This window comes from Silene latifolia, chromosome 7 (assembly GCF_048544455.1).
Source record: "Silene latifolia isolate original U9 population chromosome 7, ASM4854445v1, whole genome shotgun sequence".
In the NCBI taxonomy this organism is placed as follows: Eukaryota; Viridiplantae; Streptophyta; class Magnoliopsida; order Caryophyllales; family Caryophyllaceae; genus Silene; species Silene latifolia.
The window spans coordinates 125,126,107-125,196,987 of record NC_133532.1 but is presented as its reverse complement, the minus strand read 5'-3'; the positions used below and the strand labels follow the sequence as shown (position 1 = coordinate 125,196,987).

Below are 70,881 nucleotides of genomic sequence, written 5' to 3'. Positions count from 1 at the left end.
CGCTTTTTTTTTTTTTTTTTTTTGCGAAAAGCGGCATTTTGGGTGTTCTGTTGACGCTATCGACGAGCTTTACGATGGTTTTTTCATTGTAAAGGTGATTGAGATTTGCAGTTGAGAATGCACGGCGTAGAAGATGACAGAATGGCGACATTTTTGAAATGGCGGGAAAAACTGTTGGAAAAACTTCCACTTAAATACGTGTGTAATATTATACGGCCTTACAAATGACAATTGGTCTCTGTGACGGGTTACCATTTGTGGCGTATATTTTGTGAGTTAAAATGGTAATAAAATGGGTTAGTGGAGAAAGGGGACCACATGAATAGTGTTGCAGAGAGAGAAAAAGTGGATACTTTGTGAGATAAAATGGTATCCGTCACTCAAGAGTGACGAATATGTGCCGTCACAAACAAGAATTTGTGTACAAATGAACCTTTTTTTTTTAACCATTTGGTGTGGTGATTGTTCACCAATAGGGATGTCAGCGGGGCGGGTATAAGTGGGTACCGCCCCAGTTGGGGCGGGGATGGGCATAGTTTTGGCGGGTGGTGGGGCGGGTGTGGGTACGAAAATTGTACCCGCCATGGGTAATGGGGCGGGGATGGATTTTGCATCTTACCCGCCTCATACCCGCCAATCATTAAAAAACTTAATATGATTATGACAATTTTTTAAATCTTATTTAGTTATAATTAAGATATAATGTTAATCATAGCTATTTTATAAAGTTTTTTACTAACTTCTTTGGTGAAAAACTAAAATTATAAAGATAATTTCAAAAAAAAAAATGGAAATTAATAGTGATTAAATTAACTTTTGCAAAAAAAAAATTATCGAATAAAATCATGGTGTAGCGGGTTAATGGATAAGCGGGGCGGGTACGGTTTTATATTTCGACCCGTTGGGGCGGGGATGGTTTTGGAAACTTGTATCCGCCACGGGTGGTGGGGCGGATGGGTACGAGTTTTTTTTTTGGTGGGTACAGGTACGGGGGAGTCTATATCCACCACTGCCCCGCTCCAATGACATCCCTATTCACAATGAGTAGATTATACAACTTGTTGTATGCAGTTGTATGATGTAGAATCTGAGCTGTATACTAAAGTTTTCGAGTTTTGTTTAAAATAATCTGAGTTATGATGTAAAGTTTTTGAACTCACACACTTAAACATAAAAAAAATAAAATCTTACAAAACTCGGAAAAATTACAGAAAAGCTCGGATTAATGTATAGGGTTGTACAATGCTCATTATACAACTGGTTGTATAGTAGTATTTGTGATTGTTCACCTCATCCCTTAATCATGAGGTCAGGGTTTGATCCCTGCTTTTGGGAATGGAGCGCAAACTCTATGGCCAGCCGTTTATCTCTTCATGAGAGCACCCGCGACGAGGAGATTATACACTGTTGTCGACGGTGGACAAATTAAAGACCCCCAAACCCTCATGATTAATTGGTTGGATACCACTTAAACTAACTTTTATTCTTATAAACCTTTTTTTGTCGGAGTTACTTTTTCACATACGAACTTTACTTTTTAATATACATTTTTTTTCATTATCTTTCCATCTACTACCTTTCTTACCTAAAACATAAGTAAATCTTATCTTTATAAATACTAAAACATTTAACTCATGCTCATTAAGCCACCTCATCACATACAACCTTTTTTTTAAAAAAAAAAAAAACTGAAAATGTAGGACCCGCAACAATAGTTATGAATTTAATTTTGGTAGAACATGTGTTTTATACACATTTTGTATGTAAATAGAAGTAAACAATTTTACACCAAAATAATTTAGTCCAAAGTTAAACTACAATAAATTACAACTGAAAAAAAAATCAATAACATTACAACAAATTACAGAAATTAGGTAAAAAACTTTAGAACAATTAATAAAAATCCCATTGTCTAATGAACATTATAAAAAAAAATTAACTAATTGTATACAAATCGCAGTGCCTTACTATAATTATAAAATAATATACTATTAATTTACTAAGAAATTGAAATACTAACTATCAATTAACTAATACGGAGTATATTAAAGTATACAAGATGAAAAAATTCAGTTTAATTACAAGAAATATATTCTAGAAAACCTTGAAATATTTTATAATAACAAATATTTTTTTGTATAAAATATTTTGAACCTTTAATTTTTGAATTTAAAATATAATAATTGTAAAATCATTAGAGTACATGATTTTTTGCTTCGTTTGAGTCGAAGTCCAGTTTTAGAGAGTAAGGTAGCGAATGAAATAATATTACTGGTAGAATGAAATCCAGGAAATGGTAGGGGTATGGAGGCGGCATTGTAGTGGAGGGAGAACGGATGTAAACGGAATGAGATATAGGAGGGGACTAGCCGAGTGATGGAGAAAGGATGCGAAGGGAATAAGATCGAAGCAGCATAAATTGGATTTGAAAGGAGCAACAGAAATTGGAGGAAATGAATATGGGTGATGAAAAATTTATTAGGGTGTCCAAATGGGTAAGTGTGTGTCTGCCCGGCTTTTAAAAGTGTTTTTGGAGTTAAAAACACTTTTTGGCTTAACACATCATTATCTAAAAAGGTAAACAAAATTTCTTAAATGCCAAAAAACCATCTTTTTGTCCATAGAAATAGAAGCAGCAATTTGTTGCTTCTGCTTTTGAAAAACACTTTTTGAAAATTAAGCTTGAAAAACAAAACTCATTTTCAATAAGTTAGGCCAAACATGCTCTAAATAAGGTAACGAGATATAGATGAGCGTGGATTTATACAGCAAGTGGAAATGGATGCAATTAATATGCAACGGGTTGTGTTAGTTTTGGGTTAAGAAGTTCCATTGCCTTTACTTATCTCAGTTGGTTATACGGAGTAACTTAATGGGCTGTGTTACTTATTATACATGCACTATTATGAAAATTAATATTCAAACTATAATACTCCATTCGTCTCAACTAATGTTTTACAATTTATTTATATACGATTATTAATTATTTTACAATTATTAAAAAAATCAAAAACAACTTGAAATGAGGAAAAAATGTAATGGTCCCACCCACTTGGGTTGGTTAATTTGTTAACAAGTGAGAGTTTAAAATATTGACTGATATGATATGTATATATTTTAAAAAGAAAAGGTGTAAACTATTAATCGAGATTGAGGGAATAACATGTAACTAAATATACTAATTATAGTAGTTATTGTTAGTAATATATACGGAGTAAGTAATAGGCTAATAGCCAAAACATTGAGTTGTAAAGCGTGTATCATTTTAGGTTTTGAAGACATTCACTTTTCTTTATGATTACACATGATAAATGGGACAATCATGTTGAGTTTGGGTTGGATTATTTCGAGTTTTCAGAAATACGGGTCAGATCCTTTCAGGCATAATGATCTTAGGTCGTTTATTATGAAGTTATTTGGAGATAATAATTAGTTTTTAATAATAAACATTTCAGCAGGTCAAATTAAATCGGGTGAATTCAAATTACTGGTCAAGTTAGAGTCCCCTGTTCAAATGTTGGATCGGGTTATCTTATTCTAAAATATCTCATATGAAGGCTCTTTCCGTAATGAAAATATATTTTACAATATTTAATCTAAAATTTTTAATGAAAATTAATGCTAACAAGCTCATGAGATAATCGTAAAGAAAAAAAAAGGGACTATATTATAATCATTAGGTTCTATTTGAATACATTGTTATCATGTTGTGTTAACCAAACAAGTTATGTATTTAGGCAATATAAACAATGCCAACTTATGATTTTTTTTAAAAGATATCGTAAAATTTGAATTATTATCGTTAATATATTCAATGTAATCAATATATTATTTGAACTTAAAATCTATAACGTGTGGCCGATGGACCCGTTAAGACATTGCGATCAATTAGTTTTTATTCACACGATAAAGTTACATTTTTGTTAATCTTCACCAAAATATTTTAATTTCATTTAACGTGAAACAATTTCTTTCAAATGCATGATTTACCGGGTCAAAATATCAATTTAGAGACTTTAGACTTATCTAACAAGAGGAAGGGCCATATTTCAACAAACGCTCGAGCAATGAACCGTAATGCATTCTATATGAGTATATGCTACTCCCGGCCTCCGATCCAGACCAAAAGTAACATAGGCAAAAATGAAATACTTAAGAAAAAGTACAAAAAATAAGAGTAAAGAGGGAAAAAATAGGTGGGGTATGTAATTGTGAGTTTAATTGTGGGTTAATAAGTAGGGTATGTAATGACATTTGTGTAAATATCAAATGGATATAAGCGCAATTTGGTCATGTTGTGGGCTAAATAAGGAATGTTACCTTTGATTTGGATCGTCCGTCTATAGTAAGTATTTACTTTGGTTTGGATCGTCCGTCTATAGTAAGTATTATTGCATTTTTTTATTTGTTTTATCGCTAAGTTACTTTTGTTGGATACTTTAGAGCAACTCCAATGGATATCTACAATCTCTTGTAGCTTGGATTTCCGTCTCATCATTTCAAGCAACCCTGTTTTCCGGCTACAAAGTCGTTTAGTGGTAAACTACAATACCATGTAGCTTGTATGAGTCACACAAGTTAAATTACTATTTTAACTTTAATTTTATTCAATTTTTACACTATTATTCAAAGCATTCAATTTCAAGCATGTAACTTGTGCAAGCTACATTAGCTTTCAAGCATATATTACTTTTTCTTCCCCAATGGTAATGTTGTAGCTAGGTAATTTATGTAAATTGCAAGCAGGTCCAAAAATTGTACCATTGGAGTTGCGAAGTGAATTTTATTGTTACGTACAATGTCCTTATTAGGTTCGACATCTACATTCTCTTCCTTGCAAACATTTGAATTTCATACCATAAATATAATTTGACACAAGACTTGACATATTTTTGATAAAAACAATCTTTAAATCATCATGCCCGTGCAATTTGCACGGGTTTAAAACTAGTTTTTATTAAACCAAAAACATTTAAAGCAATTTTCTTCACCCCGACATTATATACAACTTTTTTTTTTACTAAAAATTTAACAAATGTGGGACCCGCATTATTTGCATGACCCTAGAAACTTCCCACTACCATTTTTATTTCTCATTTTCCCAATTTTCCAAACTCATCAAAATTAATTTGGCTAGAATTTAATTTCAATGGATAACAACACATATAAATGGTATCCATTTCCAATAGAAATTGGTTCTTACCAACCAAAGAATTACGAAGTATGATCAAAGTAATGGGAAATTGCAATATCCCATTACTTTTACTTCTCTTTATTTACAAAAAACATATTTAATTCTTTCCTATTTTGGTTTCTTATTCTATGCCTAGTGGGCATAAGTTATAAAAACCTTAATGTTTTTTTTCATGTTTTGTGGATGTTTTTGTTCGATTTAAGGATTTTTTTTAAAGGATTTTAGTGAATTACTTATTTAGTATTCCAATTGTATAAAAAGCAAACACTAATGTTGTTTATAATGATTTTGAAATGGGATAATAAAGATTCCCCAATATTTGTACTCTCCTTAAATTATGTGTAAACTCTATTACTTTTCATTCACGTATGATATTGATTAGTGCTTTAAAATTTGATTTTGTGGAATTTTGATTTCAATATTTTGTAACCTAGTGACGGGCTGAAAGTCGTATGCCTATCAAATGTAAATTTATAATCACTTATTTACTAAACTACTAAAACAGTAATATAGCGAAAGTAAGGGTCGAACCCACAAGGAAGGACTAAGTTAATTAACGTGTATAAGAGTAGAGAGTAAAGTAACCAGTTTAAGGGGGGATTTGATTTGTTTGATTTATTAAACAACTAAGACTAAGCAAATAATGAAATAGATGAACTCAGATAATTTAAAAAGATCTTGGGTCGAGCACAAATCCGCAACTTAATACCAATTGATCATTGTAAGATGGTTCTAATTAATTATCTTGACTACCTTATCGTGAATTATGAAATTTCAATTCTCCGTAAGATTAGCTAATTAAAACGTATCCCGTCTTAACTAGCCCTAACTATTAAACAACCTCAACAATCCAGTTCAAGGTTTAATCTAACAGCAGCAATAATGAATAGAGAATTCGACAAGGGATAAATAAGCACATACAATCCAGTTGTACTTTAGATATATGTTAATTGCTCCTAAATACTAATATCAACGAATCCCGTTCAATATTAATACCTAGTTGTTACAAGTATAGAGTAATCAATAAATCCTATTCAATTAACTCTAATAACAATAGAATGATGAATTAGATAAACTAGTTGCGCATCTAGCAATCACAAAACAACATTCATAGATTAAGAAAAACACAATTAACAGTAGTCAAGAATAACGATTAGAGCTTTCAAACTCACAACCGAATAATAAGTGCTTCAATGTCTTGAACCAAGAAGGGAGGAATTAGTTCCTCATAGTAGATCTAGAATAATTAGGGTTCTTGATAATAGTCTCCGATACAAAGCTTGAATGAATAAGAATAATGATAATGATCGATAAAAACTCCGTACTTAACCTAATCTTATCTTATCTATATTAATACAAAAGACAATACCCAATCCTCAGCGTGCCACGTCATTAATGCAGTTTTTTTTTTTTTTTTTTTTTTTTTTTTTTTTTTTTGGAAATTCATGTTATGGTGGGATCCGTGAGTGTGCAATGCATTTATTTCTTCAGATTTCCGTCTTTTCAAACATGCGATAAATTCCGTCTTACAACAAATTCTATGAAATAATATTATGAAAAAATTCTATGAATTAATATTATGAAATAATTTTATACATTCCGTGTAAATAAAATTAATAACATATACGCAGAATGAATTACAAATGCGAGTAAATGAAATTGAATTACATAATTTTTAAAACAAAATTACATAATAATAAAATTACATAATTTCAAGAAGGAATAACATTTATATACGGGATCGAACATAAAACGCAAATGAATTACATACATACTAGTATAGATCCCGCGCAAATGCGCGATTTTTTAGATAAGAATATTAGAGAATTTAATAATTATACTATTGATATTAACTCCATTTGAAATTTAATTATAAAATTTACTATTAGTAATTTTGTATTAAGAGCTAGAAAAAATATTCTTCGACACTTTTTACTCCGTATAAGATTGTCGGTTTTACTAAAATTATTTTATTAACTTTGTTTTAATAAAACGTTGTTTTTAATTATATCACTATATCCACTGAAGGCGTTATATAAACAATTTAAAAAAAATAATGAAAATTTAAGTTTTCATATAGTATGGAGCAAAGATAGATATTGAGTTAACATGTAAAAAAAAATATCATAAGTTTTTCTTTTTAGAAGATAACAATTAATGAATACTCTCAATTCGTAGTACGTTAATTAGAAAATGTTTCCTAAAAAAAATGTTCTTGGTCATAATGTTTAGTTTTAAAAATAATAATAGTAAAATATTTATATCACATTGTACATATAATTAGTTCAATTCCATGTATGTAACAAAATAAGAATATCCGTTAATATGTCTATGCAAGTTAAAAGAATATTATCCCTTTTTTAAATGGAATATAGAATTATTTATTGTGTGAAATTAATCAGTATGGTCCAGTTGTACATATGAAATTATGAAGCCTATTTATAACTTAAGTCAAAATTAATCAAGATGGCCCAGTTGTAGATGTGATGTTATGAAGCCCATTTATAGCCTAGAGCTGATCAAATGGCCCAGGCCCGATAGCCCGACCCGGCCCAACCCGCTTTTTTGCTGGGCTTGAGCTTGACCTCAGGCCCAAAAAAGCCCATGGCCCGGTCCAAAGAAAGCCCGATGTAAATATAGGGCCGGGTTTGGGCCATGCCCAATGCCCAAATTTTAGCCCGGCCCGACCCGAAGCTTACATAAAATAAGAAATTTTTGAGCTAACAATTACTTTATATATCTCACTACTGCATTCCTTATTCCAATGTAACATGCATATCTAAATTTCTCTTAATGTACTAAAGATTAACTCCTAGTGGCCACTTTAGATAATTATGGCTTTGAGAATTGTGAATTCAAACATGTCCTCCTGTGTTAATTCATACATAGTCCCTTACTCCCTACAATTTTTTTGTTTCATCTTCCTCACTGTCCAAAGTATACAGTAGTAGTGTTATTAAATACTACTACACACTACTATCAGTTTGTCAAAGGCACAAAGCTGTGCTCTCTAGATTTAATTTTAACGTGAGCTGCTCACTGGTACAATAAAACTGGGTATAATTATTAATTTAAGTGCAATTGTGTTTGAAACTTTTGGAAATTATCGTAATCGAGTTCATGCACAATTTCACTTACCTTTCTCTATAGTTGTTAAATTCATATGGGATAAAAAAAAGCCCGCTTTAGCCCGAAAGCCCATTTGAGCCCGAAAGGGCCGGGTTTGGGCTCACCAAACTGGCCCATAATTTTGGCCCGGTCCAGCCCGACCCGCCATCAGGGCCACAATTTCAAGCACGTGCCCGGCCCAAACCCGGCCCGGCCCGGCCCATGATCAGCTCTATTATAGCCTAATTCATTTAGGCGGGAAAATTTTAGAGATTTCTTATTCTTTTAGTTTAAGGGGGATGTTAAAGTTGATTATATTAGATTATATTTCTTTTATCCGGATGTAAAGTTTTGTATGTATATGCAATTTTTATTTACAAGGGTAGATTACGTTATTTCCTTATAAACCAATGTAGGTGAATACGTGTTTGTAACAAATCTAAACATAAATTATGTAGATCGTAGATTTAGACCAACTAGATAAGTACAATAGAAATGCAAAAACAAATATACATCCAAAAACATTAATACTGGCCCAAATATATACCCGTGCAATTTTGCACTGGTTTAAAACTAGTAATAATTGATAATAATACTTATCGCTGAAATTAGGAAAGCTAACATAATACTTCCTCCCATCCAATCCAAAGGTAACATGGACCCACTTTTTGTGAGGAGAAAAGTGAGTCCATGTTACCTTTGGAGTAGATGGGACTTGGGAGGGAGTAATTAATAACCCGCTGGAACTGATATCAATCGAACTGATCCAAGCGCGGGTCGCATAACACACTGGCTCTAATGCTGCGTTTTTCTTCTAATGCAAATTCCACATTTTTTTGAATGTTGGCAAACATGGAGACAAAGGCCTTGTTTATTTCATTAGCCCATTTTCCCATCTTCATTCACAACCGACTTCCCATTTGGGCTTTAATCGTATATCAGACGTATTGTTTTGTCTATTGCATGAACCAAAGATACTCACTCCTTCAAACCCATTTCTCCATATTTCCACCAAATTACTCTCAATTCTCAAATATAACAAATAAATATCATAAAAGTAGAGTTTATGTAATTATTACTACTCTAAACGTCCACTTTTACGACCAATTGTCACATAAATCGTCACTCGTATATTGTACTAAATCCGTCTTATCAACTAGTTAAACTTTTGTAATAACAAGTTTAATAACCAAAACCAGTAATAAAAAAAAAGCCAGCCCGGTGCACGATGGTGTCCCCGCTAGGCGAGGATCCGGGGAAGGGTCCCACCACAAGGGTGTAATTGGAGCAAGCCTTCCCTTGCCATATTGACAAGAGACCGCTCCAAGAACTTGAACGCGTGACCTTACGGTCACAAAACACCTTAACCAAAACCAGTAATAATTTCTAAAAAAATGTTGAGAAAAAATTCACTTAAACTATCAATAGGTCTAGGGTATTTATTTTTGAATATGTGTGCGATAGCCTATCAATAGGTCTAGTTGGATACCACTTAAACTAACTTTTATTCTTATAAAACTTTTTTATCGGAATTACTTTTTCCGAACTTTACCTTTTCACATACATTTTTTTCATTATCTTTCCATCTACTACCTTTCTTACCTAAAACATAAGCAAATCTTATCTTTATTAAACCAAGAACATTTAAAGCAATTTCCTTCACTCACGTCATCATATACAACTTTTTTTTTCCCAAAAATTTAACAAATGTGCGACCCGCATTGTTTGCATGACCATAGAAACTTCTCACTATCATCTTTATTTCTCATTTTCCCAATTTTCCAAACTCATCAAAATTAATTTGGCAAAAACTTAATTTCAATGGATAATATCACATATAATTGGTGTCCAATTCCAATAGAAATTGTTTCTTACCAACCAAAGAATTATGATCAAATTAATGTTTTTTCATGTTTTGTGGATGTTTTTGTTCGGTTTAAGGATTTTGGTGAATTACTTATTTAATATTCCAATTGTATTAAAAGCAAACATTAATGTTGTTTATAATGATTTTGAAATGGGATAATAAAGATTTCCCAATATTTATACTGTCGTTAAATTATGTGTAAACTCTATCACTTTTCATTCATGTATGATATTGATTAGTGCTTTAAAATTTGATTTTGTGGAATTTCGATTTCAATAATTTGTAACTTAGTTAAGCTTTTGTAATAACAAGTTTAATAACCAAAACCAGTAATAAAAAAAGGCAGCCCGGTGCACGATGGCGTCCCGCTAGGCGAGGGTTCGGGGAAGGGTCCCACCACAAGGGTGTAATTGGGGCAAGCCTTCCCTTGCCATATTAGCAAGAGACCGCTCCAAGGACTTGAACCCGTGACCTCAGGGTCACAAAGCAACACCTTAACCAAAACCAGTAATAATTTCTAAAAAAATTGTTGAGGGGATTTACCCGTGTGTAGTGAGTAAATGATTGCCCTTGTGACATTGTTGTGAGTTTGATACATTTGATGTTAAGTTTTCCGCTTCTCTTGACCAAAAAAAAAGGATATTTTATGGTGTACCCTTGAGTTTTTTGGGTTTCTATGTTGTACCCTTCCTTTTTTTATCTTCTACATTATACCCCTAACTTCTTACTTATTTCTCCATTATGACCTGCTTAACTCTCCATTAACTTTATCACTATCAAACAACTGCACTTTGACCCTTTGTTCTGACTTATTAATGTTGTATCACCATCCTATATGAGAAACATTACAAATCACTTTTAATAAGCACAAACTACTATTAAAAACATCTGTTATGATTCATGACATGATAATGGAAATTTGATGAACTTTTTAGTTAGATTCATATACTATTTGGTGGGTTAATGGGTAATTCGGCGAACTAATAAGTAAATGAGTAAGTTATCGACTAATTGAAATGGTAAATAGAATATTTAATCAATTAAGAAACTAAGTTAGCAAAGACAATAAAGAAGGTCATGGTATAGACTAATGTATAGAATTTAGGGGTAATCCATAGAATTTAAAAAATGTAGGGATACAACATAGAAAACCGAAAAACTCGAGAGTACACCGTAAAATATCCAAAAAAAAAATAAACACTTAAGGTTGAGTTCTTTCTGATTGCTATGTCGGCAAATTTTCCTCAATTAAGGCCTTAAGGGTAAGGTGGTGCTTCACTAAATCAACGCTGCCTCACCATCTCAGTTCTCACCATCAAGCAATCAATTAACAACGTGGTTATTTTGGGACTAGACAAAACTGAAGGTAGTACGCTTGGTGACCCTAGCAACATGTGGTTATTTCGGGACTAGACAAAACCGAAGGTTCGGCTGCTGAGTATTTTTGGACGTCCGTCCAAGAGAGTAGTGATAAGCTAGGTTGCACCAAAACGGACACGGACAAGGACACGGACACGACACGGACACGTGACACGTGACACGGCATCCCATGAAATTTAGGACACGGGACACGACATTTAAATTTAATAAAATATACTGTATATTCTATAGTTATATATGTGTGATTTTATTTTTGAAAAAGTATTTAATATTAAATTTAAATAAGTGAAAGTAAAACTTACGTTAATTATAACTCATTCTCATTTCCAAAACCAAAACCAACTTATAATCAATCTATTTCGACATCTCATTACTAGTCTAAATAACATCATTTGTCTCCAATTCAACTTATTTCCTCACCAAATTTAATCATATAACAATTCTCGCCATTTAACTTAAATTCAACTTGATTCCGTTTGGAGGCCAGGTGTGTCCAAATACCAAGGACACGGCTCAAAATACCATGGACACGTGTCGGACACGTGCCGAAATAAAAGATGAAAGTTAGACACGGCTTTACAAGTGTCCGACACGTTTTGACGTGTGTCCGACGAGTGTCGTGTCCGACACGGGAACGCCGATTAGGAGGAGTGTCCGTGCAACCTAGGTGATAAGAGTGTCGCAGTGATGAATTGTTTTATGGGGCCGAAAATTGATTGTCCAAGAGAACATTTTTTTTTTTGGTTTAAACTGGGGTGTCCACCGTCAACAACAGTGTATAATTTCCTCGTTGCGTGTGCTCTCACGAAGAGGTAAACGGCTGGCCAAAGAGCTTGCTCCATTCCCATAGGCAAGGATCGAACCCTGACCTCATGGTTAAGGGATGAGGTGAGCAACCACCACACCAAACTCATTTGGTTTCCAAGAGAACATTTTTGAGATGTCCAAGAAGGTATTTTCTATCGTCTTTGGAATGATTTAGGGAGTTCTAAGGTGCGTTTCCTAGCCACTTGTTTAGGGTGTCTTCTCACTATCATCTTTATTTCTCATTTTCCCAAGTTTTCAAACTCATCAAAATTAATTTAGCAAAAACTTAATTTCAATGGATAATATCACATATAATTGGTGTCCAATTCCAATAGAAATTGTTTCTTACCAACCAAAGAATTATGATCAAATTAATGTTTTTTTCATGTTTTGTGGATGTTTTTGTCCGGTTTAAGGATTTTGGTGAATTACTTATTTAATATTCCAATTGTATAAAAAGCAAACATTAATGTTGTTTATAATGATTTTGAAATGGGATAATAAAGATTTCCCAAGATTTATACTGTCGTTAAATTATGTGTAAACTCTATTACTTTTCATTCATGTATGATATTGATTAGTGCTTTAAAATTTGAAGGAAAGGATTAATTCATTAATAAAACAGCATTTACAAAAGATAGGCATAATCGAAAACAATTCTAATATAAACCAAAGGACAAATTTCTCCTGTAAAACTACGGATCTCAAAACATGATATGACAATTCGGCTCGTCGTTGTATCGCTCTCTTCATGTAGCCTTTAAGTGGATCCTTCGTTTGATTCATTAATGAAGAAAATTTACCTTCTACTGGCACCATAGATCGCTGACGAATAACGCAATCAATTGTAGAGTCGAATGATGAATCATCAACAAACCGATCTTATCTATAATTCCAATAATAATATCAAACCCTAGAAAGACAAGGACTGAAAAAACTCCGAAAATAGAGACGGATAAACGGATCTCACCAAAAGGGAGACTTTTATTAATATTTCATACTAGTAGTTGATAAATGAAACTATTTGAGTGGGCTTACCATCGATCAATGGTCGATGGAAGCCCCAGATTTGATTGATGGAGGCTAGAGTTTTTTAGAGAGGAGGGAGGAGGAGGGGAGAGTTTTTTTTTTTCACGGTAATTGTATGAGAAATTTGTCCTTTGGTTTCTATTAGAATTGTTTTCGATTATACCTATCTTTTGTAAGTACCGTTTGGTGTTTTATTAATGAATTGATCTTTTCCTTAAAAAAAAAAGAGTATATTTTTGAGATGTCCAAGGAGGTATTTTCTATCGTCTTTGGAATTATCTAGGGAGTTCTAAGGTGCGCTTCCTTGCCACTTGTTTAAGAGACGAGCGCTCTTACCACTCACACCAATCAACTTTGGTTTAAATTTTAAAGTACTCGTAATGTACTAACGAAGGTTAAGATATTCACCTGTTGATGAAGTTCATTGTTGAACAGGATGCGAACCAGAATGGATACCACGGGTCATACGTAGCTTGCTATGTGAACGAACACAAAGGTAGCTCGACCTCTATTAACGCCACTTTTACCTTTTACCTAATCACCTCATTCCTTAATCGATCTTTCCTTGTATGGCCGGACATCCACCTCAATATACGCATCTCCGCCACACTCATCTTTTGAATGTGACAATGTTTCACGGCCCAACACTCGGAACCGTAAAGTAAGGCAGGTCTAATTGTCGTACGATAAAATTTTTCCTTTAATCTTTGGGGCATATCTTTATCGCATAAAAACCCTGAAGCACTCTTTCATTTCAACCATCCCGCTTTAATTCTATGAGCCACATCTCCGTCTAACTCCCCATCTTTTTGCTAATAGATCCTAGATATCTGAAGAAATCTGACCCCTCAACAATATTCCCATCGAAAATAATACTCCCCACCTCTGTCGATCTCGACCCCGCCACGTTAGTGAACTGACACCTCAAATACTCGGTCTTACTCCTGCTCAGCCTAAACCCACGAGTCTCTAAAGTATGCCTCCACAATTCCAACTTTCTCTCCACATCCTCTTTCATATGGTTTGTATTGACTTGGAAAAGGCATATACTTACCATTATATATAACGTGGTACTCGGCCTTGTATATTCAACAAAATAACAAAGGGTTAATCTCTCAGAACTTGATTTATTCACTAAGGTCAGAAACCAAAACATGGCAATAATCTCTTCCTTCAAATCTATGATCTATCCTATGGAAACAAAGATTTTTAGGATGACCATGACGAGAGAATCTAGATCTACGACGCGAAATACTGTAACTAACTGTGCAAATAATAACCAGAACATTAGTAATAAGAAGGGTGAAAACAAAAATATTCTGCCTAAACTGCAACAGAGTTCTGTCAATGATGAAGCCCTCATCACAGTTCAGGTATGTATACTCTTCTAGTCTTCTACTTCTGTGATATTATGGATGCTTAAAACACTGTACTCCCTTGTCGTAATCAATAATTTATATGAGAGTAGGCTATGAAATCCCATACTCATTCTCACAACAACTATTGTATCTAAGAAGAAGACGTCGACTGTTGGTGGTGACATACCAAAATGGAATACGTAAATTATTGGTTAAGACAAAGGGAGTATCTATTATTCTAATTGCAGTTTGCAGTTCTTTATTTCAGCTAAATCATCAGCTTCAGCAGAGGGTTCAGAGGATAAGGGAAATGATAGGACAGAAAGCAATAAAATGTTACCATATAGAAGATTTGGTCATGATCGATGCCATCCAACGGTTAGGTCTTCAATACTATTTTCAGAACGAGATCAGTGATGCATTAAGAAGGCATTATGAAATATGTCGTTCAGGTGAAGGAGACTACAATCTTCATGATACCGCCCTTCGCTTTCGGCTCTTGAGACAACATGGATACAATGTCTCTGCAGGTAATTTACCTAATGCTATACACAATCAGTAGTTGCATTTCTGAAGACTAACTACATATTTTAATATTTATACTCAACCTGTTTGCTTGAACAGACTGCTTTAGCAAATTCAAAGACGAGGATGGGAACTTCAAGCAGGAACTGAGAAAAGACAGTAAAGGACTAATGAGTTTATATGAAGCGTATCAGTTCCGTGTTCCAGGGGACGATACACTAGATGATATTGGTGAGTTCAGTGCGCATCTCCTACGAAAAATGGTGAATAATGAACCATCTGATGGCTCTATTATTGAAAACACACTTAGCAATCCATTTCATAAAATCATACCAAGATTTATGGCCGTGGACTTCCTTCAGAATTTCCAGAGCTCGATAAAGTCTCTTCATAACTTAAGTGATGAAAGCAATTGGATAAGCGAGATGCAAGTTCTGGCTGCAATTGACATTAACATGGGTCAGATCAACCACAAGAGAGAAATAACTCAAGTTTCAAGGTAAGTCATTAGAAGGCAAACTCTTTGAATAGGCCTAAAACAATTATGAAATCTGCACTCCATGTCGACAAATATTTATGCAAGGAGATTGCACAAAGACAACAACAATAACAACATTACCGTAGTGCCTTAAGGGCTCCGGCAACTTGCAGGCACGCTGTTCCAGAATGAAAATAGCATTGAGAACTGCATCGAATTACTACCATTTCACGATAAGCATAATCAGTTTAGTGAGTCATTGTGCTGACAAAAAATTTGCAAGGGTATTTGGATGTATAAAACCTGAGTTTTATATTCCTCCCCCAATCATTTGTTTACCTTTTATATTCTCTGTGAGGAGAATTTTAATCAAGGTAAACAGATGACTGGGACGGAGGGAGTAAAATCTTTGTGTAAAAGGTTTTATATATAAGAGACATTTGGCATACAGAGTAGCTTATGTTATTGCCAATGCTAATTAGATGGTGGAACGGACTTCGACTGACCGAGGAATTGAAGCTTGCGAGAAACAAACCAGCGAAATGGCATATGTGGTCCTTGGCTTGTCTTCCATATCCAGATATGACAGAGCAGAGGATAGAGCTCACAAAAGCAATATTATTTGTTTACATCATCGACGACATTTTCGATGTGTATGGAACACTTGACGAGCTCATTCTCTTCACTGAAGCCGTTAATAGATGGGAATCTGATAGTGTCACGGGATTGCCTAACTACATGAGACTCTGCCTCCAAAACTTATATGAGCAAATCAATGAGATCAGCAACAAAACCTATAAAAAGCATGGATGGAATCCTAAAGAGTTTCTACAGCAAGTGGTATGTTGATGAAATCTTTCACTTTTTCGGCATAAATACTACTTAAGGGACAATGATAGGACGTCACTAGGTAGTATTGAAATTCTAACCACCCTAGTTAAAAATAAAAGAAAATGCCATAAGTTGTACTCAAACTCCATAACACCAGGTGGTAATCCGTATTTGATTCTTGTATAACTTCATACAGTGGAAAGATTTATTCAATGCATTCCTAGTGGAAGCAAAGTGGGTTGCCTCCGGACACAGGCCTTCGACTGATGAGTATCTGAAGAATGGAACAGTTACTATTGGAGCTGGTATTGTATATGCATATATCTTTTTGCTCTTGGGTGAAGGAGGAAACAAGGAAAGCAAAGGTCTACTGAACAGCCATAAAGATATCGTATCTTTAACAGCTACTATCTTTCGTCTTTGGAATGATCTAGGGACTGGTAAGGTGTGTTTATTTCACTTTGATTTCCTACACCTTCATCTTGAAATTTGGTAAATATGATTCTCTATGTTATTTTGTAGTATATCAGTTGTAATTACCCTACCAAATTCTAAAGATGATATTAATTTAGCAAGGATGGTCCCGGTGATTAAGGGTTAAGAAAACAGTCTGCTAACGTATTTATAACGTAAACAAGGCTAAGATATTCACCTGTTAATGGAGTTCATTATTGTACAGGATGAGAACCCGAATGGACGTGATGGGTCTTATGTAGCTTACTACATGAACGAACACAAAGGTAGCTCGATTGAGAGTGCACGTGAACATGTTCATACAATGATCTCAGACGCGTGGAAATGTCTCAACGAGACATGCCAGTCAACCTCTCAACTTTCGGCATACTTTATAGAGGCCGCCCTCAATTCAGCGAGGCTGGTACCAGTGATGTATAACTACGACAAAAGCCACCAGCTTCCAAGCCTAGAGAAACACATGAAATCATTGCTAATTAGTGAGCAAACAGACATTAGCTAAAAGTACAGCTCTGAGTCTCTATCATTAGCCAAGCCAAACGTCTAAATAATATCGATCATCCTGCTAAAATGTATTATTGAGTAATAATGATAATAATATCGATTATCCTGCTAAATGTCTTAATCATTTTTCAAGGTTTAAAAGTTATTCATAACTCATCAAAATAAATGTGTATATTGGGCTCGTTAAAGCACTTTTAAATTACTAGATCAAATATTAAACCTTGCAATTATATTCTTAAATCACAATTCACAATAAGCATCCGCAGAATTTTCCCGCGGTGAACATATTGTCTTAAGAACCAAAATACCAACAATTTCAAAAAGGTAGCATACTCTACTCTCTCAGGCTTAATTGGATTTGTGTTATTTATTGGCGAACATTTGATTCATAATTCAAGTATGACGGTACCGAACCCAGTATCACCGGGTAGCGATATCTCATTTGTAAGATTCTCTTTTCCCTGTATATAATGATAAGTACAAAGTATTGGATAGGGATTGAGTAGAACATCCATCCTTAGTCCACCCCCACATTTAATTATCAGCTTCAACCATGGAAATTGAAATGGAAACAATATCCAAAGGAAATGGTTAAACCATCAAAACCAACACCCCCACATCTCAATCCCAAGCTTCTCCGGAAATTCAAGGAAAAAACCATGAACCTTGTCAATTCCTTACAACTAATACACGCCCCCAAAAGGGCATTATACGATTTCACACTTCACACATTTTAGTTCGGGCATTTCATCGAACAGTTGCTGTGCATAATTAAACAAGCCAGACTTCCCATACAATGAACTTAATCGAACAGTGAAACCTTCGTTAGTGATCTCCACAAACTTCTTTTGATCAAGGATTTCTTTGACCAATTCGAAGGCTTTAGCTTGGGTTAATTGATGAATCATGAACTCATAACAGGACGCTTTTCGCCGAAAAACAACGTTTTGGGGGGTGTCCTATGGGGTTGTGGTAAACGCTAGTGGTAAGAATCAGATCTAAACAAAAAAAAGGGAAAGAAGCAAAAGTCTCGAGTATAATTTCCTTTGAACGTAATCGTGGAGAAAATATTATCGCCCTTATAGTCCTACCCGGCTGAAGCAAAAAAAAAAAAAAAAAAGTCAAAATATCTTAACCATAAAAATCAGTTCTAATAGTTGAGACATATGAAAAGCTGGCAGAAATCAGCTGTCATATGAAAAGTTAGGCATGATGGATGATTGAACCAAACCGAAATAAATTGATTCGATAGATTAACCAGCTTCTGGCACAATTCAGCAAAATATCATAGTTCTTAAAATATCTATCAATATTCCGATCTGTAACAACAATGGCTGTGAACGGCAACTGAAACCGATAGGAAGATTGACATGAAACTGAACAAGAATTGCCAAACTTACCTTAAGCTGCAAGTAATTGTGTCAATATTCCCATCTGTCGGTTTAGCGTCTTGAAAATAAAACTGAACAAGATATTTCCAAGAATATTTGTAAACATTCCCATCTGTGAATCCAGTGTCTTGCTGTGGAATCGACTCTGTAAATCACATTATAAATAGCAACAGTACTCAGCCTTGGATAATCAATAAGAAAACGAACATTTATCTCTTAAGAACTTGTTGTCAGAAAGTACAACATGGCAATAATCTCTTCCTTAAAACTTCCTATCTTTCCTAAGAAAACAGATTTTTGTAGGATGACCCTTGCGAGAGAACCGGGATTTATTACGCGAAATACTGCAATAACTATCTACCCTAGTAAGAAAAAGAACATTATTTTAAAGAAGAGTACAAGAATAAATATTATGTCTACAGTGCAGCAGAGTTCTGTCATGGACAAAACCCTCGTCACAGTTGAGGTATATTTATCAACTATTCTACTTCTATCAAACTTCCTCTACTCCATTGAATCGTACACATTATTTTTCATTTCAGCAAAATCATCAGCTTCAGGAGAGGGTTCAGAGAATCAAGGAAATGATACTAAGCAAATCATTAAAATCTTACCATGTACAAGATTTAATCATGATTGATGCCATCCAACGGTTAGGTCTTCAATACTACTTCCAGAATGATATCGATAGTGCACTAAGAAGGCATCATAAAAGATGTTGCGGTGATGAAGAAGACCGTGATCTTCGTGCACTAAGAAGGCATCATAAAACAACAAATATTCTGTCTAGAGTGAAGCAGATTTTTGTCAATGATGAAACCCTCGTCGCAGTTGAGGTATATTCATCTACTATTCTACTTCTATCACGCTTACTCTATTCCATTGAATCGTATACATTTTTTATATTTCAGCAAACTCATCAGCTTCAGAAGAGGGTTCAGAGAATCAAGGAAATGATACTAACCAAATCATTAAAATCTTACCATGTAGAGTCTTCAATACTACTTTCAGAATGAGATCGGTGGTTCACTAAGAAGGCATTATCCCTGCCAAGCCGTAGTAATAACTCAGCTTTATTCAGGTTAATCTTACCAAATTCCTTAAAACTAACACACGTCCCCTAAAGGGCATCAAACCATTTCACAGTTCTCCCAGATTTTAGTTCAGGCATTTCATCGAATAGTTGGTGTGCATGACTAAACAACCCAGATTTCCCATACAATGAAATTAATCGAATAGCGAAACCATAGTTACTGGTCTCCACATACTTCTTTGACCACTGAGGACCTCTTGGAACAATCCGCGGCTTTAGCCCGGGTTAATTGCTGAACTATGAACACATAATAGGACTTTTTTGCGAAAATCGAGAATTTGGGTGTTCTATTTGAAGCTGTCGACGAGCTTTACGATGTTTTTTTCTTTGTAAAGATGATTGAGATTTACAGTTGAGAATGCGCGGCGTAGAAGATGAAAGAATGCTGACATTTTTGGAATTGGCGGGAAAAACTGTTTGAAAGGATGCATTAGACAACGGGTATTTTATTTGATCCGGTCCACATTCCACTTATTTACTCCGCTTTGGTTTTCGGTCTTGTCCTGAATCGAATGGACCATGGACCTAGAGTAGGCAATGCCGCAATGGGCCGTGCTAAGCCGGCCAATCATGTCGGTCTGTCATAACTTCCCCTAAAATTGGCCCGGCCCAGACACGGATATTAGGCTCCTCGGGTCGTGCCGTGCCAGGTCCACTTATTCAAACCTACGCCGCGGCCCACTCAAGGCACGACCATTTTCGTGCTCGGGCCGTGCTTGGCTCATGGGCTTTTCGTGCCTTGTCCGTGTGCTGACCCATGTGCTTTAATATTTTTTTATTTAAAAAAGAACGTTATATATTTTTAGTACTTTTTGTTTAATAAATGATGATTAATGGTTTAAATATATATTTTATTAAATATTATTGTACTTTTTGTTTAATAAATGATGATTAATGGGTTAAATATATATTTTATTAAATATTAATGTACTTTTTATTTAATAAATAATGATCAACGGGTCATTCTTCGTGTTGGGCCGTGCCTGGTGTGTGACGGGCTCCACCGTGCCTAGGCACGGATTTCTGAAGAAAATCACGTCAGAGCCATCTCAAGCCCAATCATGCAGTGCCCGTGCTTCCTCAATTTTCTCGTCGGGTCGTGCCGTTCCGCTCACCGGCCCACGGCTTTTTATGCCAACTCTACATGGATCGAACTACACTATCTAAAAATTACCAAGCAACAAAACTACACTACATTTCAAAACACACAAACTTGTATAGCTCCTTAAAATCACCAAATAAGGTAAACAGGTTAATTTCGACAGTCCAATAAAACGTCGAATCATGTTACCCAGCATCAGCTCATTCTACTACTGTATCAGGCAATCTACATTGTTTATTACTCTCTCCGTCTCATTCATTTGTTTACCTTTTTTATTCTTTGCAAGTGGTATTTAATCAAAGGTGAACAAATGAGTAAGACGGAAGTCAGAACACAAATAATAAGACAATATTAGTGAATAATTGAACATACATGAACATCATCATTAGAGCGAGGCAGGAAGACAGGACAAGCAGTTTGAAAAACTCCATCAACACCATTAATGGCAGCATCAAAACCTGCTTCCACCATTAAATCAGCTTTACAAAGCTTCAATCATGGAAATTGATATAGAAACAATATCAAAGGAAATGGTATTTTTTTTTTTTTTTTTTTTTGGCAGCTGTAAAGAAAGGTTTTCATACCTGTGGCATTTGACTCATTTGGTCAAATGCACTTAAAACATTAAAACTGTAAACTAAGATAACAAAGTAACTACATCGGGTTATAGAAGTGTGTTGCTGGCGTACGGATGTCTGGACTCGAAAAACAATTTTATCATTCACAATAATCTTGAATGGGCGAGCAGCGCTGATCAAAGGATAGCACTCATCTTTCCTTGTCTTAATTGATGAAGCTTCAGAGAAATACCTCCAACAAGACCCAAAAAAGTGTCTCGGAGATTCATCTCCTTGGCTGTGATACCCATCCTCAGAAAACAACCGAGCCCCCGAATACACATCAGTACTCGTCTTGATCGATAAAGCTTCGGAGAAAAACCTACGACAAGACCCAAAAGCGTGTCTTGGAGATTCATCTCCTTGGCTGTGGTAAACATCTGGAACCCTACAATAAAAGGAAACGGTCGCATATAAGTTTTTGTACTGCTTGAATTTTAAGTGATTGATACAATAAAAGGAAACAAACCTAATTGATTGAATGGTGATTGCAATCCTGAGTATGAACAGAATAATTATGGTGGAAGATTAGGAGTAGAATCAGGAGGATTATGATTCTTATCAGATTTAGTGTCTCGAAAATGAAACTGAACAAAAGATATTTCTGAGAAAATCACATTATAAATAGCAACAGTACTTAACCTTGTATAATAAATCAGTAAGAAAACAAACATTAATCTCGACAAACTTGTTGTCAGAAAGTACAACATGACAATAATCTCTTCCTTAAAACTTCCTATCTTTCCCAAGGAAACAAAAATTTACAGGATGAGCCTTACGAGAGAATCTGGATTTAAGACGCGACATACTGCAGAAACTATCTACCCTAGTAAGAACAAGAACATTATTTTGAAGAAGGGTACAAGAATAAATATTATGTCTACAGTGCAGCAGAGTTCAGTCGAGGACGAAACCCTCGTCACAGTTGAGCCTGTTGAGGTATATTCATCTACTATTCTACTTCTATCATGCTTCCTCTATTTCATTGAATCGTATTCATTTTTTATATTTCAGCAAAATCATCAGCTTCAGAAGAAGGTTCAGAGAATCAAGGAAATGATACTGAGCAAAACATTAAAATCTTACCATGTAGAAGATTTAGTCATGATCGATGCCATCCAACGGTTAGGTCTTCAATACTACTTTCAGAATGAGATCGGTCGTGCATTAAGAAGGCAGTATGAAAGATGGTGCACAGAGGAAGGAAACCGTGATCTTCATGATACTGCCCTCGCCTTTCACCTCTTGAGACAACATGGATACAATGTTTCTGCAGGTTATTTACCTTAGGCTACAGTACACACAATTAGTAGTTGCATTTCTAAACACTAAAGACATAATTCGCACGATTGCCATGATTTTAAACCTATTTGCTGTAACAGACTGCTTCAGCAAATTCAAGGACAATGATGGCAACTTCAAGCAAGAATTGGAAATGGACAGTAAGGGACTAATGAGTTTATATGAAGCATTTCAAATGCGTGTTCCAGGGGATCATACACTTGATAACACTGGTGAATTTAGTGCACAACTCCTACGGAAAATAAAGAATACTGAACCATCTAAGAGCTTCATTATCGAAAACACACTTACCAATCCATACCACAAAACCTTGCCAAGATTTACGGCCATGGACTTCCTTCAGAATTTCCAGAGCTCGATAAAGTCGCTTCATAACTTTAAGTGATGAAAGAAATTAGATAAACGAGATGCAGGTTCTGGCTGCAATTGACATTAACATGGGTAAGATCAACCACAAGAGAGAAATAACTCAAGTTTCAAGGTAAGTCATTAGAAGGCAAACTCTTTGAATTGGGGTACGCTGTTCCAGCAACAACAATAAAAACATTACCATAGTGCCTTAAGGGCTCCCACAAATTGGAGGTACGCTGTTACAGAATAAAAATAGGGTCGTGAACTGCATCGAATGACTACCACTTCACGATAAGCATAATCAGTTTAGTGAGTCATTGTGCTGACAAAAAAATTGTAAGGGTATTTGGATGTATAAAACCTGAAAGTTTTATATTCCTCTCCCAATCATTTGTTTACCTTTTTCATTCTCTGTGAGGAGTATTTTAATCAAGGTAAACAAATGACTGGGACGGAGGGAGTAATATATTAATGTAAAAGGTCTTATATATAAGAGATATTTGGCATACAGAGTAGCTTATGTTATTGCCAATGCTAATTAGATGGTGGAAAGGACTTCGACTGACCGAGGAATTGAAGCTTGCGAGAAACAAACCAGCGAAATGGCATATGTGGTCCTTGGCTTGTCTGCCAGATCCAGATATGGCAGAGCAGAGGATAGAACTCACAAAAGCAATATCATTTGTTTACATCATCGACGACATTTTCGATGTGTATGGAACACTTGATGAGCTTATTCTCTTCACTGAAGCCATTAATAGATGGGAATCTGATAGTGTCACGGGATTGCCTAACTACATGAGAGCCTGCCTCAAAAACCTCTATAAGCTAATCGACGAGATTAGCGACAAAACCCATTATAAGCATGGATGGAGTCCTAAGGAGCTTCTACAGAAAGTGGTACGTACGTCGATGAAATCTTACATTTTGGTACATCTATGATAAGCCTGAACACTAATCTGATTAAGTCTCTTGTATAACTTCATGCAGTGGAAAGATTTATTCAATGCATACCTAGTGGAAGCAAAGTGGTTTGCCTCCGAACACAGGCCTTCAACTGGTGAGTATCTGAAGAATGGAACAGTTAGTATTGGAGCTGGTATTGTATGTGCTTACCTCTTTTTGCTCTTGAATGAAAGAGGAAACAAGGGAGGCAAAGGTCTTCTGAACAGCCATACAGAAATCATATCTTTAGCTACTTTCTATCGTCTTTGGAATGATCTAGGGAGTTGTAAGGTGTGTCTCCTGGCCACTTGTTTAAGAAATGAGAGCTCGTACCACCTGCACCAATTAACTTTGGCTTAAAGCACACGTAATGTACTAACGAAGGCTAATATATACAGTTGTTGATGAAGTTCATTGTTGTACAGGATGACAACCAGAATGGATATCACGGGTCATACGTAGCTTGTTACCTGAATGAACACAAAGGTAGCTCGACTGAGAGTGCACGAGAAAATGTTCATACAATGATCTCAGACGCATGGAAGTGTCTCAACAATACTTTCCTGTCATCTTCTCTATTTTCGGCATATTTTAAAGAGGCCATCCTCAATTCAGCGAGGATGGTACCGGTGATGTATAACTACGACGAAAACCGTCAGGCTTCCAAACCTAGAGAAACACATGAACTAATTTCTAATTAGTGAGCAAACAGGTGTAATATATTCACTTGTAAAGTTACCAACCATATTTGCTTGTTTTCTCTTCTTGTCGAGATTGTAACTATACTCTCTGTGTGTCTGCCACTAATCTGGTTCCAAGCATACTTCCATTTACAGTTCCTCGTCCTGCAAGATAGACTAGATAGATGATCTGACTTAAACCCGACACAAATTTTATTATTTTCCAGGATTCCGATCTTTGTAATAACGACTGTGGACACAACTGAAACCGACAAGAGACTTGACATGAAAATGGACACGAACTGCCAAACTTACGTTAAGCTGCTGCAAGTAGTTGACGATTTAGCGTCTTGGTGTGGAATCACCTCCGTAAATCACATTATAAATAGCAGCAGTATTCAGCCTTGTATATTCAATACGAAAACAAACGTTAAACTTTTAAGAACTTGATTATATACCATGATCAGAAAGTAAAACATGGAAATAGTCTCTTGCCTCTAACTTAAAATCTTTCCTAAGGAAATAGAAATTTGTAGGATGATCCATATGAAAATGGAAAATGCGTGCATGAAAGAACAATAGCCAAACAAAAAATCCTCGAGTTCAATTTCCTTGGACCACAACCATATCTAAACTCGCGATGGAGAGTTTTAATTTGCCGCCCTTGAAGTTCTACCACGAAAACAAAATTTAAACTATATTTTAATTTGTTTTTTGGTCTAACGAAGCGCGCACTTAGTCGCATTACAATAGAGGGGAGGGGATTCGAACGTCGGACCTATTGCCTTAATACCTCCGTCTTAACCACAAGACTCAGACATCTTCAGTACTATATTTTAATTACAACAACCAGGTATCCTAGCAACGGTACGAAAAAATTACCAAAATTAATCCACTAGTTGAAAGAATGCTACAACTATGAAAATTTTTGTGCAAGTCTACATGAGGTTGATCGATAACAATAGTTTTAAAGTATTAACAACCACATTAGTTCTTTTTCTTCTTCCCATAAATGGAAAGGTACTCTTTGGAACTGACAGGAGACTTGACCTGAAAAATTTTGAACTTTTTTCAACACACACTAAGTTCAAATTATAGCTCCGCCAGTGATATACTCGCCATTATATATAAAGTGGTACTCGGCCTAGTATTCAACAAAATAACAAAGGGTTAATCTCTCAGAACTTGATTATTCACTAAGGTCAGAAAGCAAAACATGGCAATAATCTCTTCCTTCAAATCTATTATCTATCCTATGGAAACCAAGAATTTTAGGACGACCATGACGAGAGAATCTAGATTTTCTACGCGAAATACTGTAACTAACTGTGCAAGTAATAACCAGAACATTAGTAATAAGAAGGGTGAAAACAAAAATATTCTGCCTAAACTGCAGCAGAGTTCTGCCAATGATGAAACCCTCATCACAGTTCAGGTATGTATACTCTTCTACTTTTGTGATATTATGTCGCAATCAATAATTTATATTCGAGTAGGCTATGAAATCTCATACACATTCTCACAACAACTAACGTATCTGAGAAGAAGACGTCGACTGTTGGTGGTGAAATACCAAAATGGAATACGTAAATTATTGGTTAAGACAAAGGGAGTATCTATTATTGTAATTGCAGTTTCCAGTTCTTTATTATTTCAGCTAAATCATCAGCTTCAGAAGAGGGTTCAGAGGATAAGGGAAGAAATGATAGCACATACAAACATAAAATGTTACCATGTAGAAGATTTGGTCATGATTGATGCCATCCAACGGTTAAGTCTTCAATACTACTTTCAGGATGAGATCAGTGGTGCACTAAGAAGGCATTATGAACGATGTGGCTCAGAGCAAGGAGACAATGATCTTCATGATACCGCCCTTCGCTTTCGCCTCTTGAGACAACATGGATACAGTGTCTCTGCAGGTAATTTACCAGATGCTATACACAATCAGTAGTTGCATTTCTGAAGACTAACTACATAATTTAATATTTATACTACCTGTTTGCTTGAACAGACTGCTTTAGCAAATTCAAAGACAAGGACGGGAACTTCAAGCAAGAACTAAGAAAAGACAGTAAAGGACTAATGAGTTTATATGAAGCGTATCACTTTCGTGTTCCAGGGGACAATATACTAGATGATATTGGTGAGTTAAGTGGGCATCTCCTACGGAAAATGGGCAATGATGAACCATCTGAGGGCTCTGTTATTGAAAAGACACTTAAGAATCCATATCATACAAGCTTACCAAGATTTATGGCCTTGGACTTCCTTCAGAATGTCGAGATCACAATGAACTCACTTCATAACTTAAGTGATGAAAGCAGTTGGTTGAAAGAGATTCAATATCTGGCTGCAATTGACATCAACATGGCTCAGATCAACTACCAGAGAGAAACAACTCAAGTTTCAACGTAAGTTTTTCGAAGGCAAACCCTTTTACTAGTTTATAGCAATTAACACATTTGCATAATTTAAAATATGTTTTTTACTCAAATAATCCTACGAAAGTAGGTACTGAAAATTCTTCAGTAAGAGTTATCTGATATAGTATATCTTAGTGTAAAAGTCCTTACAAAAAACTATTAAGCATACAGAGTAGCTGATGTATGTTATTGTCGATGATTATTAGATGGTGGAAAGGACTTCGACTGACCGAGGAATTGAAGCGCGCGAGAAACCAACCAGCAAAATGGCATATGTGGTCCTTGACCTGTCTGCCAAGTCCAGATATGGCAGAGCAGAGAGTAGAGCTAACAAAAGCCATAGCATTTGTTTATATCATCGACGACATTTTTGATATGTATGGAACACTTGATGAGCTCATTCTCTTCACTGAAGCTGTTAATAAATGGGAATATGATAATATCACAGGATTGCCTAACTACATGAGAGTCTGCCTCAAAAACCTCGATGAGCTAATAAACGAGATTAGCGAAAAAGCCTATGATATTCATGGATGGAATCCTAAAGAGTTTCTTCATAAAGTGGTAAGTCGATGAAAACTTACATTTTCGTACAACGTCTATGATAAGCGTGAACACTAGCCTGTAGTTGAGTCTTGTATAACTTCATGCAGTGGAAAGATTTGTTCAATGCATTTCTTGTTGAAGCGAAGTGGTTCGCCTCCGGACACACGCCTTCAACTGACGAGTACCTGAAGAATGGAAAAGTTAGTACTGGAGTTGGTATTGTATGTGCATACCTCTTTTTGCTGTTGGGTGAAGGAGGAAACAAAAAAGGCCAAGGTCTCCTGAACAGCCATATAGAAATTGCATCTTTAGTGGCTACTATTGTACGACTTTGGGATGATCTAGGGAGTGCTAAGGTACGTCTCCTGACCACTTTTTTAAGAGATGAGAGCGTTTACCATTCGCACCAATTAACTTCGGTTTAAACTTTAAAGTATCTGTAATGTACTAATAAAGGCTAAGATATTCACCTGTTAATGAAGTTCATTGTTGTACAGGATGAGAACCAGGATGGACACGACGGGTCATACATAGCTTGCTATGTGAACGAACACAAAGGTAGCTCCATTGAGAGTGCACGAGAACATGTTCATACAATGATCTCAGACGCATGGAAGTGCCTCAACGAGATGTGCCAGTCATCTTCTCCATTCTCGGCATACTTTAAAGAGGCCGTCCTCAATTCAGTGAGGATGATACCGGTGATGTATAGCTACGACGAAAGCCATCGGCTTCCAAGCCTAGAGAAATACATGAAGTCATTGCTAATTAGTGAGCAAACAACAGTCAGCTAAAATCAATAATCACTCATTAAACCATCAATACAAGTTCTATCGATCATCTTGCTAAATGTATAAATATCATTGAAAGGCACAAAAGGGTCTATCATAGTATAAAACTATAAATACGACAAGAATAATCTGTTGAAGAAGTCATTAAGACATTGTTTATTATTATTGAGTAAGTAATGTTTAATTAAGTGATTAGGGGAGGAGTCAAGGACTCAAGGAGCAGTTCAGATGACATTCCAACTCAAGCTTAACCAGTAAACAAGGATCCATATTACTAAATTCAGTTTGTAATGGACATAATTATATGAATCGGATAAGTAGCTATAATAATATAAGAACAAATTAGGCTCCGTAAATAGTAAACTCGAAACCTGATGAAGAATTCGACTCTAACAGGATTATTAGCCAACAGTTACACAAATTCTTGTTTTAGACTTTTACGCTTAAGATGGGTATTCTCAAATACACAAATTCTCATTTGTGACGGACAAAATCCGTCACTTTGAAGAGACGTGAGACAAAAGGGCAAGTGGAATGGCAAGTGGGGAGGAGCTATGAGACGTCTCTTTAAAGATACCGTCACAAGCAAGACTCTTTGTCTCAAATATACTAATGTAAGATGAATAGGACAAAAGCAAAATGCATTTCTGAAGACTAACTACATAATTTAATATTTATACTACCTGTTTGCTTGAACAGACTGCTTTAGCAAATTCAAAGACAAGGACGGGAACTTCAAGCAAGAACTAAGAAAAGACAGTAAAGGACTAATGAGTTTATATGAAGCGTATCACTTTCGTGTTCCAGGGGACGATATACTAGATGATATTGGTGAGTTCAGTGCGCATCTCCTACGGAAAATGGAGAATAATGAACCATCTGAGGGCTCCATTATTGAAAACACACTTAGCAATCCATTTCATAAAAGCATACCAAGATTTATGGCCGTGGACTTCCTTCAGAATTTCCAGAGCTCGATAAAGTCTCTTCATAATTTAAGTGATGAAAGCAATTGGATAAATGAGATGCAAGTTCTGGCTGCAATTGACATTAACATGGGTCAGATCAACCAAAAGAGAGAAATAACTCAAGTTTCAAGGTAAGTCATTAGAAGGCAAACTCTTTGAATAGGCCTAAAACAATTATAAAATCTGCACTCCATTCCAATAAATATTGATGCAAGGATATTGCACAACGACAACAACAATAATAACATTACCGTAGTACCTTAAGGGCTCCCACAACTTGGGGGTACGCTGTTCCAAAATAAAACTAGTCGGGAACTGCCCACGATAAGCATAATCAGTTTTGTGAGTCATTGTGCTGACAAAAAAATTTGTTAAGGGTATTTGGATGTATAAAACCTCAAGTTTTATTCCTCTTCCAATCATTTGTTTACCTTTTTTATTTTCTGTGAGGAGTATTTTAATCAAGGTAAACAAATGACTGGCATACAGAGTAGCTTATGTTATTGCCAATGCTAATTAGATGGTGGAATGGACTTCGACTGACCGAGGAATTGAAGCTTGCGAGAAACAATCCAGCGAAATGGCATATGTGGTCCTTAGCTTGTCTGCCATGTCCAGATATGACAGAGCAGAGGATAGAACTCACAAAAGCAATATCATTTGTTTACATCATCGACGACATTTTCGATGTGTATGGAACACTTGATGAGCTCATTCTCTTCACTGAAGCCGTTAATAGATGGGAATCTGATAGTGTCACGGGATTGCCTAACTACATGAGAGCCTGCCTCAAAAACCTCTATGAGCTAATCGACGAGATTAGCGACAAAACCCTTTATAAGCATGGATGGAGTCCTAAAGAGCTTCTACAGAAAGTGGTATGTACGTCGATGATTCGATGAAATCTTACATTTTGGTACATCTATGATAAGCCTGAACACTAATCTATAGTTAAGTCTTGTATAACTTCACGCAGTGGAAAGAGTTATTCAATGCATACCTAGTGGAAGCAAATTGGTTTGCCTCCGGACACAGGCCTTCGACTGATGAGTATCTGAAGAATGGAATAGTTAGTATTGGAGCTGGTATTGTATGTGCATACCTCTTTTTGCTCTTGGATGAAAGAGGAAACAAGGGAGGCAAAGGTCTTCTAAACAGCCATACTGAACTCGTATCTTTAGCTACTTTCTATCGTCTTTGGAATGATCTAGGGAGTTGTAAGGTGCGTCTCCTGGCCACTTGTTTAAGAAATGAGAGCTCGTACCACCTGCACCAATTAACTTTGGCTTAAAGCACACGTAATGTACTAACGAAGGCTAATATATACAGTTGTTGATGAAGTTCATTGTTGTACAGGATGACAACCAGAATGGATATCACGGGTCATACGTAGCTTGCTACCTGAATGAACACAAAGGTAGCTCGACTGAGAGTGCACGAGAACATGTTCATACAATGATCTCAGACGCATGGAAGTGTCTCAACAAGACGTTCCTGTCATCTTCTCTATTTTCGCATACTTTAAAGAGGCCATTCTCAATTCAGCGAGGATGGTACCGGTGATGTATAACTATGACGAAAGCTGTCAGCCTTCCGAGCCTAGAAAAACACATGAAGTAATTGCTAATTAGTGAGCAAACAATAGTCATTAGCTAAAATCACAAATCATACCCTCTCATTAGCAAAGCTAAACGTTATTTTTAAGCATATACAAAATGTATTAATGATGATAATAATCACTCATTAAACCACGAAAAAAATTCTACAATAATTCTTGTGTAAAACCTTTTTTTATCCAAGTATTATAACCCACTAAAATAACTTCCACCTACCAGCACTTTCCATGATAAAGGCATCAAGGTCTCCTTGTAAAGACGGACAGAATTCAAAATTACTTTCTACGTGCAAATCGTTTGTTTACCTGTGATTAAAATATATCTTACAAATAATAAAAAAAGGTAAATAAATGACTGAAACGGAGGGAGTAATTTGCTAGCTGAAAAAATGCTACAAGAATGAAAAACTGGCAGAAATCAGGTGTAATACATTCACTTGTAAAGTTACCAACCATATTTGCTTGTTTTCTCTTCTTCTCAAGATTGTAACTGTACTTTGTGTGTCTGTCACCTCTGGCTCCAAGCATACTTCTATTTACAGTTCCTCATCCTTTAAGATGGACTACAACGAAAGCCATCGACTTCCAAGCCTAGAGAAGCACATGAAGTCATTGCTAATTAGTGAGCAAACAACAGTCAGCTATAATCAAAAATCAATCTTTCTCTGCGCCAGTAATTTTTCAATGCCTTTATAAGAGCAAACTCAACATTCTGTTGGGAAAACAATAGGAATAACAGTGTCTTATTTTGTTATACAAAGTTAATTGATCTGTTGAGGAATACAACGAGAATAATTATAGTCCGTTGAGGAAGTCATTAAGACATTGCTAAATTAACCACGTAATCAAATGAGGAACACGAGCATTTGAGCAGATTTTATAAGTGAGGCAGTCTCATATAAGACTCACTAAATTAGTACTCGAGAAATCTCAAATCTAATTCCGAATGCCCCTCATCCTCATACCAATGCACCCAAAAATGAAAATTTAACATAGTGAAGCATAGGGAAGCAAAAAAAAGAAAAAAAAATGGTATTGTCACACTACCACTGACTCTACAACTCTGTTCCACTAACATCCATCATAAAGAGAGACAATTTAGCAACCAACAAATTTGACAAAGTCATGAAGAGGGGAAAATCGTGACTTCAATTTCTAACCCCACCGACACCAAAATTGCCATTGTGATTCACAAAAAAAAAAAAAAAAAAAAAAAAAAAAAAAAAATTGCTCTTTTTGTGAATTTTACCCTTTCATAGTTTCATGTAAATTTTTATAAGCTTTCCAACACTAACCTTCCCCTCAACCATATAAGCTAAATTATCTCTTTGCTGTTTCTCCGAAAACCTTTCCGATTTCTCTTAAAACCTAATTAAATTTGCTCAAAATGTTCAAGCAAGGATCTTATTTGTATTAGGGTTTTCAGTTAGTGTTGTTCAATTAGAGTTTCCAATTAGGATTCTTTAATTAGAGTTTTCAATCAGGATTTTTCAATTAAGTTTTAAATTAGGGTTAAAAAAATTCAATTATCATTTCACTTTCAATTAAATTATGGTTTTAACCTTTAAATTAGTCATTGCTCTTTCAATTAAAATTAGGATTTTAAAAATTTTAATAAGCCAACTAAAATTGGTCCTTTTTTAACTCCTTATCAACATGATAGAAAACCCCTTTTTTAAAATTAAAGAATTTTGGCAAAAAAAAAACGTGCTAAAGTACTTAATAAGTATTGTGTGTCTGACAATAACACATAGACAGAGACTTGACACGAAAATGAACATTGTTGACCGAGCTAAGGGGGGTAGTAGGTGCGCTTATTTCCATTGGATGAAAATTTCAAAATTTGTAATTAAAATTTTAGAACTTTTTTCAACTTGACCTTGTATGATTGATTACCTATGTTCCCCAGTTGAAATCATTGTACAACTATTTAATCAGTCTACAAAAGGTTGTACATTTCGTACTGTTTTCTTCTCAATAATGAAAACGTGCTATTTAATCAGTATAGTGTGTGACAATGATAACACATACTATAACCGCAACTGGAACTGACAACAGGGGGTCTAGGTCTAGTGGGGGCACTCGTCCCTGTTGGACGATTGAAAATTTCGGAATACTTTGTTACAGTTTTTCAACTTTTTTAGAGTTTACCTTATCATCATTACCCATTCTCCGCAGTGGAAATTCGCTAAGTTGGCTCCGCTAGTGATTCACTTACCATAAGCTGCCCATAGTTGTCGATTTAGTATCTGGGTATGGAATCACCTCTTCAAATACCATTATATAATGCAGACCTGCGTTCAAATCCCGTCAACATTAAAATCACCCTTGTGGGTCAACTTACACAAAAAAATACCATTATATATAGCGCGGTACTCTGCCTTATATCCAACAAAATAACAAAGAGCTAATCTCTAAGAACTTGATAATTTAAACATGGCAATAATCTCTTCCTTCAAAACTATCATCTGCTATCCTAAAGAAACAGAAATTTCTAGGATGAGAACGATGAGGAGAGAATCTAGATTTACGACACAAAATACTGTAACTATCTGTGCTAGTAATAACCAGAGCACTAGTATTAAGAAGGGTGAAAAAATAAATATTCTGCCTAAAATGCAGCAGAATTGTTCTGTCAATGATGAACCCCTCATCACAGTTCAGGTATATTCTTCTACTTTTGTCATATTATGGATGCTTAAAAGACTGTACTCCTTTGTCGCAGTCAATAGTTTATATGACTGTTGGTGGCGACATACCAAAATTGAATACGTAAATTATTAGCTAAGACAAAGGGGATATCTATACTTGTAATTGCAGTTTTCAGTTCTTTATTTCAGCTAAATCAACAGCTTCAGAAGAGGGTTCAGAGGATAAGGGAAGCAATAAAATGTTACCATGCAGAAGACTTAGTCATGATCAATGCCATCCAACGGTTAGGTCTTCAATACTATTTTCAGAACGAGATTAGTAGTGCATTAACAAGGCATTATGAAATATGTGGCTCAGGTGAAGGAGACTATGATCTTCATGATACCGCCCTTAGCTTTCGCCTCTTGAGACAACATGGATACAATGTCTCTGCAGGTAATTTACCTAATGCAATACACAATCAGTAGCTGAATTTCTGAAGACTAACTAAATAATTTGTATGCTTTCAATGGTATACAGTTACAGCATCTGACTTTGCAGTGCCAAACCCACATACAATTAAGCAACCAATTTTGCTTGATTTTATCACATTCCAAACCAAAAAAATTGCAAGTCTTTGGCTCTATTGGAAATACAAATATACGACTAACTATGCATACAACATAACATATACGGAATACATAAGAAATAATTGTTTGATTGGTATTCTTAAGTTTCCTTTGATTTTAATATTTTATACTACCTATTTGCTGGAGCAGACTGCTTTAGCAAATTCAAAGACAAGGATGGGAACTTCAAGCAAGAACTAAGAAAAGACATTAAAGGACTAATGAGTTTATATGAAGCGTATCACGTCCGTGTTCCAGGGGACAATATACTAGATGACATTGGTGAGTTTAGTGGGCATCTCCTACGGAAAATGACGAATAATGAAGCATCTAAGGGGTCTATTATTGAAAACACACTTAGCCATCCATTTCATAAAATCATACCAAGATTTATGGCCTTGGACTTCCTTCAGAATCTCGAGATTTCGATGAAGTCACTTCATAACTTAAGTGATGAAAGCAATTGGATGAAAGAGATGCAATATCTGGCTGCAATTGACATCAACATGGCTCAGATCAACCACCAAAGAGAAACAATTCAAGTTTCAAGGCAAGTTTTTCAAAGGCGAACTCTTTAAATAGCTTAAAGCACTTAACAAATTTGTATAATTGTAAAACATGTTATTCACTCAAATGCCCCAATGAAAGTAGGTACTGAAAAGTTTTTTAGTAAGAGTTTCCGGTTATATCTTAGTGTGAAAGGCCTTACAAGAAACTATTTGGCATACAGAGTAGCTTATGTATGTTATTGTTGATGAATATTAGATGGTGGAAAGGACTTCGACTGACCGAGGAATTGAAGCTTGCGAGAAACCAACCAGCAAAATGGCATATGTGGTCCTTAACTTGTCTGCCAAGTCCAGATATGGCAGAGCAGAGGGTAGAGCTCACAAAAGCCATAGCATTTGTTTATATCGTCGACGACATTTTTGATGTGTATGGAACGCTTGACGAGCTCATTCTCTTCACTGAAGCTGTTAATAGATGGGAACATGATAATGTCACGGGATTGCCTAATTACATGAGTGTCTGCCTCAAAAACCTATATGAGTTAATCAACGAGATTAGCGAAAAAGCCTATGATATTCATGGATGGAATCCTAAAGTGTTTCTTCAGAAAGTGGTACGTCGATGAAAACTTACATTTTCGTACTACGTCTATGATAAGCATGAACACTAAATTGTTGTTGAGTCTCTAATCTGTAGTTGAGTCTTGTAATAACTTCATGCAGTGGAAAGATTTGTTCAATGCATTCCTAGTGGAAGCAAAGTGGTTCGCCTCCGGACACACGCCTTCAACTGACGAGTATCTGAAGAATGGAAGAGTTAGTTGTGGAGTTGGTATTGTTTGTGCACACCTCTTCCTGCTCTTGGGTGAAGGAGGAAACAAGGAAGGTCAAAGTCCCTTGAATAGCCATATAGACATTGCATCTTTAGTGGCTACTATTGTTCGTCTTTGGGATGATCTAGGCAGTGCTAAGGTGCGTCTGTGACCACTTTTTCAAGAGATGAAAGCTCTTACCACTCGCGCCAATCAACTTTGGTTTAAAGTATTCGTAATGTACTAACGAAGGCTAAGATATTCACCTGTTGACGAGGTTCATTGTTGTACAGGATGAGAACCAGGATGGACACGACGGGTCATACATAGCTTGCTATGTGAACGAACACAAAGGTAGCTCGACTGAGAGTGCACGAGAACATGTTCATACAATGATCTCAGACGCATGGAAGTGTCTCAACGAGATGTGCCACTCATCTTCTCCATTTTCAGCATACTTTAAAGAGGCCGTCCTCAATTCAGCGAGGATGGTACCACTGATGTATAACTACGACGAAAGCAGTCGGCTTCCAAGCCTAGAGAAACATATGAAGTCATTGCTAATTAGTGAGCAAACAACAGTCATTAGCTAAAATCACGAATCAGTGTTTCTCTGTCATTAGCAAAGCCATAAGTTACCCTTAAGCATATGAAAATGTATAAATAATTAATAATTACTCGTTAATCCATCAATAAAAGTTCCATTGATCACCTTGCAAAATGTCTAAATATCATTGATCAAGGTTTAAAGTTATTCATAGCAAATAATAGGAACAAAATAGTTACTGACCTCAGTCAGTGACGTTGAATAACAGTATCTTCACTTTGTTATACAAAGTTAATTAATCTCTTAAATGTGCTTCAATCTGCAATATGAGGAATCAAAGGAACAAAAGGGTTTATCATAGTATAAATACGACAAGAATAATTATAATCCGTCAAAGGGAGTCATTAAGACATTGCTTATTATTATCGAGTAAGTAATGTTGAATTAAATGATTAGGGGAGGAGTCAAGGAGTGATTCAGATGACATTCCAACTCAAACTTAGCCAGCAAACAAGAACATTGCATAAATACCTGAATCGGAAAAGTAGCTATAATAATATAAGAACAAATTAGAAATAGTAAACTCGGAACCTGATGAAGAATTTGACTCTTAACTGTGATTGGCCGACAGTTGATGATAAACTATGATGAGTTAGTTGCTTCAGTGAAAACTTTTTATATGAAACCAAGTAACCAACAAACATATCAATTTTTCTAAGCTCATAAGAGAAATGATGGTTGCCAGTGACCACTGCATTATTTTTGGCACATTTCATCCAAAAAGATATATCTGACACATTGTGAAACAACAGATACACAACACAGCATAACCTACCAGTCCACTGCAAAGCTACGATGTGTTCGTAGAGATAGTTTGCAGACATGGTAGCTGAGTATCAAAATCTGTAAACTTGATTGCGAAGAAGCGGTGAGGTAGTGTTGATGAAAAATCTGCTATACCTTTGCTGTATTCCTGACCTCCTGCCACTTAAAACTTAGATCGTATTTCATTATACGCATCTTAATTCACCCCAATACCCCTCATCCTCACCCCAATTCACCCAAAAATGAAAATTTAACACAGTGAAGCATACAGAAGCAAAGAAATGGTAGTGTCACATTGCCACTGAGACTTCAATTCAACTCTGTTCCACTAAAATCTATCATCAAAAGAAAAAATTTAGCAATACGAGCTGAATAAATATCTTCTAAAAAGAACGGGACAATATGGTTAACTTTAAAGGCTCATTTTTATTAACTAAAACCATAGATTTCATTAAGCTACATAGAGGTCCACACCTGAATCGATGTTACTCCACCATATGTCAGATCAGACAAGAAAGCATAACATGAATAAAACCAGTTTAAATAAGCAGGGCATAGAGTATACACTAGTTCTTTGGGTTACGCATCCTGAGGCTACGATAACAAGAAACTTTACTATCCCTGCCAAGCTGCAGTAATAACATAGCTTCATTCACCTCCGACTGCTTCATCAAACCATCAATCACCCTTTGTACCATGCTTACATCTCTTAACCGTAACCGACGGTGAAACAACCTCCTAGATAACCGAGCAGCAAACTGAAAATCACCATTGCTACAAGCATATGGCAACAATGTAGCAAAAGTCGCATTGTCCGGTTCACAATTGGTTTTCACCATAGCAGAATACCAGCTTTTGGCTTGCTCAAGATACTTCCTGTTACAGCAAAAACCTTTGAACAAGAAATTATAAGTGAACTTATCAGGCGTTAACTCGACATTCTTAATTTCTTCAACAAATTCAACCGCCTCCTGCATTTTATCCTGCAACACTAATCCCAACAACCTCATATTGTAACTTATAATATCAGGAACTACATTATACTTCTCCATCATACCCCACATTTTCTCACCCTCCAAGAATCTTCTTTTCTTATAAAACCCGTCAAGCAGCGAATTAAACGTGATCAAATCCGGGGTCACTCCCTCCTTCTCCATCTCATCAAGCATCGCAGCAGCCAAATCCAAAGAACCCATCTCACAAAACCCTTTAATCACCGTATTATACGACACAACATCCGGCTTAATCCCAAGCTTCTTCGGCAACTCCCGGAAAAACCCGTTAACCTTATCAAATTCCTTACAACTAACACACGCCCCCAAAAGGGCATTAAACGATTTCACAGTTCTCTCAGATTTTAGTTCAGGCATTTCATCGAACAGTTGGTGTGCATGATTAAACAACCCAGATTTCCCATACAATGAAATTAATCGAACTGCAAAACCTTCGTTACTGGTCTCCACATATTTCTTCTGATCATTGAGGGTTTCTTCGATCAATCCGACAGCTTTGGCCCGGGTTAATTGCTGAACTATGAACTCATAATACGATGCTTTTTTGCGAAAATCGGGATTTTGGGTATTCTTTTTGAAGCTATCGACGAGCTTTACGATGTTTTTTTCTTTGTAAAGATGATTGAGATTTACAGTTGAGAATGGGCGGCGTAGAAGATGAGAGAATGCTGACATTTTTGCAATGGCGGGAAAAACCGTTAGAATGGATGCATAGACAACGGGTTGTGAGTTGTGACTAGGGCGCTCTCTATTTAACGGAGGCCCTAAATTCTCGTGTAAAATGACCTTATAAATAATGTTTTCTTAACCGGTTAAATTTAATATCATGCCTAGCAAAATGAGTTAGATTTGTATGACACTATTTGAAAAGGCTGGCCCGAGATTTGATAGTGATCTGAACTTGTTTGACCTGTGTATGGCCAGAAACTGGAATTGACTTGATCGACCCGAACTTTGATTGCTCCAATGTTGACCCGATCCGAGATGACCTGATCCAGAATGTTTGAAGTGACCAAAAATGACCCGAATCGACAAGTAATAAGTCATATATTGATATTATACATGTAAAAGTAAAGTTTCATTGGTTACAACGGTTCTAATAAGTAGCTAAATTTGCAAAATAATTAAAATAATTTTCATGAGTGTCATTGTTTTCGTGAAGATGTCATTTTTCTTGACTCCATTAAATTAATCAGTGAAATTAAATTAATCTAAGTTTTTCATTTTCAAAAGACAAATATATCAATATTAGTGGCGGTTGTGATGAGGAGGGGTGGAGGTGGGGATAATGTATTAGTGTATTACCTCTTTACGAGGGTAATAGTTTCGATAGCTGAATAATTATTTTAGGGACTTGCTAAATCCCGCATATTTTCTCCAATTCATGGATTATACAACTAGTTGTATATGTTGTACGGTGTAGAATCTGAGCTTTGTGATAAAGTATCCGAGCTTTATGTTAAAAAATATGAACTTTATTAGAAAGTATTGAATTCATCCATTTAGACATTAAAAACATAAACTTTGAATTACCTCAGAAAAAATACATATAAACTCGGATTTTTATACCTTGGTTGTACAATGCTTATAGTACAACTAGATATATAATCCTATTTATGTATTTTCCTCCTTGTTCTGAGTATACCCCTCTAATTTCTCACCCCAAAAAAAAAAAAAAAGAACACCTATCCCCTTTTTCCCCTCCCAAGACCCAATCACTCAACCACCCTCCCTGCACCGGCCATCCGTCGCCCCTCCCCATGAAGAGCACCACCTACACCGGCAGAACACCCACTCCCTTTCCCCAACCACCATCGATACTTCCCTAAAACGCCCAAGTTAGTATTAACATGAGTTAGATCTTGGCGCTCCTCCGATCACATTAACGCGGACTCGCGCAAGTGCACCCTCCGACGACAACCCTGATGCCCTCCGACAACAACTCTAATCTCCGCGCTCCTCCGATCACATTTTGATGTTGATGGCGACGACTTGGTACGGTGTTACTATTGGTGGGGTTTCAAATTTACAGTATTGTTGTCGGTTGCGATTCTGGCAACGAGGTCATGATGGTGCACAAAAGAGCCCTGCGAACTCACTGACTTATGATGCATCCACGGGTCATCGGCGGTCTAGGTGGGACCAAAGGTGGCGAGTGTTGGCTGCTAGGTTTTGAGAGAGAACATTAAAGAGAAGGGTAGTATTGGAAAAAAAGGTGACAAAATGTGTAGAATGTAGTATGTAGAATTTAACAATTACGTTATTTTATTACAAAACATGGAAAATATATCTTACATATCTCTCCCCTATTTATTTCTTTCTTTTTACCCTCAATCCAAACAAATCCTTAAATTTAATCTTCTAACAATTTTTAATTAAATTGTGATTTAACAAAAACATAAAATGAAAATGTACATGCACATAGAACACTCGCAAGTCAAAAGTGCACCGACCCACGTTATGGTCTTATAGGTAAAAGAAGACCCTTTGTTATTACATCTTGATTCTTGAACCCACTAATCACAATCGACCATTATTCTAGATTCCATCAAACCTACATTTCCTTATTTGTTAGAGGCATCTTCAATGGTTAAAAAAAAGGACTAGCTTGTAATTTTAAGAAATTGCAAGCTAGTAGCTCAACCATTGGAGTAATCCAAATAGATTAGCTTTGCTCAAAAAAAATTGAGCTAGTAGCTCCATGAAGCTACTTGCTTAAATGGACCCACAAAAAAATATAACCAATAGGAAAATAGTGGTCTCATTTATAATGTTTTAATTTTATATTTAGAAATTAAAAATTGAATAAAAAAATAGGAGAGTGTGTTAGGTGGGTCACATAAAGCTAGTAAGAAATCGACTTCACCGTTGGAGTAAGTTGTAGCTTGAAATGGTTGTAGCTCGAAAAAATGATGCGGCAAAGGTAAGCTAGTACCAACTAGCTTACCATTGTGGATGCTCTTATAAGTTTGTGTTGGATCAAATATTATCCATATATATAGATAAAACAAAACTAAAGTGTTTATGATGTCACAAATGACTTTTCTTATTTACTCATCGTAAGCTTATGACGGATATTATAATGAGAATTTGTGCCTTACTGCTTTACATTATAGTCAGACCTGGCAAACGGGTCAATCGGACAAGGTCAATTTGGGTCGGGTCATTTCAAGTTTGTAGATTTCGGGTCGGGTCCGAGTCAGCTATTATCAAGTTATTTATGGATAATAATCAGTTTCGAACAATAAACATTTGGGTCGGATCAATTCGGGTTCTGGTCTAGTACGGGTCTTGAGTTCGGGTGTCAGGCCAGGTTCGGATCAGGTCAATTTTACTAGGTCTAATCATGGATATCAATAAAAACAGTCATATTTGTCCTAAATATTACTTCCTCCGTTTTTATATGATGTACCCATTTGTTGAATATATAAGTGGAGTATTTTAATAAAATGGGTACATTATATTAGAATGGAGGAAGTAATTCGTAGTGTTAGATAATTAGATGGGACAAGCTTTTTATCATTTTTAAAACTTTTTTTTCGTCTAATCTAACTAATTAACTCGTTTTAGGTTTAAAATAAATATTTCCGTCTTAAACCAGAGTAGATGATATTAAAATAAACCACCCCCTCCTTAAATTCCTGACCGAATCTTGGACCATCACTCCATTATATATATAACCCCCAACAATCATCAAACACTCTAATTAATTTAAACTCTTAATTACAATTTTATTTCATTTTACTCAAAATAAAATGCCAAATATGGTACGTCAATTTACTTATATAAATATAATAATAACAATAATTCTAATGCAAAAATCAAATGTTATAGCAGTATCAAAAATGCATCTTATTAATAATATTAGCATAAGAATATCAGATACACCATCAACTCCACTTTCTTCGGTTTCGGTTTCGAGTTCGGTTTTAGCTCCAGCTCTAGCACCAGCAGGAATGGCGCATATAAGACTGATTGGTAAACACACTAGTCACGCTGCGGCGGGCGGGGACGTGATCCTTGGAGGGTTTGCTTTCGCTATGGTTGCTGCGGTTGTTTGTTATATTCGTGCTACTAAGAAAAATGCAAAGTTTCAAGCTCAAGTTTAAGTTTTACTCGTAGCTCACTATTATTATTACGAGCTTATTTAGGTACACGTTAGAAAAATCGTATTATTAACCCTTTTTAAATTTTTAATTAGATTTATGGTACTACGTTGTTTCTTATTTTAGATTGTTATTTTAACTTATATTGTCAAATTGTAAAGATACAAGTATATGTAATAGGCACCTCTTTTTTTTTTTTTTTTTTTTTTTTTTTTTATTTTTTGGTGTTGTCTAGGAGTTTCCCTTCTAAGTTTGGCTTTTTCATTCGCAAGAGTCAGATATCGAACTTCTGACCACTTGTTTAAGAGATGAAAATCTTTACCATTCACACCAGTCAACTTTGGTAATAGTAACTCTTTGTGAGTATAAGGATTTTATCTATTTATTTATGTCAATTTCTCTTTTTTTTTTTTCTTTTATATCAATGGCTAATTTTATTTTATCCAAAAAGAAATAGATAAAATGAATATCCGAATTTAAAGGGTCTTTTGGTTACCACTTACATCCGGTAATTAAATTTTCCATGAATTTGAAAAGCATGAATTGACAATACCTGAAAAAACACAAATCACGTGATTATGGTCAATCAAACGTCAACCAATTTTCCAATTATTGGAATTTAGCAGCAACTAAACGACACCTAAAAATTAATAAATAATGTCAAGGAAAAATAAAAGATGGATAAATGAAGCTAATTCTTGCTCGTGGACCCCTCCGGATGCTGGGGATATGGCTGGCCGTGTGGTGGGGATGGGGTGTAGGCGTGTAGAGGCTGATTGGGATGTAGAGGTGGCAGAGTGTGACGATCCGCACACTCGAGCCCTTAGATTTATCTATGCTTATGTAATTTCATTTTCCTTGTACATTTGTAGTAAGTATTTTCTTAGTAGCTTTAGAATAGGTTTCCATAAATAGGTATATCGCTATTCTGAACTAAACTTGTAAATTCAATGTATCCTGCTACCAGGACCAAATAATCAAATTTCCCTCTTTGAGAGGTGCTAGTCAATGAAAAACCGCTTCTCATCCAAAAGCTTGTTGTTGCTTGTTGCTTGCTTTCAATAATCGTATTGCTTACTTTTATTGCTTTCGTGTGTCGGACTTGATAATCGTGACTAGGATTCCCGACACACACCGACCCGAGACCCGAGTATCGTGCTAGTGGGCGATCCCTCACTAGTACGAAGATCCTTGTCGCTTGCATCTTGCCTTGAGACGGGCAAGGGTGCGCGCCACGGTCCGGCAAAAGTAGCGGACCGTGACATTTGGTATCAGAGCCCGGTCTTCGGACGGGCGTCTGCAAGCCGCATTTGTTTATCGAGATCGAGAAAATGGGCGAAAAGATCGAGGACCGAGTGGATGCCTTAGAGGACGCAATCGACGTCAAGCTTCCCAAACTTGAGGACATCGTTATGCGGATGGCTGCGAGCCTCGAGGAGTTGCAAAAGACGGTTTGTGACCTTGAGACGAAGGTGGACGGGATAGAGACCCGCATCCAAGCGATCAGTGGTGCGATCCCCGACGATCGGGAGGAAGAGATCAATCATCTGCATCGAAAGGTCGAGATGTTAGAGAACACTTGTGCCACGCTCGTGAAAGCGGTGGCCAATGACGGGAAATCTGTGGGGAGCCATAAGGTGAAGGCACCTCCACCTCGTGCCTACGATGGGGCGAGGGATTCGAAAGCGGTCGATAACTTTATCTTCGATATGGAGCAATACTTCCGAGTAAGTGGGCTCGACGAAGACGCGGAAGTTGTCACGGCAAGCATGTATCTAGTCGACGATGCCAAGATGTGGTGGAGGGCTAGGTACAAGGAAATCGATGCGGGCACGATTACGGTGACATCGTGGGCCGACTTTAAGAGGATCTTGAAGGATCACTTCTACCCCGAGAACACGGAGTTTGTTGCTCGGAAGAAGTTGAAGGAAATCAAGCACACCAAATCAATCCGGGAATATGTGAGGGAATTCTCAGCGTGCATGCTCGAGATTACCAAAATGTCCGAGACGGATAGGACATTCGAATTCATTGACGGGTTGAAGAGGTGGGCACAACAAGAGGTCATGAGGCAGAATCCCAAAACTCTGTCTTCGGCCATATCGGTTGCGGAGCGCCTGCTCGACTTTCACGGGGAGCGAGAGGCACCAAGAGTTGTGGCACCAACGGGGAATACTGGTGTGTCACAAAGTGGGTACAATGGACAAAGGCCACAAAACAGCACCATTTCAGTGGGGAACAGTCGGTTCCGCTCGCAAGGAAGTCAAGCCCAATCGGCGAGCACTACGAACTCGCCCTCAAGCTCGTCTTCGAAGGCGGGAAACTCTACTGCTTCCACAACGAAGAGACCGTTCGCGTGTTTTGTGTGTAAGGGTCCTCACAAGATGGCCGATTGTCCGAACAACGCGGAGTTCAATGCCATGTTCAAGAAGATGCCGAAAGGGGCTCAAGAACATCTTGATGGGGCGTTGGCCAACTATCACCAAGAGTGTAACGAAGACTCGAGTGATGGTGAAGACCAACCACGGATGGGCTCACTTCAACGGATCAGCGCGATGGGGAAATACGAAGATTCCTCCGCCAAGAAATCTAACGGGCTCATGTACGTGGACTTGATGGTGAATGGGAAGCAAGCACGAGCCTTGATCGACTCGGGCGCCTCCCACAATTTTGTTACGAAAGAGGAAGCAGATCGGTTGGGGCTAGTTCTGCGGGATGCTAACACCGCCCGAAGCGGTCAATGGGAAAATGAGACGCGTCCAAGGAGTGGCTAAGAAGGTCGCGGTCCAAGTGGGTGAGTGGGCAGGGGAGCTCGACTTCACCACCGTTCCGCTGGATGACTTCAAGTTAGTACTCGGGATGCAGTTCTTTCAGAAGGCATTGGTGGTATTGAAACCGAGCGACGGATCAATGCTACTAATGGGGTCTATCGTAGTGAATACGGTAGACAGCGACGAAGACAAGGGGCAGCATCGAATTTCGGCTATGAGGGTGATACCGATGCCGAAACAAGGAATGCGACCTTGGAGAATGCCTAAAGGTTCGGTGGAGCCGAGGGCGAACAAGACCCAGGCTAACTACGATGCTAAGTGGCCTGGGGGACGAAAGAAGAGTCTACCCCCTCACCGAGGAGTAGACAATGAGGGCAGAGATGCCCAAAGAAGTAGGCCTCGTACCATCAGGGGGCCGCGTCGATGTGCTGAATCGACGTCCTGGTTTGCGGGTCAGTCGACCCAAGAGAGAAGGCCTCGTACCATCAGGGGGCCGCGCCGAAATGCCGATTCGGCGTCCCCGGAGGACTCACATTCCCTTGAATGCAGGTGTTGAAGTGACGAGAGACAAGATGAAGGTCCGTTGGAGCCGATTGGAGAAAGCCCGAAAGAGTTCTTTTCAAGCAGCGGCAAAGTGGACTTTCCCGAGAGACAAGGAGCATGTGGTGGACTTGGAGAACATGATGTTCGGCAGCTTCTATGTCAAGGAACTCCAACCTATATATCCTTGAAGGGACGAAGATGCCAGTCATTGTTTGGGATGAAGCGCAGATTCAAGCCGAGTTGTACAAGCCAACCCCCAACACCGCATGGACAGTCAGAGCTCACCGAGGATGTCTCACAGAAGCACCATTCAAGATTTTTGTGTTGCCGAGGGCGGCAACAGATTAAGTGGGGGAGAGTGTGACGATCCGCACACTCGAGCCCTTAGATTTATCTATGCTTATGTAATTTCATTTTCCTTGTACATTTGTAGTAAGTATTTTCTTAGTAGCTTTAGAATAGGTTTCCATAAATAGGTATATCGCTATTCTGAACTAAACTTGTAAATTCAATGTATCCTGCTACCAGGACCAAATAATCAAATTTCCCTCTTTGAGAGGTGCTAGTCAATGAAAAACCGCTTCTCATCCAAAAGCTTGTTGTTGCTTGTTGCTTGCTTTCAATAATCGTATTGCTTACTTTTATTGCTTTCGTGTGTCGGACTTGATAATCGTGACTAGGATTCCCGACACACACCGACCCGAGACCCGAGTATCGTGCTAGTGGGCGATCCCTCACTAGTACGAAGATCCTTGTCGCTTGCATCTTGCCTTGAGACGGGCAAGGGTGCGCGCCACGGTCCGGCAAAAGTAGCGGACCGTGACACAGAGGCACGGGCTGCTTGTTTTGGTCTGGAAGTTGCGAACCGTCTGGGTTTCTCGAATATTATCCTTGAAAGTGACGCGCTTAAGGTGGTGTTAGCCGTGAAGAATGAAGTAGTAGCAAGATCTCCCTTTGGGCTTTGTGTGATTGATGTCTTGTTTAGTTTCCGTTCTTTTCCGTCTAGTAAGTTTATTCATGTGAAACGTGGGGGCAATACCGTGGCACATTGTATTGCAGGGATGTATGAGTTTGAGGGAAGTGAGTTAATCCTTGTAACTGATTTTCCGCAAGTTGTTATTACGCTTGCGGAACTTGTTTTAATATAATATCGGCCCTATGTTTCCTTCAAAAAAAGATGTACTAATTATTAAACTGCACTTTTAATACGGAGTATAAACTAGTACGTGTTTAGTTTTACAAGGGTTCTGTTTGGCAATCGACGAAAGCAGATTATGATTAAGTATATTTTATTACAAGTTTGTCTATCGTTCTTTATTAGCACGTTATGATTAATATATTTTGAAATCGTGTTTGGTAAGTAACAGATAACTTTATGTAAGTTAAAATCATACTTTCCTATCTCAAAATAATCTTCTCATTTGACTGCACCGTCCTTAAAATGCCTCTTGATTCAATTGAAAAACAATAGAACACAAATAAATCTATTAATTATTTATTAGATAGATTAATCAATCTATTTTGCGGAAAGCATATGAGAAAAAAATAGGGTCTTTTGCCAAAATAGCCATTTAGTCAAAACTATTTACCATAATGACCATATGACCATTATATTTACCAAAATGACCATATAACAAAATAATATATGACTATAAATATTAACTAACCATAATATCTAAATTTAATTTAAATATTATTTAAGTTTATCATGATAAATGAAGAAATGATTCACTTTCATAATATATGAAAATTATTCTTATATAATCTTTTTTACAAATTGAAATTATCTTAAAAATCAACATTAATAGTAGCTACAAGATTAGAATACTATACTTACATTGTTGATAGCGCTTTGGCAATTAGAAAAAAAATTGCATGTTTTTTATTTAGCTTTTTAGTTTTTTTTTAATGCATGTTCTTATTTTTTATAAACATTATTTTATGAAAGTATATATAAAATATTGCACGTTCTTTTGAAACTTTTAAGAAAAATTCGTAGGTCTTCAATTAAAAGTGAAAAATAGATTCATGGGTCAATAGATAATTTTCTGAAAATAATATTGAATATTGAAATATTGCTATTTTTCAGTTTTGTAGAATTTTTTCATAGTTTAGTTTATATTTTATTATTTTGAGGGAATATAAATAAATTTGAAAAAAAAAAGTTGTTTAGCTTTTTTATGACAACTTTATAACTTAGGTGGTCATTTTGGTAATTAGATTTACAAAATGGTTATTTTGGAAAATAGTTTGAGTTAAACGGCTATTTTGGCAAAAGACCCAAAAAAATATGATGAGAAATTTGTTGGTTAAAACCATTGGAGAATACCTATTTAAAGAACTATATAATCAATACCGAATAAAGGTATGATGAGTGACACGGCTATCGTATACCCTGTCAAAGATAAACCTAACAGTCTAAACTAAAATATAGTAGAGGCAGTCGAGTATCGAATCCACAGGGAGGCGGTGCAATTATCAGTTGCCTAATTCTAATCTTAAGGTAACAATTGGGGGTTGTTGAATTGGTTGCTAAACTACGAGGTTTGAAGGAAGAGAAATAAAGTAAAGAGCAGTAAAAGCAAGGAAATAAGATTAAACTATCAGATAAAGAGGGACATGTCAGGATTTCAGTTCACTACGGTAGTCTAGTGACTCAGCTGTAAATGATTCAGGCGAATTATATGCGAGACGGATGTTGAAAGGTCCTTTCGGTCCATTTTCTATCCTAAATTACCACTAACTTAATTTTCATTCTCATTAGGGTAGTCTACTGTTCATAGCAGGCCTATTTAGTCCAATCTTTCGATCTAGGATTAATTTTAGCCAGATTAAAGGATGACATAGAAGCGTGCACTCAACTAAGCCGAATAAATACAATTAAATTGCTATGGTGACAGGGTCTCACAACTAATTCATCTAATTCATTTACTACATCGTCACATTTCTACCGCAGATCCCCTAATCCCAACATGAAAGCGGTTTAGCTACTCATGTCGCTAATTAAACTAACAGCAATTAAATTCCCAGCAATAAACATTATGAAATGAACAATAAATTGCATAAAAGTAAATTAGGGCAAGGAATAAATGTAACGGAACAAGAGATTAAAGCAAACAAAAGATTAATTATTAATAAAGGAAGAGAAAGAATTACAATCGATGCGAATCCGGCGTAAAGAACACAAATTCCAAGCGAAAGCAATGCAATCCCGAAATAAGGTTACAGTAGAGAAGAATGAAGTACGCAGTAAAAGTTTTGATAGATGCTAAGTAGTAAGTAAAAACTGATGCTAATAACCTAACTAATGTAGGTTTAAATAGCAAAGTAAATGAGTTTAACGAAAATAAATAACACACGGGCTGTTTAAAGCCCATAATCAGCGAAACCACTCGATCGAGTGGATTAAAACCACTCGATCGAGCAAAACCTCAACCAAATCTACTCGATCGACCAGAAAGTTACTCGATCGAGTAGATGGTCTTTCTGCAAGTTAAGGATCGAGTATAAAGTGCTCGATCGACCATTCTGGGACGTAGAAACCACTCGATCGAGTGATAAAACAGCTCGATCGAGTACCTTGACTTCATTTCAGCTCAAGTCCGCGCCTGAATGCCTCGTAATCCGTGCCATGACTCTTCCAAACACCGTATCTCACTTTGGAAAATCCCGTCTCCTCTAAATGCATTTAAAAAGGACGAAAAAGAGTACGATTCCACTACTTTCGCGTTCATTTCTACAAAATGGACAAAACGAACCAAAGTAGCCAATTCGGGGCAAAATACCATAAAAACAGTATAAGAATGCATAGAAATATGTGCTGAAATAGGCTAAAAAGACTATACATTAGGCACGTATCAATGAGAAATGATATATATGTAAGAAGTAATTGTTATTGTCTGAGATTGTCTCACAAATTAGAAAATCCTCTTAGTTAACATACTTGTAGAAGAGTTATGAAACTTTTTTTTGCCTATGAATGTTAAAACAAATACGGACTACTCTACATACTCTCTCCGCTCCGGTTAATTGGGAGGGGAGGGGGGACAATTACTAAATGACAAGTGAAACAATCAAATTGAGTGTGAATGATCAAATTGTTCACCAAGATCATTCTTAAAATAGGAATGACAACAATTGACTGAGACACCCAAAAATGGAATAGTACAACAAATGACCAGGACATAAGGAGTATATTTTTTTTTTGGTATAATCCATCTGATTTTAGATCGAATTCGAGCCGGGAAAGGACAACAATGTTAAATAAAGCTCTCTCCTTCAGAGCTCATGCGTTTTAACACAGCTATATTTAGATTGCGAACCCAAAACCATTAATTAAGATAAAACAATTCCTTATTATTGATCTAAGCACTCGTGAGTTAAAACAAACATGTTTTAAAAAATCGAGTAATGAGGGTAAAAGTTGTTACATGATTTATACATTGTACATGTCGTTCTTGTAACTTATGAGGTTAAAATTAAATAAGATGTCTAAGTCGGAAATTGGACAAATGCACATGGAAAAATGGATGAAAGATCGAATTGACAAGGAAAATAGAAAGCACACTTTTAGTTTAGTGATGTAGAGGGATGCCTTCCCCACCCTTTGTAATAATTGTTATGACCAACCCTAATGAATGACGGTAGATCTACCTTGATAATGAAAGATTGAGACTTTGTCATGTTTCTCTATTGTGCTCTACATGCTCCATAGTGCATGGATCTCAATTGGTGGAAATTAGACATTTAATTGTTCGAAATTGACCTTGTAAAGCAATATCCAAATCTAATCGAACTTAATATCTCATATAAGATTTAATTAGGTTCGCACACGGTTCGGTTCGGCAAAACTCCGAACTTAAACTGCACCGTTATAAACGGTTCGGTTAACCACTTTAAACGCTTATTAGCTGTTCGGTTACCGGTTAACCGATAATCGTCTATATTACTTTTTTTTTCAGTTTTCGTTAATTTTTTCTAATAGTTTAATTAATTTTTCATTATATATTATACCCAACAATAAAGTTAATAAGCTAAACTTTAGCATTAATCGATTTAAGAAATTTTAAATTTGAATACACTAAGAAAATTAAACGAAAGAACAATTTTTTATATAATATTTTAATTTTTTGCTTACTTTTTTGTGAAACGGTTCGGTTCGCTGTTAACCGGTTATCTAAAATGGCGAACCTTAACCGAACCTTTCCCATAATAAAGTTAACGGTTTGGTTCAACGAACCGCTTTGTCGAAACGGTTCGATTAATCAAACCTTAAAAATGGACGGTTTTTCGATTTTGCGGTTCAGTTATTGCGGTTTGATTTATTCTGAACACCCCTATCAGGCACCAACACCCTACATCCACCAAGCAAATTAAAACTCGTAATTTATATATATGATATTAACATCGTTATACTCCAACAAACTAACAACTTATGAAATTATTAGTGCATTGATTTCATTTGGTGGAATTTAGACATAAGCACCCTACACACACCAATTAAAACTCGTAATTTATATATATGGTATTAACATCGTTATACTTCAATAACAAACTAACAACTTGTGAAATTATTAGTGCATTGATTTCATTTTGTGGAAATTAGACATTTGTTCGATATTAACCTCGTAAGCGACCAAGCTGCCGTCTTCTGCCTTTCTACCATCGTTTGTCTGGCTTACCTTAATGTTGTAGATTTACTTTTGAATAAAGGTTATGTAATCTCTATGTATGGCTTTGTAGTGCTAGATCTAGTTATGAAGTGTCTGGTGCTACCTAGTCGAGTAGCTTACTTTGTATCGGTTACAATAATGTAAGTTATTCACCTGCTGTCAAAAAAAAAAAAAAAAACCTCGTAAGCAATATCCAAATCTGATTTATCTCATATAATTAAGGACGTCGCTAGGACAGGTAGAGGTGAATGTAGGCTTCCACTAGCAATTCGCGCCCACCAAGCAAAACTCGTAATCATACTCTTCCTATAATAGCTACTCCGTAATTAATTAAATGTATATATAGGACCTTGTAAGCGATATTAGAGTCGCATGCAAGACAATTTTTCCTATTAAATCGTTCTTTTATATATATTTCTGCTGGATTTTGCTTAATCTTGATAAATAATGCGCTCTCTTACCTTCTTTGCTAACCAAACAAGGAATCTTTTCTCGCTTCATCTTTCTATATATCCATTGTTTCATTCTAAATTATTCGATCCAAACAAGCCATTCGTTAATAAATCCATAAATACTTAAAGCAACCAATAGTCGAAATATAAACAAACACAAAAACTCATATGTTATAACCTTTATATCGATCGGTCATGTTCCCTAATATTTGTAAGTGATTTTGTATAGACAAAACTTTATCGTGATCATGTTATGATAATATTTGTCGTACATTTTCCTAAATACAAAATTTTATCAAAAGATGGACAATTTCTCCTTAGATCGAACCTCATCAAAAGAAATTTTTGATGGAAAAAAAGGGAGGATAAAGTCGGGATTTCATGTCGGAAATCGTATTTATTTCTCTCTATCTTTGAACTTGATTACTTAACATCTCTTTCCGTCCAACCATCTTCATATTCAATCCTGCAATTTTGATCACATTACGTACGTAAATCGGTCATGCTAATAAATTATGATGGTGATGAACAATTATAAACAATACTCCGTATAATATAACAAAAAAAATTTAAAAAAAACACTACGTAATAATAAAGACTTAAAAACTGGAAATAATAGAAGCTATTTAAAGTTGCAATGCCATTAATTAATCTTATTAATAAGACAATAACATTTGGTTTTAGTCCGTTTTCTGGCACGATGTACCGAATTTCATATCATACAAACATACACTAAATTCACAAATACTATCCTACAACCAGTTGTATAATAGGATTGTACAACTGCCTCAAAGTTGTTGAGCTCTTACACAAAGTTGTTGAGCTATTTTACAAGTTATTGAGCTATTTTGCGAAGTTATTAAGCTTAATAATTATTCTGGTAAACTCAATAACTTTGTACCATAGCTCAATAATTTTGTTAATAAAGCTCGACAACTTTGTAACAACGCTCAGCTACATTGACTAAGTTGTATATACAACCAGTTGTATAATACATTAACTGCACTAAATTTACATCAGTGAAAGCTCCTAGGATATGAATTCAGAACCTCGAAATCATCAGACTCTATGTTATGTAAAAAAACTATTTCAATCATCAGTTTAGAACGATGATATAATATGACACTATAAAAATATTATATTAAATAAACTAATAAAATGTATTATACGATATTATACCGTTGAACACGATATACGAATAATAGTCATCAAATTTTTTATGAAATTTAAACTAAGAAATACTACAAACATTATTCCCGTGACATTCTGAAATTAAGGTTATTAATTTCCTACAAGAAATATGCAGTAAAGCAGGTAAATTTCAGAACACCAGAGAATACAAATTCAGTTATTCAGTCATAATTCCAAACTATCAAGGCCCACTGGATCCACTACACAGTTAGCTAGGACCCACTGGGCCCATTATACAAAAAAGGGGCCCACTGCCAAATAACACAATTAGTAGAAGATAAACATGCAATTATGCATGGGATTTGATCTCTAATTTGCTGAGTTTGTCCAAATTAAAGAACCCTACATGGGGTCCATCAAGGACAAAAATGAAAAATGTCTATATTTAAGGCACCAAAATTATTACTTTTACACCTTACTAGCCATAAATTTAGTTTTCTAGTTGGGAAAATATGATTAATTGTGTCTTAATTCTCTTAACACAAAATCTCATTGAAGACGACGATATCCGTCACAAGCTTGTGACGGATACCATTTTCTCTCACAAAATATCCATGAAAGGTGAGTGAGGAAGCACATGGGGTGCTCCACCTTGTCCCCTCTCCCTTTTTGTAAGAGATCTTCAACTTGCATTGTGACGGGATTGGCCCGTCACAAGCAAGACGCTTTGTTCTCTTAAATGATCATTATGTTATGTTTGTTTTGAGTTTTTTTTTTTTGGGTTTACAACATTCGGTTTAATTCAGATTCAAACTGGTTAGGATCATTAGGGTGGTAAAATTTGCTTTCATGTGTTTTAACATTGCAGTATTCAGAACTTGAACCTGAGGTCATTGCTTAAGGTAGAACAACTGAGTAGTGAGAGTGTGAGAGTATAAGATATACTCTTCTATTCCGATGAATTATTGTCATCCATTTTTTTTATTTTAGTAGTATTAGTTAATAGTTTTTTATTTCAAGTTTTGGTAATTTTTTAGTTGACAAATGTGTAACGGCGTAATTGTGTGAAGTGTAAATACAGAGTAATTGTTTTACTCTGTATTTTACATTCTCTTTTCTTTCTTTAAATTTTGTGTCAAACGCAATAAACATCTATTAAGCGAAACAAAGGGAGTATAAGAGTGTACATTAACTTGTGATTTTGTGAACAAGTTTCTCTCATGTTCTGCGTATATTTGAAATTGAAGTACCTTATTAAATTTCAAAACTGTCAACAAATTAAGGTAAAGTAGGAGGCAAGATGTAACTATTCACTCGATAGTATTGGGTTCAATACCATTATTATAAATTTATAATCACGTACTTTATTGTATAAGGTTATGATTTCGAATTTTGAATATTACGGTTCAAAATCAAATTAAGATCCAAGTCATCCAACTGCATATTATTTAAATAGTACTATCTCAATTAACAAATATAGAGCATATTATAACACTAGAAACCTAACTACACACTCCCTCTGTCCCGGTCATTTGTTGTCCGTTTTCATATTGGGGTGTCTCAGTCATTTGTTGTCATTTTTATTTTAAAAATGAACTTGATGAGTAATTTGATCATTCTCATTCAATTTGTTCCACTTGTCATTTAGTTATTGATCTTTCCCTCTTTCCTTAGTCTTTATGCCAAAACGAAAGTACAACAATTGACCGGGACGGAGGGAGTACATAATATAGATAGGATGTCATTGTCGTTTGAATAATAATAATAATGAAAAATATATTTTTCTTAATTACATTCTATTTTTCTTTTTTCTAAATTATTTATTTACATCACTAATTAATCTCCTAAAGAGTATGTTTTAACCTCCTAAACTTACTTTGAGTTCTAACCCCACCACTAAATTTATTTATTTTTTAGGTATAAAAAGAGTCACAGTTAAAGGGCGAATACGATATTAACGGGAATAAAATCAGTCATATTAATTCACCTCTTATAAACTTTATCAGTTAAACTAATTGACATTTCTACGAAATTTTTATTAATTTGTGATTTTTATGATCATATTCTATTGTTGATCAACGTGATTGGCCTCTTTCAATAATTTGTGCATTGTTGCTTCTACCGATACCTCTACGTGACTATGTAGATACGTTAAACGTGATTGGTCTCTTTCAATAGTAAAGATGTGCATTAGACATGTTTTCTAATAGTCAAATTGTCAATTTTTACCACGTAAAACAGCTCTTACAACAGTATATATTTACAGTAAAGTCAAAATCAACAATGATCATGAAAAAAAGTTAGATTAAAACGTTATTAACACACTTTTCAAGTACTTTTCCCTTTTTTACGTCGAGAATATATTTATTTTATCCTCGCTATTTCCCTTCACTTTCCCTGGATAATTATTGTGTTGGAATTACTTAAATCTAACGTTAAATTAGTATAATATATGAGGAAAAGTGAATTCGAACCTTCTGACCTAATGTCACGATACTTTGGTCTTAACCACTAAATTATGACATTTTCAATAAATTCTCCATTATTCATGATGCAGTAGTAAAACCGCTCATAATAGAGTAAGGGGACACATTGCATGTAGCTAGTTTCATCGAAGAATAAAAAGTGTGTCAAGAATTGCATTAGAAAAAAAACGTTAGATTAAAACGTTATTTACACATTTTTCAAGTACTTTTTCCCTTTTTACGTCGAGAGTATATTATATTATCCTCGCTATTTTCTTTCACTTTCTCTGAATAATTATTGTGTTTGAATTACTTCCTGACCTAATATTACGATACCTCTATCTTAACCATTAGGTTAAAACCTTCTGCTGTAAATTTTCCATAATTCATGATGCATTAGTAAAACCACTAGTTTTATCGCAGAATTAAAAGTGGGTCGAGAATTGCATTATTATAGAGAAAAAAAATTACCCTTAGGATTGCAAAAAGGAGGATCTTCAAAAAGTGAAAATGCAAGTTGTTTTTGTGCAACACCAATATTAAACAAAATGACACCAGAAAAACGATCTTGGACAATTATATCCTCAACGGGTAACCAAAGAAATAACTCTTCTTGAGATAAACCTTGAACACCAATGAGACCACCATAGCTAAGATTAGCCTTAACAACCGTGTCGAATCGTACTAAACTCTCAAACATAGCTTCACATGGCTCATTGAAGTAGACTTCCAAGAGACCATCTTGGTCAAGTGTGTAGGAGTCTACATTCCTAGGGAATAGCCCGCCGGGGAGGCCTTGGCTCTTAAGGAGGTCGTGGATTGATGAAGTTGAACTAAATGAAGGTCGAAGAAGTATTAGGATTACGATTAGGGGTAATATTGGTAATTCACTCATTTCGACGAGATTAAATTAAAATTTGTGACCCTATAGGGTTTTTTAATTTTAATTTAGTTTGTTTTGAGGTGGTAATTTAGCAAAGTATGTGAATTTTAGTGATATGAGTGACTAAGTGAGTGGTTGGGTTGGGAGCATAGAAAGTTTATAAAGGGTGTGAAAATATTTGCATTAATTACTATTTTGCCCCACATATAGTTGAACTTCAAATGTTGAATGTTGATGTATGTTTATTATTTATAGTTAGCTAGAGCTATCATTTATTTATTTTGTTTGAATTTTTGTAACCAAATTGTGGTATGCTTTGAATTTTCTATTTTGAATTTTCTTTTGTCGATTTAAGTAAAATTAATTAAGACGACAAAATGTTCAGAATTGTATGTTTAACTTTTATTTCGAGAGGGTTATTATGTTTGAAAAAACCACAATCCTATCATTATCCTCGAAGTCTTGATCATTTCGCCAATTTTATTATATTAGAATATATTATTTTCATTTAGGTCATTTGTTTTACCTTTAGTTTTTACACAAAGACCAACAACAGAGAAGACGATAATTTATAGTTATTGTTACTAGATGACAAGTAGCGAATCACTTGTATGTAAGTGACCAAAATAATTATGAAACCATTTCCAAAACTTAAAGATAAATAAATGCTTGAAACACTTTAAAATGAATATATAAACAAATGGAGAGGACAGAGATAATATGTCGGAGTCCTAATACTCTCAATGTCAAAATTAATTTTTATAGATTTCAATTCTTATTTGAAACTTCGAATCAATTCATAATAACTTAACTATGCATGATTATAATTTAAAAGTCAGGGTTTTTGACTTTTTTTCACGCGTATAATTAATCTGTCCAATTCAAATTAAGGCACATTCGTACTAAATCGGATGGCAAAACGAAAAAAATAGTAAAAATCTAAATAAAAGGACACGAAACAAACAAAAGAGCATGTCCTTAAGGCAAGAGGTAGGCTCCCATGTGAAAATGAGAGTTTTCGTCGTCTATGATCATATAATGTGAACAAAGGCAGCTAGCTACGAAGTAGTACTACCCATCTTCCCCTTATAATTATTGCCATTTGACATGTTTTTATTAACTCTCACTTATTCGTTTCTTCATAACAACCAGCTACATGCATTATATGTTTGTACGTACGATATTTTTAAGGGTAATGATAAATACAATTCACTGGGTTGTATTTAAGAAACCAAAAGAGGAAATAAATTCTTAATATATGCATTAATTGTATTGATTAATGTGTAATTTTGTTCTTAATTCCTAAATCAATACCCAAATTAGAAGGTATTTAATGCTTAAATACAACCCAGTGGGTTGTATTTAGCACTAGCCTATTTTTAAACTTGTGCATAAAATTAAGCTTTCATTTTTTTATTTTTTTTGGGCAGCTGTAAAGAAAGGTTTTTATACAATTGGCATTGGAGATATGTATGTTTCCGGTATGTTAATGTTCGCTTTTATTCTTTTTATATTGTCCTAGTTACAACTTACGATTGGCGATAATATATGATGTGTTTATACGCCGTGAGATGATTTATAAAGATCACAACGTTTCAAAAATGATAACGTGAATCTACAATTTTGAAACGATTAATGAATCATAAAGTAACATATATAAATTCGAGCTAATTAACTAAGTATTAGTAATAATAAAGTTGTCTCGAATCCGTACTACAAATAATGGTTTACCCAAAAAAAAATAATTGTAATAAAGTCTTAAGCCTTGGACAAAACTCAAAAAGAAGAAAAAAAAGTATTGTGATCGTGTGAGATATGTAATAAAAATTAAATACAATATTTACATATTCAATGAAAACTGTGAACCAAATTTAATATAGAGAAAAACTTAGTCACATAACTTGTCATTGTAACTTCACTAAAATTCTCATATTCTGAATATTGTTTCACCAAAATGAATAAAAAAATAAAATTTGAACATGCATTCTAATAGTTAGGAATTCTAGAATATTAATATTTGATCATTAATTTTGATTTACAATAATAGTAAAATATTTAATTTAGTATATTCATTCTTAAAAATAAGATATGTGGTTAATTGCACATTAAGAGAAATTTATGGAGACGATTTACTACATTTATAAATTAAGGGAATTAATTACATATAGTATCAAACTTATGAGGTTGATTTGCTATATTTCCTCATTTAATTTGTATTTTAACCTTAGAGAAGAGACGACAAATGGGCTGAACTTGTATTGGCTTACGTTGAATCCAATTCCATAAAGTCCAAACTTTAATTCAATTTGGATCCACAAAATTAAAATTCTAAGGCCACATGACTCGAATTTGTAAATTAACATATCACATGAATTTGATCATATAACCACTTAAATCAAGGATTTAATAGCAATATTTATCGATTTACCTTTGTAAATTGAAGTCGTTGATTTTTTTCAGAATATAACAATGAATTTTACAAATCGACCAAAGCTTTGTTGATTTATTGAGATTAGTATTGTGAGTGAGTGTGTATGGTAGTTTTGAATCCTTTGAATTTCTTAACAGATCTGAATTTTCTTGTGTGTAATGCACTTTTTGAAATCTCTCGTTTGACAAAGAGATTAAGACCGTCTTTCTCGACTTGGGTTTTCTTGGTTCGTTTTTCTGGGGCCTCAGATGTGAAGTGATCTACCCTTTCGAGGAGAGTTTTTCTTTGTATCCTTTTATCTTTATGGTTACTTTGTGATAAATGGAAGTCTTCGGATTTCGTTTACGGTTTTCTTCCGCATCCGCAAGGATGTTATAGGTTGATTTATAATCATCCTAGTTTCCTTACCTTATATAAAAAAAAAATATATATATATAACCACAATAACATCGAATGTGCTCAGGGACAAAGCTAAGTACAGGCTGACCATGTCATAGCTCGGTTGTGTATCAGGAAAACATGCGCAATAATTTTTTTTTTTTTTTCCAAAAAACAACTTTGATTAGAAATATAGGCAAGATGAATTTGAACCTAGCTTCGTCTTAAATGTGTTTCCTAGTCAATGAAATTCATGATTCTTACCGTCCTATGTATGAATCGGAGATGTTTTAGGCTAATACTACTCTGTAGTTAAGATGGAGGTATATTAGACAATAGGTCCCAACTTCAACTCTCCCCACCTCTGTTATTTTATCGCCCTTGTGGCTCATTTGACAAAAAAAAAAAACATCCTGCTTACGAGTTACGAGTTACAAAACCCAAATTATATTAAGCATACAAGTAGTACATACAAGCGTAACATCTTCTTTGCCTGAAAGTCCCAATTTTTTGTCTAAAAGCGAAATTTCTACAAGAATATTTTGATTCCAAAAATTCCGTCTTCAATCGTAAATTGTATCCAAACAATCAAAACAAGAGTCACCTTAAACTATTTATACAAGCTCAAATTTTATAATTACGAATCTAATTATATATACAACCGGTTGTATAATTTAACAAAATAATTATCAATAATACATATTCATATCATTTGACTAGCTTATGGTGGCTATTCAACGGGTCCATCCGTCCATGTACATAACATAGGGAGTTCGCACTTCGCACCGACATGTTATTATTACTCGAAGTTGCCACAAATCATTAATGTCATTAATATTAAAATTGGTTTAAAGCCACATTATTTACATTTGCATCCAATAAATGTATGGAAAAATTATAGACAACCAATTAAAACGTGACACATGAAAATTTTCATACGCATTGCGTATGTGTAACAACTTCCTGATATGAGTCATATGACCATGACATGTCTTAAAGCTTATTAATAAGAAGTCACAAATTCGTATCAACTTCTTTACTACAAATGAGGTAAAATGGCTTTAAGGGAAAAGAAGACTAGTAGCTAGAAAAATGTAAAATTGTACAATCTCTCTTTTTTATCAACATTTTCACATGATTAGATATGAATTATATGACGTTATTGTGTTAGTTGAAAAATCAAAATTAATACCTATGAAGTTATAACTTCAGTTGATAAACAAAATAGGAAAATGATACATACAACCCTAAGGGCTGCATTTAAGGTAACTAAAAAGGAAAGAAAAACTTAAATTAAGCATTAATGACATCAATTTACGCGTAATTGTGTTATAAATTCCTAATTTAATTCCATTTTGGGAAGTAATTTAGTTCTTAAATACAGCCCTAAGGGCTGTATTTATCATTACCGATCAAAATAAAGCAGACTTATATTCTTACCTTAAATGAGACACAAACTCTGAAAGTCTACATAATACAGATCGAGTATATGAAAAAGGGGATTTGAACTTGTGACCCATCGTTACAATACTTCTATCACACGAGATTTCACATTTTACTCAAATCATATAAACCATTGTTAAATGATAATTCCAAACATTAAAGAATGATTGCACAATCGATTTATTTTACCTTAATTCCGACAAATTAATTATAATGTATAGTTTTCACTAAGATTAATCAAATCAAAAACACAAAAACTAAACAAACATCACATTTATTAATTAATATAAATAATATAATAATCACCATTATGACTAGGATTGTGTACCGACCCGGACCAAACCGGAACTAGATTGAGCCGGAACAGAAATGGCAAAAAATGATGGACTGGAGACCGAACCGGAATAAAAAATCCCGGTTCGGAACCGGGCCGGATAATGCACTCCCCTAATTATGACCATAATTAAACCTTGAATAATCATGCAACCAAGAAGAGTTCTCATTCTCATTCTCATTCTCCTCATACTTCACTTCCCCAACAATGGATTCTTGAGGATAATACCTTTGATAACTAAGCATAGGATCACCATAACTCCCCTTTTCCGGCATCGACCCGCCATACGGATTCGGATTCCCGAAAAAATAATCAACTGTCCCTTGCCAACATTCATACTCATCCATATTCCTTAATTTTACTCCACTACCACCACATTGTTTACATGAACCTCCTTTATTTTTCTTCAATAAACAAGGGAAATACCCTCCAAATAACCCTTCACATATATCTATTGCTTCCATTCCATACCCTGGTGTTATTTGTCTCCTTATTTCCTTCCCATATCCGTCTTCATTACCGCGATTTCCTTCTTCTTTTTCATGACCAACATTGACTTTTGAGGCAATGTCTTCTTTTCCACCTTCTAAAGTTGGCATAATGACTTGTTCTCCATTATCCTCATCCTCCTCGTCTTCGTCCTCGTCCTCATCCTCATCCTGGTCCTCATCCTCGTCCTCGTCCTCGTCCTCCTCAGAATCAATTACATTTTCTTCTAGGACCAAAATTGACTTGGGTTTTTCCTCACCCTCAAAATTTTGCAAAATCTCTTGTTTTCCATCAGTATCCTTATCCTTATCCTTATCCTCATCCTCATCCTCATCCTCATCCTCATCCTGGTCCTCATCCTCGTCCTCGTCCTCCTCAGAATCAATGACATTTTCTTCTAGGACCAAAATTGACTTGGGTTTTTCCTCACCCTCAACATTTTGCAAAATCTCTTGTTTTCCATCATTATCATCCTCATCCTCGTCCTCAAAATCCTCATCCTCATCAGAACCAATCAAATTGGTTTCGGGTTTTGATTCAGCCTCGAGTTTTGGCTCTTCTTTACCATAGGGTAAAGGAACACTCAAATTTGGATTAATTTTAGTAGGAGGGTAACAAATATCAATAGAAGGAGGTAAAGCTTTACCATAAGTTTCATTAATATCATATCCACCATGATAAGGTTCAGGATTATATTCTTTAAAAACAAGATCATTAGCTTCTTTTTCAGAAATATTATATGAAATTACAAATTGGGTTGATACAGGATCATAATAATAATCGCCATTTTCATGAAAATTCGCATTTTTTGATCCAAAAAAATCATTATTATTAGTATTATTATTATTAGAACAATAATAACCAACTAATGATTGACTAGGAGCTACTTGAAATTCATTGTTATAATATTGTGTATGATCAGAATAATCATATTGTACGTACCTCGATTCTTGTGTATCATAATCGACGTTGTCGTCGTAGTAAGGCTGATAAAACTGGTAATTATCGTAGTATTGTTCATAATTTGAACTCGAAAAATATGCCATTTTAGAGAACTTTTTTTTTCTTTTTTTTTGTGAATTTCTAGTGAAAAATTCTTAACATCCTTACAATTCTTATCTACTTATCATAAAAATTTATATGAAAAAAAATGAGAGAATTGTGCAAAACTATAGGATGTTTTTTTTGTACTATTTGGTAGTTAGGGGAAATGACAATAATTGATGGTTCATGTGATGATATAAAGTTGTTAGTTCTTTTGTGCAAGTGGGGTGGATTGGGTGAGCTAAGTTATTGCTTCGGGACAAATTTTTAAGCGAGACGGTCTCTTATAAATGTTAGTCAGAAACCTCTCCTAAAATAGATAGTTACCATTTATATTTAATTTTTTTCTTTTTTTTAATTAGTTCTTGATCATTTATTGATTGTCTCTCATTAATATAGTGAAAGGCGGTTTCTTAAGAGACTTGTTTAGAGAAATTTTGGACAAAAAAGGAGTAAAAAGATGGAATAGTATGGCCATGAACAAAAGAATGTGCAACACATGTGGACTATGTGTGTGTGTTTTTTGGAAGTCAACATCATGTATGATGATGCTTTAGAGAAAACTTTAAGATGCTTCTCGATCTTCATCTTCTATCCCGAACAAATCGCCTTATGTAACCATTTTTATGGTAAAATGTGATCATTTAACGTTAAAATGTTATAACTAGTGTTAGTTGTTCAGGTAATTTTTTGTCAAAAAAAACGCACATTTGGCTGTAAATGAATTACATATGGCCGTCTGAACTCTGAAGCAGACAAAAATAAGTCATCTAAAGGAAAACCTAAAATTTTACTTTGCTTTTAATAAATGAGATAACGTCACCAAATAATATTAAAACTCAATACCACTCACTAGCACTAGAGGCTTTATTAGCTAGATTTGTGACGGTTTTGTTAAAAGAAATTGGATGTAAATCTCATCTTTTTTAAAATCCGGTTAATACGGAGTATTAACATCACCCTTTTACGTACTTTTAAAAATCCACAATATATAGCGAGTGAAACATAATATTGTATGCCTGTAAGGGTGAAGTCAGTGGTTAAAACTTTGGTGAAATTCTCAGGAGACCTAGGTTCAAGCCTCCCCAAGAGCAAAATCCTGTGGAGCATTGAGTTTAAACACCGTGATTACAACTACCAAAAGTTCAAATGTGTTGGTTTTAGACCAAAAACAAGTCTATTAGACCACCAACAAGATGTACAACCATTACAAAATTCTTGTAAGCTATGGCCAAAGAGACTCCTAAATAACACGTCGAAAATACAGACTATTCCTGAACTAGCGGTTTGGTAGTTTTACTATCGATAATATTAAACAGTCTTGCTAAAAATTATGGAGAAAATAGTTTACGCGGCTTCCTGACCTCTATGAAGAAGGAGATTCAGATGAGGCAGTCTCTTGTTTCGGTTTTCCAGTAGCTCCTGGAGGGCCGTCTCTTCGTCTTTCATACCTTCTGCCAGCGTACTTGGGTGGGTCGCGCTTCTTAGGTTGATAGGTGGGATACTTGCATGGAATAATCTCACCGTTGACGTACTTGTCCCCTGAGACAACCATTTTCGAAAAGTTAGAAGGTTTATTATTAGATAGACGAAAAGAGGAGACGTTCTGCAAAACTAGTTAGCGAAAGTACCTCCGTAATCCTTATTCTTAACATCAATGTACGAATCAGGTAACACCCAAAGAACTCCTGGTAGTCCTGCAAATCACGAAAAAGTTTGAACACTTGGCGAACATAGAAAGACGAAAGTCTGAGTCTTTGTGTGTAAAGGGGAGATTTCAATGCTGACGGGTTTGGAAACAGATCATGAGCGTCAACCGTTTTTATTGAATTATTGTAACTGTTTAATATGCTTATGCAAAAAAGAGGATAATCAGTATTAATAATTACCCTTGAATTTTTCCGATGTTTCTTCATCTACGGTACATTGGAAGCCTGTGTACGTTGTGGTACTGAAGGCGTACATGTTCTTCTTCGCTTCTTCCATGCTGAAAGTGCAGAAATCAAACTATCAATTCGTAGATATGAAACGAGGATAATCAAATATTTCAAGCAAGATTTACAGATTCCCAAAACTACAACTGGACTATTATCCTTCAATATACTACGGAGTAATTCGCAGAGTAACTGAACACATACATAAACTGAACTTATAAACGTCATTGGTATTTTCCGTAACTAAGCACATAATATGAATGTGTGTGCAACATTATCTTTTTTTTTTTTTTTTTTTTGCCTGCTTTTTGCAACACTATCTTGAGTTCAAATAAAAATCGATCCTCAAGTGAAGCAAATCCACTCATAGAATACATAATGAAGCTATGGCTCGCTGTAGATACACTGACCTTCCGACACGACGCAACATTTTGACCCGATTTCAATATGAAAATCCTTTACAAAATAGCCCTGTCTAAAATTCGACACTGTTTTGCATCCCACACTTGCATCCTAATCAGGGTAACATAGACACTAAGACTTCATTTCATTCTTCATTTAAGTTTCTACACCTAAATATGTCGATTTAAACTTCAATGCTCCATAGGTTGAGCAAACATCTCTAAGCTCACAGTCACAAAGAAAAAGAACACACACGGTTAACTATACTTATCACTTTATCAGATGCTTGAGAAGTAGATTTACTTAAGTTAGTCAGAGAATTCCACTTCACAGTGGAAGTGTGGATGAGAAGACGACACCAAACAATATGAATACTTATACTCCCTCTGTCTCGGTCATTTGTTGTCCTTTTCTATTTTAGGGTGTCTCAGTCATTTGTTGTCCTTTCTATTTTAAGAATGAACTTGATGAGTAATTTGATCATTCTCATTCAATTTGTTCCACTTGTCATTTAGTTATTGGCCCTCTCCTCTTTCCTTGGTCTTTGTGCCAAAACCAAAGGACAACAATTGACCGGGACGGAGGGAGTATCAATCAATTCTTCTATACTCCCTCCATTCCACTAACGCCATGTTTCAAAATTCTACTAACAAAAAATAGAGACCAGGGTCAAATGAGTTAAATAGAGGGAGTAATAGATGTCAAAATCGTTTGTCTATGATTTTGGGATAGGCCAGCATTTATATAACAGCAACCAATCTGACAGCAACTGTGCATTAAGAGAAATCGTCAAACTAGCCGAGTTGGTTCAGCACCACACACGGCAGAGTTCACAAGTGTTTGTTCTTAGCGTCTCGTAGTGTCATTGTAAGAAAACGTAGCAACGTGCACCACTATTCTTCATACAAGCAAACACTCATTCTCTCCCATCCCCCCAAAAAAAAAAAAAAGAGAGATTAAATTCAAAGTTCAAACTCTAAGGGTCCGTTTGGATACAATTTTAGGAGGGAAAGGGGGGGGGGGGGGGGAGTGAGGGGAGGTGAAGGGAGGGGAGAGAAGGGGAGGGCAAATGGGATGTGGGTGTTTGGATAACAAAAATTATGAAGGGAAATGGAAGGGGAGGAAGGAGGGAGATGAAGAATGGATGGAGGATTGAAGGATGCTGGTGGTATAATTAGAGTTCAAATAATGTTTTCTTTCCAAATCTTGCCACCCTTGGAAAGATTATAATTTGTTCTATAGGAGGGAAAATAAGTCCTCTCATTTCTCTCCCTTCCATTTCCTTTCTCCCATATTTTTTATCCAAACAAAGGAAATTAAATCCCTCCCTTTCCCTCCCCTCCCCTTCTCTCCAATTCCTTCAATCCAAACGGACCCTAAAGTTACGAATGACACACATATCTGTCATCTGTCTCCAAATGATTAAACAAAACCCTGATTTACTAGCATCAGTTACCAACAAACTTATAAACTGCCAGATAGATACCGAAACCAACAAATTCATTCCATTTCATGAGTAATGGAATTCGAGATATTTAAGCTGAACAACAAACCATTGATAATACACCAAACATGCCACAATAATGCACAGTAATAATGTAAACCAAGCATCCACAAAAGCTCATCTTTTTCATCACAAGTAACATCAACTGGAAGCAAAAAGAACAAAACTTTCGCATATTCGCCAATCAAAGAGACAATTCATTAAGTGAACCCACAATCTCAATCACGAGTAAGAACATAAAAAATTGAAAAGAAAAAATGATGTAACGTAAGGTGGCATCCACAAAAGATGACCATTTTCGTCAAGAATAACATCCAAATGAACCCAAAAGAGCAAAACTTCTATAACTTAGACAATCAAAAACACAATTCGCCAGCATCAACAGATAAAAATAAAGTGAACCCATAATCTCAATCATAAAAAATTACAGTAAAAAAAAACAAAAACCTTCCCTAAACAGCGGAAAGAAAATTGTGGTAATATCAATAATTTATTCTCTGTACTGAACCACTCACCCCAAACATGCTACAATTATCCATAAAAGATCACCATTTTAGGGAAGACAATGTCAATTGAAGCAAAAAGAACAAAACTTCCACAATTTCGCCAATCAAAAACACAATTTCTCAACATCCCACATTAAAATAAAGTAAACACACAATCCCAAACACGAGAAATAACAAACCTTCCTAAGACAGCGGCAAGAGTATTAAGAAAAGTATCAATCATTTGTTCTCTAATAATGAACCAAAGATGCTACAAGTATGTATTGTATACACAGCATCCATACAAACTCAACATTATCATCAACAATAACATCAATTGAACCACAAAGAGCGAAACTTCCACAAATTCATCAATCAAAAACACAATTCATCAACAACAACCACCATATTAACCCATTCCCTCCGAGACTCCCACAAATTGCAGGGTAAAGGGGTCGAATGCACGCAACCATACCCTTGTACTAGTGACACAAAAAGACCGTTTCCGAATGACCCAAGATGAATTTATCAACAGCCCACATAAAAACAAAGAGAACCCATACTCTCAATCACAAGAAGTTACAGTAAAATTAAGAAAAAACAACAAACCTTCCCAAAACAATGGCAAGACAATTGAGATAATGAACCAAGCATGCTACAATTATCCACAAAAACTCACCTTTTTCATTAAGAGTAACATCAATTGAACCAAAATGAACAAAACTTACATAATTTCACCAATCAAAAACACAATTTATCAACAACATCACCCGAGTGCCTCAACGAGTCAAGGGCTCCGGCAAATCGCAGGTTAAAGGAGGTCAAATATCCGCAACCTTACCCTTATGCTAATAACACAAAGAAGCTGTTTCCGAATAACCCAAGATGAATTACAGTAAAAGAGGCGGTTTCCGAATGACCCAAGCTAAATTTATCAACATCCCACAAAAAAATAAACAACAACAAACCAAAATAATAGCAGAAATCAAAAGAATTGAAGAAACAAACCTTCCTAAAACAGTAGCAAGAGTATCAAGATAAGTATCAATCATTTGTTCTCTAGTAGGAGAAGGATCTTTAGGAAACTCCATAACAATCAACCAATGATTATAATCACACCCAGGTAACATAATTGTCTCCCTTTGTTCACCATTGTTGTTACTGTTACTCCTCTTAGCTGAGTAATCATTAGTTGCAGATGCCCTAATTGAAACCCTTCTTGTTGCTGTTGGTATGGTGATGAAGGTGGGATTCCATTGTTGTTGTTGTTGTTGTTGTTGGGAGAAGGAGAGGAAGGAAATTGTGGGTTTTTTGGGGATGGGGAAAGTGAGGGGTTTTGGAAGGAGGGATAGGGAGAGGGTTGCCATTGGAGAAGGTGGGGAAGTGAGGAGGGGAGTGTTTGTGGGGAAATGATAAGGTGAGGAGTTTGGAATTTGGATGTAAGTGATGTTGGATTTGGGTTATGGGTTCGGGTTACCGAGGTGGTTCGATGCGGGTTTGGATTGGAAGGTGGTGAGGATTAATATGGAGTTTGTTTATTATTTGTAACATGTAAAAATGGATGTGGGTCGGGTCTGACTGTGTCTGGTTGTGCGCCATGCTGATCTACAGTATTTGGAGAATAAAATGGCACGACCCAGGCCCTAAAGAGGGGTTCGTGCCACGCCGTGTTGTGCCTGAAATGATCGCGGTCTAGGCACGACTCATGGTTGTGCTTGGACCTAATCAATTCCTGCACTTTAGTCATATTTCTGTGTAAAATCAGGTGGGCCGTGTCGTGCTTGTATCTAGGTATTGTCTTCTTTCTCAAATTTTGTCCCACGACCCATATCATGGAGTGTCGTGTCGAACCGTGTCAATCCCATGTTGTGTTGAGAAGGGCCATAGACCGTGTTAGGCCGTGACAGCCCAGTGAATCGTGTGCTCACTTCCATCTTTTATTTACAAGTAATCTAGATGAAAATGGTCTGATTTGTTACCGAATTACACTATACAAGGTTAGACTTGATGTAGCGTTATCCAATCCGACCTAAATGTTTATTATCGTGTAATGAGCATTATCTCTAAATAACTTGATAACCGTATAAATCATTTCGACCCGAAGAACCTAGACTCTAAATAACCCGACTTACTCTTGGCCCAATTGACTTGATTATTGACATAAACCTATGTAATTGTTTAACAATTGTGTAGGCCTATTTATACTTCTTTTTTCATGGGCCGAACAGAAGGTTTTAATGGGCCGTCAAGCCTAAGAACATAGCTCATAATTGCTTAATGATTCATATTGGAGAATTTTGAACATAAGGTTTTGTTTTTTTCGGTTGAAAATAGTTGAATTAGATTAAACTGTGTTTATGAAGCCGAATTGAATTTAATGGAGTTGAACTAAATTGAACTGAATAACAATTAATTTATGTAGAGATGAGCTGAAATGAACTGAACTGAATGAAGTTGACCAAAACCATGTTCTTTTGTCAGGATTATTTGTATATCTGTTTTAATTTAGGCTTCTTAATCACTTTGCTAAATTCAATTAATTAGTTTAGGTCACGAGTCACCCCATACGAAGAAAAGATACTTTACTTCATCCGAAATTTTATATTTCGGTAATACTTTCTCCATCCAATTACATTTTAGTTACTCCGTACTTTTTATTAATAAATATAAATATAACTATAATTATTTACAAATTTTTTATTCATCAATTTGCACCTAAGAAATATTATGAATCCATCATTTTCTTGTTTGGAACGACGTGTTGACTAATAGTGATCCTACAATATCAAGCTCACTATCATCTAGAATACCTCGTGTTTTTTTATTAGATTACATGAAAATTAACACATTTATAATTTGACTAAGTTGTATATGAATGGACTATTAACTTATTTTATTTGATTATTTCCCGTGATTAATAACGAACTAGTATAGGTCCCGTGCAATGCATGCACGGTGTTTATAGAATTTTACCTTTTAGTATATTATATTTATATAGTGTAAATTGACAATTCATTATTTTTTAACGTTTTTTTATCATTATATTTTGATTTGAGAGGAAAAAAACAATTTAAGTAAATACTCATAACATGAAATGTGTATTTTAATGAAAACAAGTTTTTACATAGATTTAATGATATTGTTTTCTAACTTTTTTAATAGCATATCTTTACGAAATTTTTATTATCAAAAAACTTAGAAGCAAATCTTAAATAGGGAGCTATATTGAAATAGGAAAGAAAATAAGAGATTATATCAAAATAGGGAAAATATTTTAGGCGGGAAAACTTTGAGTTTTTCCTATTCATTTAGTATATAGGGGATGATTTAGAGAGAGGAGGTCATCATTTATTTTCTATTTATCAATTTAAATAACTATGTATAATTAGTATGACAAGATGAAATGAGTGTCACTACTATGACAAGAGAGGCAGTACATCAAAACTTATGAAGCAATATCTTTTGTGAGTAAACTTAACGAGTCTAATATTTTACTATGAAAAAGCCTCAGATTCAACTCGAGAGCTTAACGAGTCAATTCGAGCTATTGTCGACTTAGCTCGAAAAGCTCGTAAGCGGTCAAACTTGTGTGATTAGATAATATAAGATCTTGCTAAAAAAAAATATTTTATGTCATAATCAAATCTTGGTATCACCATATCAAATGATCACTATATTTTATGTCATGGTTATATATAGTGGCAGAGCTAGGATTTCAAGTCAGTAATGGTATAAGATATAAGATAGCATCGGAAAAATTCGAAAGTTTTAACTAAAAATTCCGAAATTTTCAAAAGTCAATTGGTCCAAGCGCCCCTGCTAACCCCCCTCGCTCCACCACTGATTATATAATATTCAACTCATGTTATTGAAAATTCAAAAGAAAAAAAAAAAACAAACAAAAATTTAACAATTTATATATAGGCTCGAGTTGAGCTCGGGTTCAGCTCGAGCTCTTGTTTAAGCTCAGAAGCTTAATAATGAACACAATATTTCAGGCTCGGGGAAGAAGCTTGATATCGACTCGAACTTGAGTTTTGCTTCATGAACACAAGCCTCGAGCCAG

General features: G+C 35.5%; 7 protein-coding genes, 1 long non-coding RNA gene and 1 pseudogene across 10 annotated transcripts; 5 read left to right on the top strand and 4 right to left on the bottom strand.

Moving 5' to 3' along the window:
* Positions 1–14,470: 14,470 nt before the first annotated feature.
* Positions 14,471–17,668, top strand: LOC141592996 ((3S,6E)-nerolidol synthase 1-like). Of its 3 annotated transcripts, none has more exons than XM_074413917.1 (6): positions 14,471–14,758; positions 15,012–15,273; positions 15,368–15,767; positions 16,229–16,586; positions 16,774–17,022; positions 17,257–17,668. In XM_074413917.1, the coding sequence occupies exons 1-6, from the start codon at positions 14,540–14,542 to the stop codon at positions 17,551–17,553; spliced, it is 1,785 nt and encodes a 594-aa protein (XP_074270018.1). In that variant the 5' UTR covers positions 14,471–14,539; the 3' UTR covers positions 17,554–17,668. The 3 variants fall into 3 exon arrangements, with proteins under 3 accessions (XP_074270018.1, XP_074270020.1, XP_074270019.1); XM_074413919.1 differs by having other exon boundaries at positions 16,774–17,017; positions 17,257–17,397; XM_074413918.1 differs by having other exon boundaries at positions 14,590–14,758; positions 14,999–15,273.
* On the bottom strand, positions 14,909–39,145 carry LOC141592999 (uncharacterized). The gene is made up of 28 exons (XM_074413921.1): positions 37,901–39,145; positions 36,754–36,829; positions 36,230–36,499; positions 35,786–35,952; positions 35,432–35,684; positions 35,027–35,131; positions 34,280–34,478; positions 33,534–33,676; positions 31,836–31,973; positions 31,169–31,366; positions 30,870–31,034; positions 29,733–29,837; positions 28,479–28,748; positions 28,047–28,193; positions 27,693–27,877; positions 27,285–27,389; positions 26,769–26,952; positions 25,352–25,439; positions 24,827–25,201; positions 24,528–24,692; positions 23,352–23,480; positions 22,845–23,028; positions 21,514–22,146; positions 18,956–19,091; positions 17,230–17,499; positions 15,888–16,851; positions 15,602–15,706; positions 14,909–15,282 (listed from the first exon to the last, which is right to left on the bottom strand). The coding sequence occupies exon 1, from the start codon at positions 39,021–39,023 to the stop codon at positions 37,902–37,904; it is 1,122 nt and encodes a 373-aa protein (XP_074270022.1). The 5' UTR covers positions 39,024–39,145; the 3' UTR covers positions 14,909–15,282; positions 15,602–15,706; positions 15,888–16,851; positions 17,230–17,499; positions 18,956–19,091; positions 21,514–22,146; positions 22,845–23,028; positions 23,352–23,480; positions 24,528–24,692; positions 24,827–25,201; positions 25,352–25,439; positions 26,769–26,952; positions 27,285–27,389; positions 27,693–27,877; positions 28,047–28,193; positions 28,479–28,748; positions 29,733–29,837; positions 30,870–31,034; positions 31,169–31,366; positions 31,836–31,973; positions 33,534–33,676; positions 34,280–34,478; positions 35,027–35,131; positions 35,432–35,684; positions 35,786–35,952; positions 36,230–36,499; positions 36,754–36,829; position 37,901.
* LOC141593000 (putative terpene synthase 13) lies at positions 22,141–24,103 on the top strand. Its single transcript, XM_074413922.1, has 3 exons — positions 22,141–23,034; positions 23,141–23,541; positions 23,954–24,103. The coding sequence occupies exons 1-2, from the start codon at positions 22,467–22,469 to the stop codon at positions 23,443–23,445; spliced, it is 873 nt and encodes a 290-aa protein (XP_074270023.1). The 5' UTR covers positions 22,141–22,466; the 3' UTR covers positions 23,446–23,541; positions 23,954–24,103.
* Positions 26,129–29,054, top strand: LOC141592995 ((3S,6E)-nerolidol synthase 1-like). Its single transcript, XM_074413916.1, has 6 exons — positions 26,129–26,471; positions 26,694–26,958; positions 27,051–27,450; positions 27,669–28,026; positions 28,116–28,364; positions 28,506–29,054. Exons 1-6 carry the CDS (start codon positions 26,253–26,255, stop codon positions 28,800–28,802), a joined length of 1,788 nt encoding a protein of 595 aa, XP_074270017.1. The 5' UTR covers positions 26,129–26,252; the 3' UTR covers positions 28,803–29,054.
* LOC141592998 ((3S,6E)-nerolidol synthase 1-like) lies at positions 29,461–31,587 on the top strand (annotated as a pseudogene).
* On the top strand, positions 33,705–36,673 carry LOC141592997 ((3S,6E)-nerolidol synthase 1-like). The gene is made up of 6 exons (XM_074413920.1): positions 33,705–34,046; positions 34,223–34,469; positions 34,793–35,192; positions 35,408–35,765; positions 35,875–36,123; positions 36,257–36,673. The coding sequence occupies exons 1-6, from the start codon at positions 33,819–33,821 to the stop codon at positions 36,554–36,556; spliced, it is 1,782 nt and encodes a 593-aa protein (XP_074270021.1). The 5' UTR covers positions 33,705–33,818; the 3' UTR covers positions 36,557–36,673.
* A 12,897-nt stretch (positions 39,146–52,042) lies between the features above and the next one.
* Positions 52,043–56,500, bottom strand: LOC141592993 (uncharacterized). Its single transcript, XR_012521271.1, has 2 exons — positions 55,960–56,500; positions 52,043–52,358 (listed from the first exon to the last, which is right to left on the bottom strand). It is a non-coding gene; the product is annotated as an uncharacterized LOC141592993 (long non-coding RNA).
* A 4,226-nt stretch (positions 56,501–60,726) lies between these two features.
* LOC141592992 (uncharacterized) lies at positions 60,727–62,780 on the bottom strand. Its single transcript, XM_074413913.1, has one exon. The coding sequence runs from the start codon at positions 62,490–62,492 to the stop codon at positions 61,071–61,073; it is 1,422 nt and encodes a 473-aa protein (XP_074270014.1). The 5' UTR covers positions 62,493–62,780; the 3' UTR covers positions 60,727–61,070.
* A 757-nt stretch (positions 62,781–63,537) lies between these two features.
* Positions 63,538–68,240, bottom strand: LOC141592994 (DAG protein, chloroplastic). Its single transcript, XM_074413914.1, has 4 exons — positions 67,824–68,240; positions 64,380–64,477; positions 64,122–64,187; positions 63,538–64,032 (listed from the first exon to the last, which is right to left on the bottom strand). The coding sequence occupies exons 1-4, from the start codon at positions 68,180–68,182 to the stop codon at positions 63,857–63,859; spliced, it is 699 nt and encodes a 232-aa protein (XP_074270015.1). The 5' UTR covers positions 68,183–68,240; the 3' UTR covers positions 63,538–63,856.
* Positions 68,241–70,881: the final 2,641 nt, after the last annotated feature.

What these genes read in the sequence shown, in the direction of transcription:
- LOC141592996 (XM_074413917.1), top strand. Translation starts at nt 14,540, where the DNA reads ATGGCAATAATCTCTTCCTTCAAATCTATGATCTATCCTATGGAAACA. An exon ending in GAAATAACTCAAGTTTCAAG is followed by an intron (nt 15,768 to 16,228) that starts GTAAGTCATTAG and finishes AATGCTAATTAG; the next exon opens with ATGGTGGAACGGACTTCGAC. An exon ending in AAGAGTTTCTACAGCAAGTG is followed by an intron (nt 16,587 to 16,773) that starts GTATGTTGATGA and finishes AACTTCATACAG; the next exon opens with TGGAAAGATTTATTCAATGC.
- LOC141593000 (XM_074413922.1), top strand. Translation starts at nt 22,467, where the DNA reads ATGACAATAATCTCTTCCTTAAAACTTCCTATCTTTCCCAAGGAAACA. An exon ending in TGGATACAATGTTTCTGCAG is followed by an intron (nt 23,035 to 23,140) that starts GTTATTTACCTT and finishes TTGCTGTAACAG; the next exon opens with ACTGCTTCAGCAAATTCAAG.
- LOC141592995 (XM_074413916.1), top strand. Translation starts at nt 26,253, where the DNA reads ATGGCAATAATCTCTTCCTTCAAATCTATTATCTATCCTATGGAAACC. An exon ending in AAACCCTCATCACAGTTCAG is followed by an intron (nt 26,472 to 26,693) that starts GTATGTATACTC and finishes TTATTATTTCAG; the next exon opens with CTAAATCATCAGCTTCAGAA. An exon ending in GAAACAACTCAAGTTTCAAC is followed by an intron (nt 27,451 to 27,668) that starts GTAAGTTTTTCG and finishes GATGATTATTAG; the next exon opens with ATGGTGGAAAGGACTTCGAC.
- LOC141592997 (XM_074413920.1), top strand. Translation starts at nt 33,819, where the DNA reads ATGGCAATAATCTCTTCCTTCAAAACTATCATCTGCTATCCTAAAGAA. An exon ending in TGGATACAATGTCTCTGCAG is followed by an intron (nt 34,470 to 34,792) that starts GTAATTTACCTA and finishes TTGCTGGAGCAG; the next exon opens with ACTGCTTTAGCAAATTCAAA. An exon ending in AAGTGTTTCTTCAGAAAGTG is followed by an intron (nt 35,766 to 35,874) that starts GTACGTCGATGA and finishes AACTTCATGCAG; the next exon opens with TGGAAAGATTTGTTCAATGC.
- LOC141592999 (XM_074413921.1), bottom strand. Translation starts at nt 39,023, where the DNA reads ATGTCAGCATTCTCTCATCTTCTACGCCGCCCATTCTCAACTGTAAAT.
- LOC141592992 (XM_074413913.1), bottom strand. Translation starts at nt 62,492, where the DNA reads ATGGCATATTTTTCGAGTTCAAATTATGAACAATACTACGATAATTAC.
- LOC141592994 (XM_074413914.1), bottom strand. Translation starts at nt 68,182, where the DNA reads ATGGCAACCCTCTCCCTATCCCTCCTTCCAAAACCCCTCACTTTCCCC. An exon ending in AACATCGGAAAAATTCAAGG is followed by an intron (nt 64,188 to 64,379) that starts GTAATTATTAAT and finishes CGTGATTTGCAG; the next exon opens with GACTACCAGGAGTTCTTTGG. An exon ending in TAAGAATAAGGATTACGGAG is followed by an intron (nt 64,033 to 64,121) that starts GTACTTTCGCTA and finishes TGGTTGTCTCAG; the next exon opens with GGGACAAGTACGTCAACGGT.